The sequence below is a fragment of the Ictidomys tridecemlineatus genome, chromosome 1 (genome assembly GCF_052094955.1).
Source record: "Ictidomys tridecemlineatus isolate mIctTri1 chromosome 1, mIctTri1.hap1, whole genome shotgun sequence".
Lineage (NCBI taxonomy): Eukaryota > Metazoa > Chordata > Mammalia > Rodentia > Sciuridae > Ictidomys > Ictidomys tridecemlineatus.
Window position 1 is genome coordinate 106,803,859 of NC_135477.1, and position 72,089 is coordinate 106,875,947.

Sequence of the window (72,089 nt, forward strand, 5' to 3'; positions counted from 1 at the left end):
ATAGATCCTAAAAATTGAAGTCCTCAGAAAATTAGGGAAAAAGAACAGTCAGCAGGGTTCTGTCATATCTAGGCATCAATTAAAAGGATGATTCTTGGTAGCATATTGCTAACACTATTTTATCATGTATTTCTTTGTTAGTGTGATTTTTTTTTTATCTAAACACCATAGTATCTAGCTTCAGTTATGCCTTCTCTTTAATATTTTTTCTCAGTTCTTCTCTTTTTATAAGCATCCCAACAGTTGTCTTAGGCCCACACATTTGGATTTCTAAAGAAACTAGATAGAAATAAGTACAATTTCTAATTTAGGCAGGTTAATAAAAGCCATATACCTTATTTTTATGTGATAAAATGGACCTTAAATTATTAATCAGAACGTGTGGATTCTCAACAGGTATCTCACTATGTTAAGGGATATTTAAGACCTTGATTTCCTTCATTTTGTGTGAGAATTGAGTTAGATATTAATATCCTTTGAGCTGACAAGCCTATGCTTCCATATTCTTTAGATTGTATTTAATAGATGAAAATAATTGTCTGTACCAAAAGTAGAGATAGTTTGAGAAAGCCTGTTTGAATGCCATTAAATAACTTCATTATCTGGAGGCATGAGAAATTTTAGAAAAGTGTTCTTTAAAATGACATGAACCAGCCTTTTCCTCTCCTATGCTCCAGCTCTGCTATAGAGTTAACATCACAACATAAACTTAGGACTGTGAACTAGTGGAAAGGATGACTTTTCTTGACTCACACAGTTGGAGGCAGAATTTTTCAAATCAAACCTTAGATTAGCAGGATTTTGGGGATTTCTAGTAAGTGAAGATAATCATCACTATATTCTTATTATTTAAATATATAAATCTCAAGTTTCATGTCCAGATTTTCAGCAATGCTAAAGAAAGCTTAATTTTATTTGCTTAATCTTTCTTCAAGACATATATGATGCATGTTCAAGGTTGCATTGCATTGTGATTATTAAAAGTTAATTATACCTACCCTGCATGGGCCTAAAATATAAAGTACACTTGAGTCTTTTATATTAAAACATTGATTTTTTAAATTTTATGGAAACATAAAATGTAATTAGACTTCATAATATATATTATATATAAAAATATATCATATATAATATATATGTGTATTTTATACATATATATCTTCATAATATATATCATAGATTTGATGAAAATTATACAATACATATTATGAAGATATATATGTATAAATATACACACACATACACCTATTTCAACATGAAACACTCACATAGTGAAGAGGTAGACTGTCATGCCAACTTTTGTTATCACTGATGAAAATGGCAGTAGAATCCAAGGTTAAAAAGATAAAAGGAGCATTCACTTAAAAATTTCTCACCGCCTGTGAATTTAGTGCTCAAGGCTGAATCCTTTTCTAGAATGTATGTATACAGAGAATATGTAACACTTCAGTTTCCCAAAAGCTAGTTTCTAATGAAAGAACTAGTTTGCCTGGGGAAAAGATACATAGTTGGACTTTCCCCTCTGCAATGTTGGATACTCTTTAAAGAGCTGAGAGAGGAAAATTAGAATTAAGGGGAGGGAACTTTGTTTTCTTAGAATGTAGTGATATCATGATTTGCTAATAATGATGGTTTATTTAAGCTTATGTGTTATTTGATTACTTGTAGCCATTCTAAAATCTCACTATTATTTTACAATGCTAGAGTTAAAGAAAAATTTTGAAATGCTTACAAAATATTCATTAGATGAAGGATCAAGAAAATTTCTTGAGTTGCAGGAAAACAGATAGAACTAGGAAACATTATGTTAAGCAAATAAGGTCAAAGATTATATGTTTTCTCACATAAGTGGAAGCTAGAGAGGAAAAGGGAAAAGAAATGTAGGGGCTATAGATCTCCTGCATGGTAATCAGCAGGAGATCAGTAGAGGAAAGGAACCAAGAGGTGGGAGATAAGGAGGGAGGGGGAGAGGATTGAGGAGTGAAATCAACCTAATTATAATACTATATTGTGTGTATGTATGAATATTTAATAACAAGCACCATCATTCTGTACAACTACAATGCACCAATAAAAAAGGTGGAAAGTGGAAAAGTTCTTGGATCCATTTGAGTTGATCTTTGTATATGATGAGAAATTAAGGATCTAGTTTGATTATTCTACCTATGGATATCCAATTTCCCATTTGTTAAATGGAAAATTAACAAATGTTAATTGTTTTTTTTTCTCCAAAGTATTTTTTGGCATCTTTGTCAAAAAAAGATGACTGTAACTATACAGGATTGTTCCTATGTCTTTTATTCTATTTTATTGATCTATATGTTTTTTAGCCAATATTATGCCACTTTCGTTACTCTGGCTCTGTATGATAATTTGAAATCCCGTGTTGTAATACCTCTAACTTTTCTCCTTTGACTTATAATGGCTTTAGTTATTCTGAGCCTTTATTTTCATATGAATTTGAGGATTATTTTTTCTAGGTCTACGAAGAGTGTAATTGGCATTTTGATGAGTATAACCTGAATATGCAGATTTTTGGGTAGTATGACCATTTTATCAATGTTAATTCTGCCTATACATGAACATGGGAGGTCCTTTTAACTTCTGGTATGTTCTTTAATTTCACTAGTCAGCTTTGTGCAATTTTCCTTTCAGTGGTCTTTTACTTCCTTGGTTAGATTTATTCCTAAATATTTAATATTTTTTGAAGCTATTGTGGATGGAATTGTTTTCTTGACTTCTTTCTCAGAGGGTTACTTATTGGTGGTATAGAAAAGCTATTGATTTTTATATGTTGATTTTGCATCCTGCTAAATTGACTTATCAATTTGTTTAATCAGTTCTAGAAATTGTTTATCAGTTCTAGAAATCTGATGAAGTTTTTGTAAAGCATCATATCACCTGTAAATAGTGATTTTTTGACTTTTTTCCTTCCTACTTTTATACACTTTAGTTCCTTCTCTTGCCTGGTTGCTCTGCCTAAAAATATAAGTACTATGTTGAACAAGTGATGAGAATGGATATTCTTGTCTTTGTTCCTGATTTCAGAAGAATTGCTTTCAGTTTTTCCACATTCGTATGAGGCTGAATTTCAGTTTGATATACATGTTTTTTTTGTTATGTTAAGCTAAGTTCCTACTATTCCTCTTTTCTTCAGGGTTTTTATCATGAGGTTGAATTTTGTCAATGCTTTTTCTGCATCTGTTTAGATAATCATGTGTTTTTGTTTTGTTTTGTTTTGTTTTGTCCTGATACAACTTTGCATCTCTGGGATGAAATCAACTTGATCATGTTATATGATTGTTTTAATATGTTGTTGTTTTAAACAGTTATTTCACTGCTGTGACTAAAAGATCTGACCAGAACAATTGTAGAGGAGGAACAGTTTATTTAAGGGCTCATGGTTTCAAAGGTCTTTAAAAAAGCCAACCATAGAAGGCAGGCTCCATTCCTCAGGGCTCAAGGTGAGGCTGAACATCATGGTGGGAGATGGTGGCAGAGGGAAGCAGCTCACACTACAGTGATCAGGAGGCAAGAGAAAGAGTCCACTTGCCAGGTTCAAATACATACCCAAAGCCACGCCCCAATTCCCTCCTCCTCCAGCCACACCCAGCTACTTCAGTTACCAGTCAGTTAATCCCTATCAGGGTATTAAATCATTGTCTGGATTAAAAGTCTTATAATTCAATCATTTCTCTTCTGAATCTTCTTGCATTGTGTCATATGTGAACTTTTGAGGGACATCTCACATTCAATCGATAACAGTTTTTTAATTCAATTTGGTAATATTTTACTAAGGATTTTGTATCTTTGTTCATCAAAATATTGGTCTGAGGGCCTGGGGTTGTGGCTCAGCGGTAGAGTGCTCGCCTAGCATGGGTTGGACCTGGGCTCGATTTTCAGCACCACATTAAATAAATAAATAAATAAATAAAGGCTTGTGTCCATTTCTCTCTCTCTCTCAAAAAAAAAAAAAAAGAATATATTGGTCTGGAATTTTCTTTCCTTGTTATTATCTGATTCTGGCATCAGGGTGATATTGGCTTTGTAGGATGAGTTTGGAAGTATTTATTCCTTCTTTATTTTATAGAAAAATTCAAGAATCATTAGCATTAGTTCATCTTTAAGGATCTGGTAAAATTCAGCTATCAATCTATATAGTCCTGTTTTTTTCTTTGTTAGGAAGATTATTATTACTGCTTCAATCTCATTGCTTCTTACTGATCTGTTTAGATTTTCTATTTACTCTTGATTCAGTTTTGATCTAGAAATTCATCAATTTCTTCTGAATTTTCTAAGTTTTTGGAATGTAAGTGTTCAAAACATTCTTTTGAAAAAAGTTTGTTCAAAATGGTCCTTTGGGGGAAAATATTTTTTTGTTTTGAAAAAAATCAATAACTCTCACAGTGTCAGGTGACTTTTGGGTTCCATTTATACATTTTCAAATATTTTTTCACTAGATTTGTAGACCTAAATATATACATTCCTCTTAATGTTTTATTTTTCTAATGGTACAAGAAATACATAAATAATGTTTTCATGTGAAACTGAAGAGATATAGATATACATCTGACTTATAATTCTTTTTTGTAATGGACAAGTAACAATTATATATATTTATGGAATGCAATATATTTTTATGTTTGTATGCAATACTATAAAAATTCAATTAAGCAATAGACAAATCCATCACCTCATCAGTATAGTGGGGTGTGTGTGTGTTTGTGTGTGTGTAGTATGTTATAAATCTTTTTCAGCATTTTTGAAAGTTACAGAACATTATTAGTAACTCTGGTCAACAGGTAGTTCAATAAATAACTAAAACTCTTCTTCCAGTCCAAATGAAAGATCATATACTTTGATTGGCATATTACTTTCCTTCATCCCTCCTCCCTCTCTCCCATCATCTGGTAACCAGCTTTCTTTAATGTTTCTGTGAGACTAACATTTTTAGATTTTACATATGATTGAGGTAATAAAGTATTTATCTATCTTTTGGTGCTTGACTTACTTCATTTAGCATGATGTCCCTGGTTCTAACCATCTTATTGAAAATTACAGAATTTTGTTCTTTTAAGGCTCTGTAATATTCAATTGCGTTAATATACAATACATTTTCCTTGTCTATTCATCTGTTGCTGGACACTTTCTTTATTCTTGAATATCATGCTGAAGTGAACATCAACGTGCAAGCATCTGTGACATCCTAGCTTCACTTCCTGTGGATACTTATCCAGAAGGCAGAATCCTGCATTATATAGTAATTCTATTTTTAATTTGTTTGAAGGATCTATACTATTTTCCAATCTAGTTTTAGTTTGATGCAATCTTAATTTTCTCCTTTTGCTTTATTTGTATGTACTTTCGGAGTCCTAGCCAAGAAACCATTGCCAAAAACGATGTCATGGAGATTTTACCCCATGTTTTCCTCTAGTAGCTTCACATTTTCAGTTCTTATAATTAAGTCTTCTATCCATTATGAGTTGATTTTTTTAACATGGAATGAGATAAGTGTCCAACTTCATTCTTCTGCATGAGAATATTTACTTTATCTAACATTATTTATTGAAAAGCCTGTCCCTTTGATCAAGAAATGGGGTTACTTATTTATTTATTTTATGATCCAATTGGGAGCTACCATCTTTTCTTCCTTTCTCTCCCACCACCCACCATCTGACTCCCATTTTTTTTGCCCATTGCCAATTGCTTTTTTCTCCTTCCCTTATATTTACTAAAATATTCTGGAGTTATAGTTACACTTATACTTCCTCTAATTTCCTTGCAGATGTCATTTTTTAAAAAAAAGTAATAGTATTGAACTTACAGCTCTCAGCATTGCATGTTTATTAATTTTTTCTTTGGCTCTTTTTTTCTGGTTCACTAATTCATTTTTATTAGAGATCACTCTATGTAAATGAGATATTTAGTATTATTCACTTCAATATTTCCAAAGTCTTTATTTTTAATAGTATTTTTCATAGATCAATATCCCTTTGCTTAAAATTTGTAAAAAAAACTTGATACATTTAGGACTTCCTTTGTTAGTAATATATTTTGGATTATAATAAATTTTACTGTTAGACCTGGACCACTCAGGAGTCATCTCTATTTGATGTCTGTTTTCTTTTCACATTATATATTGGCAAGTTTAATAATCTGCTTTAGTTTTGGGAGAAATAGCCTCTGTAACCCTTGCAAAACAAACTTGGTCAAATCAGATATCTTCATTCAAAATTTATTCATTTAGCACTTATGTTTAGTCACCATGTTGGCCATGTGTTTATAATATAAAGTGTAACAAATGAATTCCCTCATCAATATATTAACTTTTTTAAACAAATATTTACTGTAAGTCACTATGTGCTTAATTATTCTATGTGCACATATAAGATCATGACTGAAATGAGATCAACAGTCATAATGAATAATTATTTCATTAATGATTTTGTAAAATATTAGGCATTGTGAATCAATATGAGTAATATATTAGCCATACTAAGTGGCTGAGTTACGGAAATATGATCCCTTTCTGGAGAGGTAACAAATTTGCAACTGAATGTCATAAAGGAAATAGACAAGCAAAGATCTGGGGAAGTAACATTTCAAGTAGAGGCATACTTATGAAAAGTCATGTGAGAAATCCATTTAGGTTACTTAGAGAACAGGGATAAAGAACATATAACTAAAATACAATGAGCAAGTTACAGATGTGTGAAATTACACTTGAGAGGTTTTCAAGGTCTAGTGAAGTTTTATAAAACAACACAATTTTTTAATTTCTTGTAATTATGTCAGTGTATAAAACACTAAGAAAGGATTGTCTATATGGAGTCGAGAGTTGTTAAAATTTTAGAAATCTAGTATGATGGAAAATACAAAATCTGACTTCTTCACCCCACAAGATCTACATGTGGTTGACCGCAGTTGGGAATTTGCTTTCTTTTTCTTTTGTGTAAGTTCAATAGAAATATATTATAGGTGACACTCACTCAGAAAATTGTATAAACTTACATATTATAAAGCATATTATAAAGATAAGGAGAAAATAGAGAACTGAAACATGTGGTTTCCATAGCAGAGATACCTAATGTATTTTAGGAATTCTCCTAGGAAGAGCTATTTAACTTAAATACTATGGGATAATTAAGAGTTATCCCAAGGGTGGTAAAGGAAAAAAGAATATAAAGAGCTACATAAAAAGTTATCTTTAATCTGAGTGTAATCTGGAATAATTGAAAAAAAATTCAACCTAAGAAGTAATATAATCATGTATCTGTCAAATCAGAAAGGTAAGTCTTCAGAATCATCTGATTCTCACACTAAATTCAGACTTTTTATGGGATAGATGCATCTAATGGCTATTTAGCCCATTCCAGAAGTTTTAGTGAAGCAACAACATTTTCTAATTTCTTGAAATTGTGTCAGTGTATAAGACACTAAGGAAGGATTGTCTATATGGAGTAGAGAGTTGCTAAAATCTTAGAAATCTGGATGATGGAAAATTGAAAATCTGTTTTCTTCATCCCAAACTACCATTAAGATCTTGCAAACTTATATATATCTTGTAGATAGTGTAAAAAAGGATTGGTACTTGTGAGAATGCAAAATGAGAGATGCACCTTCCAATTTGGACATAGATGACTTGAATACCCTGTGAATCACTGCAACTTATTGTATAAAACAAAATCCTCATCTCTATAAATGAATACCCAACATTTGAGGGGATTTGAAAGAATATTAAATATGCTACATTGCCACAGTCTGGCTGGGCACAAATAATGAGCCACCGAAGCAGGAACAAACTTTATTTCTGAACTCCACCAGCACACTCCACACACGCGCCCCGGGAACTCTTCAAAGGCCACACAGCTCCTCCAGGAATCACCAACTGGAAATCCCTCCTCCAGCACTTCCCCAACCAATAGGAACTCTTCAGGAATCCCCGCAAGAGCTCAACTAGAACTCAACAGGAACTCGTGAGAACTCAAAAGTCATCATCTTAATGGCTCGCTGGCGTCACCTCTCAACCACTACTTCTGGCAAATATGTCATGCGTCATCCCGACTCAGCTATGGCCCTCAACACTACATTGTTTTCATTCAAAAACATTATACTTTGCAAATCTTGCATTTCAAAATTTTTATGGTTAGACTTTGCAAGAATTTCCAAAGGTTGAAATGGAGATAAAGAACACTCATCAAGAACCCACTTTGACTGGAATGAGTCTTCCATGTGCATAGTGAACTGATCTACATTTTGTACTATTTGGCAGCTGAGATAGTTTAACAACTAGTACATGCTGAAGATCTTCTCAGCTTTTTCCTCTGAGTGTGTTATAATTGGTAGAATATAGCAGGTGCCTTGTAATTTAATTTCCATGATGAGAATATATTCATTGCTATCTGCAAAGTAGAATTCTATGAAGTTTAATATCAATTTGAAGGAATTGAATATTTTTCTTTTTAGATTTTGAAAGGCATTTCAAGTTTTTTTTTTGTTACATTTACTTTTCTGTCTCACATATCTAACCACCTTCCTATAAATGTAAGAAAAATAAAGATATTTGGCAAGGCATAAAATAAGATTAATTTTATAGGTAGTACTGTTACTCTGCTATTAGACATCATGTGAAAAAGTTGCTCAATTACTACAAAGAAAATAAAACAACAGTTTTTAAGGTAGGATCTGATTTTGAGGGTCAACACTCATATTTTTAATTTTTAGCAAAATATCTGTATTGTCAAACTTCAAAGCTACATGATGTAATCATGAAATTGAATCATGGAAGCCAAACAAACTATGTCATGTGGACTGAAAATTTAAAAGAGCTTGTGGTGAAATTGTTGGGTTGTTTTGTACTGTTTTATCTACTGCCTCTATTATATTTAATCTGATGCCTCTTAGTTTGTAATTTATTTTTTCATATAGATTAAGTGTGCTTATAAATTGAATCTTTAATAACAAATTTCTTCACAGTGGTGATATATTCCTAGTTTTACATTGTTCATATTTTTAGCATTCTTTGAACATTCTCTACTTGTTCAGATTCTCATTTATGATATTTCTTATTCTCTGTCACTATGTAAAGATAAAATTAGAGAAACAAGAAGAATGAAAAAAAAAAGACAACAAAAGCAAATTTGGAACTTACAAGGGATTGCTGTACTTGACTGCCCTTGGACCCAAAAGTTTACTTTTAAAAAAAAGTTTGTCCTCTTTAAACCTGAATCAAAGAAGTTAAGAGGGTGTGTCAAAATTTGATTTTGTGTAAGCAATTAGAATTCCTAAAATATCCCAAGGAATTTTTAATGTCAGTTATACTTCAGCAGAATATTACTTTAGAAACACTATGGTATCATAGGTTATGTTTAATTATGTTGGTGATATATTGATTTGGGTCCATCAAAGTCAGACTCTGATACAATGATTGGGTTCAAGTCACTTATTCTCAGGAAGCACCATGAAAGAGCGGTGCAAAACTAATAGAGAGTATTACTGAGTGAGTAGCTAGCGGTCAATCTTTTTTGAAGTCTCTGATAGAATTATAAAAAACAAAACTGCCACAGTGAGGAATGAAAATTTTATTCAGGGCTTGGACACTCATTGTGTGAAAGTTGTTTTGGAGGTGTAACTTTTTGGTAAGTCTGACTTTTTTATGGACTAGAATATTTCTAAATATCTCTGATTGACATTGAGGGCATGTGGGGAGATACTAGCAGGATATCAACAGAACCTGTTTCACATGTACAATGCATCTAAGTGCTTACTTCTTTCGCATAGAAAATAGAAACTTACAATTTTTTATATTGAGTAGACTAAGTAAAATTGATTTCCCCCCCTAGGGTTTAAAGAATTAGGTCACTTTTTTGGTGTGATGCACATTATACAAAGATCTTTGAGATATCCTAACAATATACAGGCAATGATAATCCTGACTACACATAAAAGGCTTTATTAAAATATTTTTTTTTTAAAAAACATGCAATATGTTGTTACTGTTTCTATTAGCGCCTTCATTTCCAGTGGTAAGGATCAACCTCAGGGCCTTGAACCTGTTAGGCAAGCATTCTGTGACTAAATTATACTTACAGCCCTGTAACTCTTTCCAACACTTGCAAATAAGTTGACTCTCTTTTGCCATTTTTTTTTTAATAATCGTATTGTTACAACAAAAAGATAAGAAGATTTGGATCAAGTTGGGAGAACAGAGTTTTGTAGATGCAGTACACCTGCTGAGTTGCTTGATTCTTCTTACATCAAAACATTTCTGAAATTTCCCTTACCTTTTCAACCTCTGTTGTTAGGCAGAGAAAGAAAACACAGCTTTTCCAACTATTTCCTCCGGTTTATGAACAGTGGCCAGGTTCAGTAAGATAAATCCCTCAGCAGGCATTTGTGAGTCTTTGGGAAAACTTTAAATAGCACAGGATTTTCTGAGTTGGCTCTCCACTACACTATTTGCAAAACTGAGACAGGGCCATACTTGATTAGAACACCACCACAGTTGCCTCTTCTGTCTTTGCTCTCAGAGTCATTTCTGGGAAAATATCCAAATTCTTTCCTTCTGTGGTTTCTTAGCAATATGTAAAAGAAAAGGGTCTGCTTGTTAATTGAGCTGGAGTGAGCTGTTTCAGAGATTTACACTCTGATAAGCCCCACCAGACTACTTGACCTGCATGTTTTATCTCAGATGAAGCATGAGTCCGAATTGTCCAACCAATTCAGAATGTCCAAATAATTCTACCCCAGGAATAGCAGTAGGTGTAGTCTGGGTGTAGTGTAGCATCTTACAACAATAGGATTACATGACAATTGTTTTCAGCTTACAGACAGTTGAGTTAGAATTGAGCATCTCAAGCAGGCAAAAAAAAAAAAAAGAAAAGAAAATATAGATTACACACAGCAGTATTAATAATAGTACATTAATTTATATTCCAAGCATAAAAAATATATAGGTGAGCATATATTCTCAGAAAATGCATCTGACTTAAACTGGCTGTTATTCCTATAGTTTTAGTGAACAAGTAGATGACTGATTAATTCTTAATTTATTAAAAAAATCAGGATCTCTTAAAAAAGTCTTTAATCTTTTTTTGTTTTTTTTTTTTTGAGAGAGAGAGAGAGAGAGAATTTTTTAATATTTATTTGTTTTAGTTTTTGGCGGACACAACATCTTTATTTGTATGTGGTTGGTGCTGAGGATTGAACCCAGCGCCTGCTGCACATGCCAGGCGAGTGCGCTACCACTTGAGCCACATCCCCAGCCCTTATTGTGATTTTTAATGTCATGAGTTTGTATTTTGTCTTTATTTTTCAAATTCTGTAAGACTTCTATGTAGGGCTAGGATTGTGGCTTATTGGTAGAGCGCTTGGCTACCATGCATGAGGTACTGAGTTCGATCCTCCGCACCACATAAAAAAAATAAAAATAAAGATATTATGTCCACCTATAACTAAAAAATAAATATTAAAAAAAGACTTCTACCTAATACATTTCTAAGAAGGTTGAAATAAGAGAAAGAAGACTCAGCATAAAAGATAGCTTAAAGATTGTGAAAATAGAAGATGTTATCAAAATTTTCTAAATATCTATGTATAGTATGCAATGTACATTATGCAATGTCTAATTTATTTATAATCCTAGCTTACGAATATGTGTTTATGCTTTCTCTGGTGATTTATTTTCATAAATGGATTGTAAGTTATTTTGTGAAGGGAATTTATTTATCTTTTATGTACTGGAAAGATACTCTCATCTCCTCAATCTTTCATTGTCTTCCATTTGCTTAAGGATGTTTATGAGCCAGGTGTGGTGGTACACACCTGTAATCCCAGTGGCTCCGGAGGCTGAGGTAGGAGGATCATGAGTTCAAAGTCAGCCTCAGGAAAAGTGAGGTGCTAACGAACTCAGTGAAACCCTGTCTGTAAATAAAATACAAAATAGGGCTGGAGATGTGGCTCAGTGGTTGAATGCCCCTGAGTTCAAACCCTGGTACCCCTCCCCCACAAAAAAAGATGTTCATGATCTTTTCTCTGCATCATCTCCAGATTCTCCTTTCCCTTTTCATTCTGCTATCAGGACTTGCAAAATTCTGAATATACCTCACTTTTTTTGTTTGTTTGTTTTTTTGCTACTGGGCTCCTCAGTCAGTCTGAAATACTCTTTTTCTCTCATGGTCGGGTTAAATACTTCTAATCCTGTTAGTCCAGCTTAAGCATGTTTTCTCTTAAACTCATCCTTGACTATCTAAAGTAAAGCAAATCTTCTATATATTCCCATAGTACACACCACTCTTCCTTGCTTCTTATTTTAATGCTCATCATAGTAGTAATACCTTGCTTGATTTTTGTCTTTCCCCATTAGACAATAGGTTTCAGAGGGCAGGGATCAGGTTGTTCTTCTTTATTTATGAACTGGTAGTGTCTGGCAAAAATCCACTAGCACATAGCTGATGCTGAATAAAATTATGTTGACTATCTACTGTATGACTGTTACTGAGAATAAAAAATATTTTATCCTGGGAGAAGATTGATGAGCTATCCAAATAATGAAAAAAAATATTTCTCCCACATTTGTAGTACCATGTAGTATAAATATGTGCACCAACACACACACACACACATACACACAAACACACACAATTTGTAGATACATACATGTAAACAAATTGATCAATCTACCCTCATATTTCAATGTCCAAATCTGAATTATATTTGATCACTGTTTAAGCAATTCGAATAAATGTGGAAGTAGACTGACTATTTGTTGCTAGAAAGGAAGCTAAAAACACACTATATTCATAAAATTATGAAGAAACCACATGCCAAATGTTTCAGTCAGCTTCTTTGCTCCTGCAGCCAAAAGAACCGATAAAAGCCCTCTCAGAGAGGGAAAAGTTTATTTGGGGGCTTATGGTTTCACAAGGTTCAGTCCATAGAGATCATTCCTTAGGGATCCATGTGAGGCAGAACATCATGGAGGAAGAGGGTAGGGAGGAAAGTCATTCAGGTCATGACCACCAGGAAGCAGAGAGAGAGTTCCACTCAACAAGGACAAAATAAATTCCCAAAGCCATGCCCCAGGGAAGGACCTTCTCCAGTCACAGCATACACAGCATACTAGTCTATAGTTTCCATCCAATTAATCCCCATCAGTGGATTAACACACTGATTAGATTAAGATTCTCCTAACCCAAACATTTCACCTCTAAACTTCCTTGTATTGTCTCACACGTGAGCTTTTGGGGATACTTCATAAACCATATTACCAATATATTTATATTCAAATAATTGTAAATAAAGTATAATTTGAAGATTTGTATAGATTTAGCTGTTTGGAATGTTTGGTTTTGCCCTTTAAAAAATGTTTCCTCTTTTTTTATTACTTCTGAAATTGGAAGAAACCATCTCTTATGAGACAGACATTTTATTCAGACATTAAATAATTAACTCTCTGAAATTTTTAAAAGCTCGTGAAGTAAATGGAATTTTCATATTTTTCCTCAATTTTTGGTGCTACTATCAATCATTATTCAATGCAATTATGTGTTGTTTAAAAATCTATCTCTGTTTTACTATTAAAGAGGAGCATGAGGGAGAAGTAAGTGTTGGTTACAAATTAAAGAAGATGAGAGACTTATGTAATTATAAAATTTGAAATGGCAAATACATTTACTCATTATGAAAAATATATCAATATGATTAATTTGATGAAACATTATAAAAATGTGTTGAAAGTTATTCTAGTTGCTCTAGTTTTTAAACTGCTCCCAGAGAGTAAATTAGATGCTTCTATAAGTATATTAACTCTTTTCAATTTTCGATTACATAGAATGTACTGGAGAATTCATCAATATTCTTCCAGTATTAAAAGGTTTCTTTAATAAAGGACAAAAAAAATTATTATTTCAATGGATGCATAAAACACATTTGATAAGATTCTAAATCCTTTTATGATAAAACTCTCAACAAATTACCTACAGAAAGAATATACCTCAAATTAATAAAGGTGATCTATGAAAAATCAGTGGCCTATAAATATCATACCAAATGGGAAAAGTTGAAAGCATTTTTCCCAAGATCGGGAACAAGAAAAGGGTGTTCACTTTAACTACTATTATTTAATACAGTACTGAAAATCTTAGCAAGAACATTCAGTCCAGAAAAAAAGAAATAAAGGGCATTTGACTTAGAAAGAGTAAAATAAAATTTATCAATGTTTGTAAATGACATTAATCTTTACATATAAAAACATATAGATTCTTTGCATTCCCATAAAAATTCCAATGATTTTTCTATACCAAAAGAGAAAAACATCATAAAATTCATATGTAACTATCAGTGACCCAGAACAGCTGAGCTGATCCTCGGTAAAAAACAAAACAACAGCAACAACGAGAAAACAAAAACAAAAACAAAAACAAAAACAAAACTGTGGTTATCACAACATCTCACTTCAAAATATACTACAAAGGTATACTTACTAAAATGAACTGATACTGGTATAAAAACAGACACACAGAATACTAGAACAGATCAAGAAGCTAGAAATTGTTCCACACTCACAGAATCAACTAATTTCTGATGTAGATGCCATGAACATACCATGGAGAGAAGACAATCTGTTCATAACTGGTGCTGACAGATTGGATAAGCATATGCAAAGAATGAAACTAGATCCCTTCCTATCATCATATAAAAACAGCAACTCAAACTGAATCAAAGACCTAAGTCTGAAATATAAAAAGATGAAATTACTAGGAAAAAACACAGCAGAAATTCTTTAAGAGATTGGTGTATGCACCAATATTTTTAGATAAAACCCCAAAGACATAGGCAACAACAGTAAAATTAGACAAATAAGATTATGTCAAATTAAGAAGCTTCTGCACAGCAAAGGAAAAAAATTACCAGGATTCAGAGAAAACTGAAAGAATGTAAGAAAATATTTGCAAATGGTGTATCCAACAATAGTTTGACAACCAGAATATATAAAGAACTCAGAATATATATATATATATATATATATATACATACACACACACACACACACATACACACAAACTCCAAACAAATTTAACAAACCAAAAATTTAATTTAAAATGAACTAAATTACTAAACAGCACCTTTCAAAAGAGGACATACAAATAGCAAGAAAACACTACATTAAAAAATGCTCAATTTCCTTAATCATTAAAGAAATGAAAATCAAAACAACAATGAGATATCATCTCACTCAGTTAAAATTTCCATTATCACATTATCAGACAGACAAAAAAATAACAAATGCTAGTGAAGATGAGGAGAGAAGAGAATTTTTAAATACTGTTTGTGGAAGTGTAAATTAGCATAGCCATTATGGAAAAATAGTACAGAGGTTTCTCAAAAAACTAAAACTCATGCTACCATATAACCTAGTAATTCCATTACTGGGTAAATAGCCAAAGCAACCAAAATCATTGGATCAAAAATATACTTATATCTCCATGTTTTTTTCATCTCTATTCACAATAGCCCAAATATAGATTCATTCCCAATGCCCTTCAGCAGTTGAATGGGCAAAAAGAAAAGAAAAAGCAAATGTAGTATATTTACATAATGGAAGTCTTCTTAGTCAGAAAGGAGTGAATTCTGTCATTTTCAGCAACATAGATACAATTGAATAACAGTGAGTGAAATAAGTCAGACACTGAAAGACAAATGCCATGTTATCACTCATTTAAGGAAACCAGTAACTCAACCTTGTTTTTTGTGCAATGGAATAGTGATCACTTAGAGATGGGGAAGGTTGAGGGGAAGGGGTTAAAAAACATGAAGGGAAACCTTTATGGACTGAGAAGGGTATTGCAAGGGTCAAGTGTAGAAGGGTGGATGGAAACAATTAATACATGATATATACATGTTTGGAAGTATCACAGTGAGTGCCATCAAATTTTTACAGTTAATGTGATTTAATAGTTAAAATATTAAAAATCCAAAGAAAAAAAGTATGTTTCAAAATCAGAGCCTAATAACAACATATTCATTTTCCATTTTAATTTTAGACATTCAATGAAACTTTTAAAAGATGTTTAAAATGATAACATACTAACAATGATTATCTGTTATGACTTATCTGGACAAATTGCTCATATATACAATGACAGGTCACATCAACTCTTTTTCATCCTTTTATTACTACAATATTTAAAAGACAGTGTTCATTTTTTGCACTATCTCAAAATTCTATATTCCACCAATTGGAGGCCTGCCGTTTATTGGAACAATTCTTTATGCAAGCTATTTTATTAATGATGCCTGTCCTAGAATTTTAAGAATGAAATTAATTCATTCATAATTGATCAATTAAAAATAAATCTCTAGGATAATATTGGGGAGTTATGTGACACGGCTCAATTAGTGAAGAAACCAAGAATGGAACTCAGTTCAGGCTTATTCCATTTTATTTTCTTTCACTATGCTAAGTCTGGACTATACATCCATTCCGTTAACAAATATTTATTGAGCATCTACAATGTGAAGGCCTTGGGAATGCAATGGTAGATAGGCCAGAAAATACAATGTAACTTCATGACTATTAGATTCTAGTTGGAAATGTTTTATTTGATCTATTTTCTCCACTCTCTCTATTACATATCTTTCATTTTTATAACATGCTATATAAAATGGTACATGATTTTTAAATTTTTATTTATTATTTTGGAACTGAGGACTTAACCCAGGAGCTCCTAACCATTGAGCTACATACCCAGCTTTTTTTTAATGTTTTATTTAGAGACAGGGTCTCCCTGAGTTGCTTAGGGTCTTGCTAAGTTGCTGAGGCTGGCTCTGAACTTGCAATCCTCCTGCTTCAGCCTCCCAAGCTGCTAGGAAAATAGACATGCATAGTGCCCTGCCATGATCTTTTTAAATAATTCAAACTTCACAGAAGCATTTAAGGCATTATCTTTTTGTTATTGTGATGAACATCCTTCTATATGTCTCCTGCATTTCCTATACCATCATTTCCTATATTTAAATATTGTAGTGATTATATACATATCTGGATCACCCCAAAATTTTATTACAGTTTGATACACATCAGAAAAAAATGTGTATATTTAAATTATTAAAATTCAAGGTACATTCTCTATGACAGTATGAAGAAATACCACATAATAATGAAAAGAACAGATGATAACAACAATGAGATGAATGAAGAGAGATGAATGTAAGTATATTAGTCTGCTTGGGCTACTAGAATAAGATACAATGGAATGACTTAAACAATATACATTTATTTTCCCACAGCTTTGGAGGTTAGGCATCAAAGAAAAAAATGCTAGCAAAGCTGGTTTCTGGCAAAATGTCTCTTCTTGGCTTTTTTACCATTTTCCCCATGTTCTCACATGGTCTTTCCTCTATGCAGTGTGGAGAGACAGAATTCTCTAGGGTCTTTACCTCTTCTTATGAGGATACTGGTCCTAGCAGATTAACAACCCACCCTTCTAGCCTTACTTAATTGCCTCCTTAAGGGCTCTATCTTCAAATATGGTCACTTTGGAAGGAATATTTCAATATGTAAATAATAGGGGGATAAAGTTGAGTTCAAAACAAAACTAAAACAGTCTTTTAAGCATATATCTCTCAACACCCGTAAGCAGGGTGCAAAAAGGATTGCGGAGACTGTTATAAAGCCACATGGAAACTAAGAAGCAGAGCCACTATGAAGCTCCAGCTGGTCGTTGACTGGGAGAAATGCCAGCTCTTTTGTTTTTAAAGTAAATTTTTTTTTCTTTTTTTGAATATTGGCAAATAATTCTAAATTGTTTAAAATCATTTGGAGGCCAAGCAAAACAGTCTGTGGGCCATATTTGTCTCTCAAGCCAAATTTTGATCTCTGGTAGCATCAAAAGAACACATGTTTAGCACCATGTGGAGCTGTGTTTAAATATTATTGCAGCTACTTATTTACCATATAATGTAGCACATACTTTCTCCTACCCCTAAGTCTTAGTTCCCCTGTTTACAAAATGAGTATAATAAAAATATGCATCTATGGCTGGGAGCATAAGTCAGTGGTGGAATGAATGCACAGTAAGTGTGTGGCCATGAGCTAAATTCTCAGCACCAAACAAACACAGATTTTAATGGATAATAGGATAGCTCAATTGTATGAATATGTAAAAAATACTTGGGACATTGAGTTGCTTTCCTCTCACCCCTAAAATGCTTTATATCTTCTGAAAGAATTTTTTTTCTATATGCCCATCCCATTATTATTATTATTAGCGGAGTACTGGGGATTGAACTCACAGGCATTCAACCACTGAGCCACATCCCTAGCATTTTTTTTGTATTTTATTAGAGACAGGGTCTCAATGAGTTGGTTAGCACCTTGCTTTTGCTGAGGCTGGCTTTGAATTCGCCATCCTCTTACCTCAGCCTCCTGAGCCACTGGGATTACAGGCGTGTGCCACCATGCCTGGCTGTAAGAATTTTTTAGTTGACTGACTGATCTAGTTTAGTTGACTGAGAAGTAAAAAGGAAAAAGTCCATGATTTCATCTTTATCTGAAACATTTTAAAGTATCTCTGTAAATACATGAAAATAAGTCTTTTTCTCTTATTAGTTTGGTCATTACCCTGTGTAGCTCAACACCTCTGCCCTTGGAAGCTAAGTAGCAAATAACACCTCTTCTCCCTAAGAGCTCACAAGTTTGCTTCCTTGCTAATCAAAGGTTATAAGCTAGTATTGGCAATTGCAAAGGCCTTGTCATCTATGCAAAGATTCCTTTTCTTAACCTAGTCCAAGTTGAAAAGGATAATCTTGTAAAAGACTACTTTCTCCTTAGATTTCAAGCTATTTCAAAATTTCCAAACGCAAGGAAGATAACCATGCTTAGCAGAAATCTGAGGACCCTTGACATTTACATTTCAATCTTCTTTTCCAGCCATTTTGTTTTTGGTGGAGCCTATGCATTGGTGCTATACATGAATAGCTAAAAATCTGCTCTTTGCAAAAATACTTTTATTTTGGTTAAAGCTCAAAAACATTTGGGTAAAAGCAAAATAATGATTTTAAATTTTTGGTGAAACCTGATGTACATATGTCTGTACTAACAGATGATCTGGGTTTAATTGCTAATCTTCACAGATTTTCTAAGATCAGTCTTTCCCCCCTCACAAATACAAGACAAATCTATCTTATAGTAGTGATAGTTTATTCTTACAAATAACTAATGCCAAAAAATGACTTATAATAGCCAGTATCTCTTATTCAGGAAATAAATCAGCAACATTTTACTATCCTTACTCTAAATCTGAGTTTCTGTGCCAAAGTTATTGGGCTAACATAGTTGCTGGGGTCATAGTTATGGTGATTTTTTGTTTGTGATAAAATTGAGTCAAATTAAGCCAATTTTCTATGAAGAAGTAGAGCAGAGACAATTTATTAATACAGCAAATATTCACATAGTTAATTTGGGAATAGGACTGAGTTTGAGGGAACCAATCCTGGCTTCCCTAAGGCAATCAATGTTTATATACCTGTCAATCTGGACACTGAGTAGCATTCTGGGAAGTGCCACTTCTGGAAAGTGCTCCCTTTCTGCTCTAACCAGTTTCCTTCCTTTCTGCCACCTAAATTGGATTTTTGCATACCTCCTCATTTCAAGATTGAGAAGCTGGTCATGAGCCTGGGAAAGATTTTAGGCTATCTGCAATAGTTAAGGGATAGGACAGCTCACTCTCATTGTGTCCTGAACAACAGGAGAGCAGGCATAGAGTCCTACATATGGTAGTCACGGATGTGTTCATACACGGAACTAGGAAAAATCATCCTGTACAACCAGACAAATGAAAAGTTGTGCTGCATTTGTAGACAATGAATCAAAATACATTCTGCTGTCATATATACCTAATTTGAATAAATAAATGAATTAATTAAAATAAAAACATTAAAAAAGTGTTTTAAGTAAAGAATGTTTCTTGCTCATATATATGTTTTCTTCACTAGTAATACATTTTACTGGTAGATATAGCCTGAGTCTAGTTTTTGCTTTATATTATTCAAAATCTAGTATATTTATATTATATAAGTGTATTATATAAATATTTATATAAAATAAATGTGTTGTAATTTTTAAGATACTGCTGAGAAAAATTCAGCAGTGTAATGAGGGACAGCGAACTCTTTTGAACTAGTAATGAATCATTTAAAATGTAGTTTTAAATGCACACTATAATATTGGAAAACAATTAATACAAATTCAAAATAAGCTTGAATACTTATAAAATAAAACATACTGGGTACTTATTTAAGAAATAAATATAAATATGATGTATGCAGTTGATAATGTATTAAAAGCTATTTTTGCATATGACTAAATGAAACTTTTATTTTTCTATTTTACAATTTAGTTTACAAAGTAGAAATATAAGTTTTAATTAATTATGGTATAAATTTATGAGGATTTGATGTTACTAATGATTCTTACAAATTGAACATTAGCTTTTAGTGAATTCTACGGTGTGCAATCTGCATTTTTTAATCTACACTTTCCCCTTCCTGAATTGAGTCATCCATCCTTCCATCTTTCAACAACATTAAAAGCTAAAATCTTACAGCTGAGTAACTCCCTAAAAACCCTCACCTAGGCAGGGCTGTCTTACCCAAAGTAATATATCTCCTTATAAGATCAGCCCACATTTTATGACTGATCAACTTTACATCAATCGGAGTTGTCTCTGAAGGTCCATCCCATTAACTTTCTTGTGATATTCATTTTATTGCACTGATTCAGAAGTAAACCCACTATACCTCTCAGTGTAAGCCTGTGCTTCATATTTCTTTTCCCAAATAAGGAGGTAGCATCAAAAAAAAGTATCTACAGTACTTCAAAGAAATATTTTAAAAACAAAGTATGAATTCTTTATGGACATAGTGGTACACACCTGTAATCCCAGAGACTTGGGAAGCTGATACAAGAGGATTTGAAGTTCAAAGCCAAGCTTAAGCAATTTTTTTTAAATATTTACTTATTAAGAAAGAGTGAGAGAGGAGAGAGAGAATTTTCAATATTTATTTTTTAGTTCTCGGCGGACACAACATCTTTGTTGGTATGTGGTGCTGAGGATCGAACCGGGGCCGCACGCATGCCAGGCGAGCGCTCTACCGCTTGAGCCACATCCCCAGCCCCAGCTTAATCAATTTAGACAAGGCCTAAACAACTTATCAACATCCTTTCTCAAAACAAAGAATGAAAATGCCTGGGGGTGTAGCTCAGTATCCCCCCGACTCCAAAAAGTCTTCTTTTCCTACTATGTAGGCCCTGAAAGAATTAAAATTTAGTACATTAGAGCAGTATCCAATCATTAGATGGTTTCGCCAATAAGTAGTCTTTGATTAATGATTGTGAAAAACTTGAATTATTTCTGGGAATTAAGAAATATACATATACTGGACTGGGGATGTGGCTCAAGCAGTAGCATGCTCGCCTGGCATGCATGCGGCCAGGGTTTGATCCTCAGCACCACATACAAACAAAGATGTTGTGTCCACTGAAAACTAAAAAATAAATATTAAAAAATTCTCTCTCTCTCTCTCTCTCTCTCTCTCTCTCTCTCTCTTTTTAAAAAAAGAAATATACATATGTAAAAAACATTTAGTTCATGAATGGATTCACAAAATTGTAGGATACAAAATCAACATTCAAAAATTAGTCACATTTTTATATGCTAATCATGAACCATCTAAAAATAAATTAATAAGTAAACCCATTTAACATGGCATCAAAATTAATAAAGCTCTGAGGAATAAATTTAACCAAGGAGATAAAAGAACACTGAAAACTACGAAGTTTACTGAATGACTTTAAGAAGACACCAATAAATGGAGACACTCCATGTTTTTGGATTGGAAGATTTAACATTGTTTAAATGTCTGTGTTATCTAAAGAATTCATACATTAAAAGCAATCCTATTGTAACAGGGGTTCACTTGATATTTTGACTATGTCCCTCATGGCTTTGAAATTTACATGTTTTTTTTTTCTATTTCCCAATCTTCTTCTCCTTGATCTTCTTTTCCTTCATCTTCTTCTTCCTGATCTCTCCTTCCCAATCTCATTTTCTCTGAGTCTCCTTTGTAAAAGCTCCCTGTTCCTGCTAATGGGCAGAATCACAGCCTTTGGGACAGAAGTCCCCTGTGTTTCTCCTTTACTAACAAAGCGATAAACTTTCTTTTTCCTTTTTCTGGAAACCCTGTCCTCATTATTGGATTGGCATTGGGGACAAGAACCAAGATTTCTGCATCATTATCAAAATCCTAGTGACATTTTTGTTTTTTCAAATAGCAAGCATATATCTGAAAACTCATGTGAAATTTCCAGGGATCCAGAAAAGCTAAAAAATCTGATAGAAAAAAAAAAAGAAAAAAGAAAAACCCACAACAATGAAGTTAAAGGGTATAACATCTTCCTGATTTCAAAAATACTAAAAAGCTGTCCTAAACAAACACAGTGTGGTTATGGCATACACAGATATATAGAAGACTGGAGTAGACTAAAGTCCAGAAATAAATTGATGTTCATGGTTAAATAACCTTTGGCAAGAATGTCAAAACAACATAATAGGGGAGGTATAGTCTCTTCAATAAATATTGTCAGGAAAATTGAATATCTACATGCAACGTAATGAAGTTGAATACTTAACTTTGTTAGCTTTCTGTTACTGTGGAAAATGCCCCAAATAATCAACTTATAAAGAGGAAGGATTTATTTTGTCTCATGGTTTGAGAAGTTTAGTCCATTGACATCTCCCTCCATTGCATTAGGCTTATGGTAAGGCAGAGAATCATAGTGGGTATCATGAAAATAGAAAATTAATACAATGAGGTACAAGTATCAAATTGGCAAATTCCCCAAACACTAACTTCAAATTCTGGTAAAGGTGTGGAGCAACAGGAAATCTCATTTATGCTGGTCAGAATACAAAACATTTCAGCCACTTTGAAGGACAGTTTGGTAGTCTCTTATAATAAATATATTCTTACAATACTATCTAGCAATTGTACTCCTTGACATTTATCCAAAGGAGTTGAAAAATAATATCCACACATAAGCAAATGTTTTTATGCACACAAACATAGATAGCAGATTTATTCATAATTGTCAAAACTTTTAGGGAGCCAAGATGTCCTTCAGAAAGTGTTTAAGTCAACTTTTGCATCATTGTGACCAAAGTATATAACAACAACTTAACAGAAGGAAAAGTTTATTTTATCTCATTGCTTCAGAAGCTTAGTACACAGTCAACCCCGTAGCTCTCAGCCTGAGGTGAGGCAGAACACCATGGCAGAGGGGCCTGGGGTAGGAAAGCAGTACAGGAAATGAAGCAGGGTGAGCTTGGCTCACCAGGGACTTAATGTAAACCTCAAAGTCTTGTCCCCAGTGACTTACTTTCTCCAGCCATACCCTACCTGCCTAAATTACACAACTTATAATCACCCATTAAGCTCCATTTACAATATTCTACGTTTTTCCAAACTTTTAGGTCTAAAACTTTTCAAAATTCCTTCCTCTGCAAACCAGTTCTAAAGGCTTCTGACCCACAAGGTCAGGTTAGTCACAGCTATAATCTTGCTACTCAGTACCAGTTTTTGTTTTAGTCAGCTTTTGCATCTCTATGACCAACAAAGCTGATAAGAAAAACTTAGAGGAGGACAGTTTCAGAGACAGCAAGAAAGAAGAGGTAGTGTTTCACTCACCAGAGACAAACATAAACCCAAAGTCATGCCAGTGACACATTTCCTCCAGCCACACCTACATGCCTATAGATACCACCCAGTTAATTCATACACTGCTTAGGTTATGACTTTCCTAATCTTATTATCTCACTTCTGAATATCCTTGCATGGTCTCACACATGAGCCTTTGAGGGATACCTCATGTCTAAACTATAATGGAAGGTAAATGGATGAGTAAACTTCATTGCATTAAGATAAATATTATTCAGCGCTAAAAGACATGAACTATTAAGTCATGAAAAGACATGGGGGAAACTTAAATACATATTAATGAGTAAAAAAAATTAATCTGAAAAAGCTCTGTAGTATATGAATCCAATGATATGACATTCTAAAGAAGCAGAATTATAGACAATAAAAAAGATCAGTGGTGTCCATAGTTTGAGAGGAATGAGGGATGAATAGGTGGATTAGAGGATTCCTAAAATAGTGTAAACACTCTCTATACTACTATAATGGTGGATTCATGCCATTACTCATTCGTCAAATTCATAGATTATACAACACCAAGAGTCTCTCTTAATGCAAACTGTGGACTCTAAATGACAATGATGTGTCAATATAGGTTAACTGATTGTAACAAACAAACCACTGTGTTGTGGGATGTTGGTAAGGAAGGAGGCTATATGTGTGGGAGCAGGACTTACATGGGAAACCTCTATACCAACTGTTTTTCTGTGAACCTAAAATTAGCCTAAAAAGTAAAGTTTAATTTTAAACATGGGTAAAGAACATAAATAGTCATTTCCCCAAGATATGTAAACAGCAAGAAGAATGAAAAAACTGCTTAAAATCAGTCATTATAGGAAATCAAAACCACAGTGAGATATCATCTCAAAAGTCACTAATAGCAGAAAATTATAAGCATTGATTAAAATGCAGAGAAAGTGGAAGCCTTGTGTACTGTTGAGAATGTAAAATGCTACAGAGTCTATGAAAAACAATATAGTGATTTTTCAAAAAATAATAAAAAAATTACCTTATCATCCCCAAATCTCGCTACTCAGTATATATTCAAAAGAATTCAAAGGAGACGCTTGAGATGCTTTCATTCCCATATTCACTGCAGCTTTATTTACAATGCCCAGGAGGTGAATGCAATATAAATGTCCATTTCTAGGTGAATAGATTAGGATTCTGCTGCTGCTGTTGTTTTTAACCACAATTTTTTTTTTAAGAAAGAAAAGTCCTGATTAGATACAAAACACAGGAGTAGAAAAAAACATTGTTTACTTATTAAGGGACATTCAGATGTGAAAGGTGAGAACCCATAGTTAAAAGAATAATTCTATAAAATTGATCCACTGTGCTGAACCCCCACAAAAAAGCAATTTACCTGCAGCTCTGCCTGAATATATTGGACAGGATATGTCACATTCCTCAGAAAACTGCCTGTTCCCTGAAGGAGAAATGCATCCCCAAAATAATGTTGTTAAGAGAAACTTAAGTTACCCTGAAGGAGAAGACTTTTGTGACCAGATCCTGAAATTCTTGGAGATAATAAGGATAATTCCTCCTAACCATAAAATATGTAAGAATGTATAGTTAAGACTTCAACTGGAACCAATCAGCACAGGCCAAGGGAACCTGCAGTTGCCATGAGAGTTGGGAGTCAAAAGTCTGATGTCACCCTGCTGTCAGTCAAAAGTCAAAAGATGGACCCTGGGCAGGACTCTCTGGAAACTTTTCTGAGATCCCCAGTAAATCTGGAGTGTGTGTAAAGATGGCCTGAGGCTTGAGCCTAAGCAACTTCGTTTTAAAACTCTAGTTTGAAACCTTCAGTCTCACAAGGCAGTCTAATGAAGTCCTCCAGTATGGCCCTCAGGCACAAACAAGTCACTTCTCCCCACCCTGATTAACTCAGAGTTAAGTCTCCAGAATGCTGCCCTTGTCTGATAAGAAGGAAAGGTGAGAAAATTAGGGTAGGGACCTCCAGACCAGATGTTTTCCCCAGGGTAAATGACTGGTAGGGACTGAAAAGGGGGGGGGGTGTCAAAAGTCTCAAAATTTGGTGTGAATAATGAAGCAAATGAGCAGACATTCAGCCAGCTGACACTGATGCCCACAAGCCTGAGAGTCTGATGAGGACCTGGACTGATTTCCCAACTCTTCTCATCTGTCTGATTCTCTGAGTTGTTCTCACTGCTCTCAAACTCTATAGCAAGCTCTTGACTCTGGTGAGAAAAGGACTTCTCCCTGTGACTACCTCCTCAGTCAGCCATCAACTCCACCCCAGGAGAAGCCTGCCTTGCTTCCTGACCTGATTAGTGGTCTGAATGAGTGTGCATCTGCTGGACTTAAAGCCTAAGGCTAGAGACTCTTTTTTTTTTTTTTTTTTTAACAAATTTATGAATAGTTTGTAGACTGGGGTAAACTAAACTTAATGAAGTAATTTACAATAACATCTTTTTTTAAAAAATATGCTCCTGTTTCTTTTTTCAGCCAACTTATCAGTTCCGTTTTTATTCCAATATTTCTAATCTTAATTTTGTTAATAATTTATAGATTCCTTTGCTTCTTTACATTGTTATCTACCTGCTTTTGGAACTTTGAAATAATTTAAAACAACAATCCATTACTTCTTTCCAATATTTCTAAGGCTTCTATCTTTTTCTTAACCAAGTCCATTCTGTCCTTTTAAGTATAAAGTTTATTCTTTCTATTGTAAGTACAGAAGCAAAGTAGAAGTTGATGAGTATTGCTTTCCCTGGGCAAAAATCTCACCGTACCAGCTCATCTAAAATTTTGATAAAACACAATCATTTGTTTAAAATATCCAGCTCTTATTCCTGAGCTTGTTACTTTTATTTAATTTTTTAATTTTTTAATTTTTTTTACTGGTTGTTCACAACATTACAAAGCTCTTGACATATCATATTTCATACATTAGATTGAAGTGGGTTATGAACTCCCAATTTTTACCCCAAATGCAGATTGCAGAATCACGTCAGTTACACATCCACAATTTTACATAATGCCCTTTAGTAACTGTTGTATTCTGCTACCTTTCTTATCCCCTACTATCCCCCTTCCCTTCCCTCACATCTTCTCTCTCTACCCCATCTACTGTAATTCATTTCTCTCCTTGTTTATTTTCCCATTCCCCTCACAACCTCTTATATGTAATTTTGTATAGCAATGAGGGTCTCCCTTCATTTCCATGCAATTTCCCTTTTCTCTCCCTTTCCCTCCCATCTCATGTCTCTGTTTAATGTTAATCTTTTCTTCCTACTCTTTCTCCCTGCTCTGTTCATAGTTGCTCTCATTATATCAAAGAAGACATTTGGTATTTGTTTTTTAGGGATTGGCTAGCATCTATACACAATGGAGTACTATGCAGCAATAAAAAATGACAAAATCATAGAATTTGCAGGGAAATGGATGGCACTAGAGGGCTAGAGACTTTTGATTTGACACTTAAACTTAGCATGCAGAGGGAATGTCTGTCTTGAGCCTGTCATGATTAAGTGTGTTTGCAGTGCTTAGAATTAATCTAGAATTTTTTGCTGTGAATTGATTATGTCCATTGCAGTGCCTAGCATTTAAGGATTGTCATTTCCTTGGTTAGGAACCTATAGAGTGAAATTATATTGAGTGATCTGAGTGCATAAAACATCAAAAAGGGCATAAGTGTGGACATTCTTTATCTCTCCCCTCGACTGCAGGCGTCGCATCTTTAGCCCTCAAAACAGTGTGGGAGAGGGACTTTGTCCTCATCCTCTCTGGGAGACCCACTCTTTCGCTTCAGAGTGTTCCCTTTTCCTTTTCCTATCCTTTCAATAAACTCTTTCCTGTTACTCTGAGCAACATTCTGAAATCTTTCTGAATTGATCACAAGAGTCAAGGTTTGAAGAGGGGTCTTCATGGTTCCTCAATTTCTCTGAGAGCCACCTTTCTGTAATAGGTTGATATTTCAAGTTTATAATTGTAATGTTATATTGGAATCTTATTTTTATTTTTGAGAATTTATCAAACTTGGTCTGCAATAAATGAAAAAAAGCAGAGAACAATGTGAAGGTATGTTAGTCAGCTTTTTGTTGCTGTGATCCAGTACCCCACTAGGACTACCTTGAAGAGGAAAAAATTATTTGGGGCTCACAGTTAGAGTGGTTTAGTTCATAGTCAGCTAACTTCATTGTTTGGCGCCTGAGGTAGAACATCATGGCAGAAAGATGTAGTGAAAAAAAGTCAGTCTGGTAGCTGAGAAACAGAGAGGGAGTGAAAAAAAAAGAGATATGAAGAAACCAGTGACCAGATAAAACCCCAAAACCACACCTCCAGAGACTTACTTGCTCCCACCATGCTTGATCCATCTGCCTACAGTTACCATCCTGTAGTCCATTCACATTACTAATCCCTCAAATGATTAATCTGCTGATGAAATTATAGCTTTTATAATCTAATCATTTTACCTATGAACATTCCTGCATTTTGAAACAATTTTTGTTGATATTAAATATCAAACCATAAAAGGAAGGGATAAGAGGAAAGAGAAGTTTAAGCTAAAATCTTCTTTAAAAACAAAACACTTTCTTATCTCAGTCATGAATCAAAAAAATTAAAAATTTGAAATTACTCATTTTAATAAATAGATTCTAATATTAGATTTAGTCAAATTACTATACAGAATCCAAGAAGATTCAACTAAAGTGATCATCTTTGAATGGGAAAAAAATGGTAAAATAATTAATGCCAAATGTGCACATACTGCCCTTGGAGAATAAGTAATTTAGGGTTTTTTAATCAAATATTTTTTCTTATTTTTGAGTCTAGAAAAAGGATCTTCATGGATAGTTCAAAGCCATTTCAAGCAGAAAGCTTTAATTAACAAATATGAAAAGAAATAGCCAGTGTGAAGTAGTTACAATCGCTTTGAGCTATGCTATTTGCAGTACAAATCTTAAACTCTTCTTTTAACTACAGTGATTGCACACCAATTTACATAAAGTACTTTGTAAACAGTTCATGAGTTAGAAGTTTTCTTGCCATGAACTAGAAACTGAGTCAGCATAGGCCAGAAAGGGAGAATTGCAGTGTAAAGGTCAACTCATTGGCAGCATCCTGAACTTGGAGAAATGTGACTACTTTCCTGCTCCGGGTCAGAAACCAGAATGCTGATCTAGTAATAGAGTAAATATATATTTATATCTCATTTTGCTATTTTAAATATTATTGTATATTTTCTGTGAGAACATCAAAGTTTTTCTTGCTACAATTAATTTAGAGTGCTACACTAACTTCTACCTGGCTGTGAGAGTCTATGAGCATCATATTTTTGTTATTTTTAAAAACTTTTTGCCCCTTTTTTTGTGGTTCTGAATGTAAAACTTAGGAACTTGCACATGATAGGCAAGTGTTCTACCTCTGAGATACATTCCCAGTCATGAACTGTATTTTTTTAAATAAAATTTTACTTGACAAAGATTTTGTATATTTATCATGTATATGTTTTGAAATATGTATATATTACGGAATAACTACATCAAGCTATTAAATATATATATATATATAATCTTGCATACTTTTTTTGCAAGAAGACTAATATTCTATTATCTTAGTGATCTTCAAAAATGCAATAATTGTAATTAACTGTAGTTGCTCTTATGGTTTTTATCTGGAATGTTTCCCAAAAATCCTATGTACACAGAGGTGGGGCTTTTAGGCAATGATTGGATCATGAGGACTCTGACCTTATCAAAATTGAGAGCTGAATGGACTACTGGGAAGCAGATCCTAGTTGGAGCAAGTAGATGACTGGGGATATGCTCTAGAAGGGCTCATCTTTTTCTCAAACTTTTTCATACTTTCTTCTTTCCAGCTTCCATGAGCTGAGCATACCTTTCTGCAATGATGTTTCTGCCTTGGAACCTGCTGACCATGAACTGAACCCTCTGAAACTGTGAGCTGAAGTCAATCTTTTCCTCTGAACTGTTCCTGTCAGGTGTCTTGGTCACAGTGATGAAGAACTAATAGTCACCATCTAGCACAATAGATCCTTTGTATTTATCTCTTCTAAACAACTGAAATGTTACCCATTGATCAACATCTCTACAATATCCTGAGGATCTACAAAGAACTATTGATTCAAAGAATCATTCACCTCATTTCAGTGTCATGAATCTCAGTATTCGGTGACACAATGAACTTACCTGACCCAAATTGCTTTATATTTCATGTGGAAGCCATTACAGGAAGCCAAAGGCACATAAAAGGATTATGGTGGGGAGGGTAACAAATTATGAGAATTTTCCCATATTCCCCTCTTTAGTGTTCATGTCAACTTCTTTACCTGGCCTCCTTTACACTTGCATTATTTTTTTGTAATAAAAATTAGTAACAAAAACTATATGGGAAGAACAGGTGTGAGATAACTGGCAAGTTTGTAAGAAAGAAAAAAAAATATTGAGGTAACTGTTACCAAGCCCAGTTTCATCTCATGAAAAAGTCAATGCCCAAGATAGGAGTTTTGGGGAGAAAGAAATGCTGTACTTGGTGACCAAAGAATGGCTAAGAGGAAACTTTGCTCACAAATCTGCTTATTCAATTTCATGAGGTTGAAGGGTTACAGATAGGGGAATAATTACAGAGATAAATAGGTTAACAGGATAGGAATATTCATGTCTCTTTTGGGAATAGGCTGGGAAATTGGGTGCCACCTTTTCCCCCTCATTTCATAGTTTGGTGTATCAGTATGGTCCCTGATAGGTATCTTTAGCTTTAAAGAAAGATAGAGATTAGGCAAAATGAGGGGAAGTCAACTTATATTATAACTTTTGGACAAAGCATTTCTCAAATGATCAACATTTCTTCGTGCAGAATTAAAACAGATTCTGACCGAAAGTTTAAGGTAGCAAAGGAGACCATATAATCTTAGATGTGCCAAGCATTTTTATCCCATTACAGTCACCCATCAATATCTGCAGGTATTGGAGAGTCATTGTTTTCAGCAAAAGAGGCTTTTAGGTCCCAGAAAAGTAACCAAGGCAACAATAATCATGATAACCCACATATAAGAGGTGTTATTTATAGTGAAATTAGTGGGATACTAATATGGCATTTCCCAGATTTCTGACTTCCATCAGTGCTTTTTAAGTCGACTAAGAGCAAGTGAAAATAGGTTTGTGAAGTTTTTTTTTTTCTCACTAATGACTACAAGAAATCAAGTAAATAAAATCATTATGTTTTAGAATGAACAAAAGAACTTGAAAGAATTTTAAAAGAATGTATAATAAAATATGATTTTAAAAGAACATTGAAAAATATTATTTAAAATATGAAAGAAAATAAAGAAAAAACAGAGGAAAGATGTATTAAAATTAGTATCTGTGAGATGATATTTAAATTTAAAAATAACTTACAATTAGGGGTCACAAAAAAGGTAAAGGGTCACAAAAAAGTATGGAGATGAATAAATTTAAATCAGGATAACAGAGAATACATGCTTAAATAAATAAAATACCTCCCAAAATCTATTAGTGTTTAAAAATTAAAGGACCCTAGGGAAATGCTTAAGGCAAGTCATAAATAAAGTATCCTACTGCTGAGGGAGTCGAATTTCTTTGGAACTGGAAGAAAGCTAAGTTACAAACAGACATGAAGTGTCTTTCTTTTCCATGCTCACATGAGACCTGATCCTTACCTAATTTTGTAGGATTATGGAACTGGAAGAAAGCTAAGATACAAACAGATATGAACTTCTTTTTGTTAGGTTGGTTTGGGATGATTAAAGAACAAAACACTAAGCAACCCCCATGTGCAAAAGAACCACAAATCAGGTGCCGACAGAACCACTTGTCAATCCATGGGGTCTTCTGACCAATTCTGGATCTCAGCAAGCTCCCCCAACCAACCACAGTAGGAAAAGGGACTCTAAAAACCTCCCTTTTCTGTCCCAAGCCCTTCCTTCCTTCCCTAAGCCCAATAAAAATTCCAGTCTAAATATTATCAAAATGATTATATTTCCAAAAGCACTACACAGATTTAATGCAATTTCGATCAAAATCCCAATGACATTCCTCATAGAAATAGAAAAAGCAGTCATGAAATTCATCGGGAAAAATAAGAGACCCAGAATCGCTAAAGCAATCCTTAGCAGGAAGAGTGAAGCAAGTGGCATCACTATACTAGACTTTAAACTATACCACTCTGCAATAGTAACAAAAACAGCAGGGTATTGACACCAAAACAGACTGGCAGACCAATGGTACAGAATAGAGGACACAGAGATTAACACACAGAACTATAATTATCTTATATTAGACAAAGTTGCCAAAAACACGCATTGGAGAAAAGATAGCCTCTTCAACAAATGGTGCTGGAAAAATGGAAATTCATATGAAACAACATGAAATTAAACCCCTCTCTCTCACCATGCACAAAACACAATTCAAAATGAATCAAGAACTTAGGAATAAAACCAGACACACTGCTTCTAATAGAAGAAAAAGTAGGCCCTAATCTCCATCATGTGGGATTAGGCCCCAACTTCCTTAATAAGACACCTGTACCACAAGAATTAAAACCAAGAATCAATAAATGGGATGGACTCAAACAAAAAAGTTTCTTCTCAGCAAAAGAAACAATCTGTGAGGTCAATAGAGAGCCTATATCTTCGAAGCAAATCTTTAACCCTCACACATCAGATAGAGCACTAATCTTTAGGGCATATAAAGAACTCAAAAAGCTAAACACCAAATAATAATAATAATAATAATAATAATAATAATAATAATAATAACAACCCAATCAATAAAGGGGCCAAGGACCTGAACAGACACTTCTCAGAAGATGATGTACAATCAATCAACAATTACATGAAAAAATGTTCAACATCACTAGCAATTAGAGAAATGCAAATCAAAACTACTCTAACATTTCATCTCACTCCAGGCAGAATGGCAGCTATTATGAATACAAACAACAATAAGTGTTGGTGAGGATGTGGGGGAAAGGTATACTCATATACTGCTGGTGGGACTGCAAATTGGTGCAGCCAATATGGTAAGCAGTATGGAGATTTCTTGGAAAATTGGGAATGAAACCACCATTTGACCCAGATATCCCTCTCCTTGGTTGATACCCAAAGGACTTAAAAACAGCATACTACAGGGACACAGCCACATCAATGTTTGTATCAGCACAATTCACAATAGCTAAACTGTGGAACCATCTTAGTTGAACTCCAGTAGTTGAATGAATAAGAAAATGTGGCATATATACACAATGGAATATTACTCAGCAATAAATGAGAATAAAATAATGACATTTGCAGGTAAATGGATGGAGTTAGAGAAGACAATGCTAAGTGAAGTTAGCCAATCCTCCCCCCCCCAAAAAAAAAAAAACAAATGCCAAATGTTTTCTTTGATATAAGGAGGCTAATTCATAGTGGATAGGGAAAGGAAACATGGGAGAAATAGAGGAACTCTAGGTAGAGCAGAGGGGTTGGAGGGAAAGAAAGGGGGCATGAGGTTATTAATGATGGTGAAATGTGATGGTCATTATTACCCAAAGTACAGGTATGAAGACACAAATTGGTGTGAATACACCGTGTATTTCATATCAACCAGAGATATGAAAAATTGTGCTTTATATGTTTAATAAGAATTGTAATGCATTCAGCTGTCATATATAAATAAAAAATAAAGTTAAAAAATTTCATTCTGGCTGATCCCGGAGTGATTCCCCGGACCTGCTCTGTTAGACTAGAGGATCTCCCTCAGGAGCAAATCTCGAAAAAGCCTTGTTTAGCAGCCTTTTAATCTGCCTCCTTTTGGTTACAGGTACCTGACCTTATACCTTTCTTTTCCATGCTTACTTGAAACCTGATCCTCACATAATTTTGTAGGATTATTTTTGCTTTACCATAGTTAAGAACAAAAAGCATAGCATTCTTACTATTCCATCACTGCTCTCTATGTAGGAATATCAATCAATGATACAAACCTCATCTCCAAGAACATTTCAAGACAGATATTGTTTCATTTTGAAATATCAATTTTCATAAATATTATAAGTTGTTAACATAAGGAAAATGTGAAAAACAATGTAATAAATACCACATAACACTAACCAACTTTATTTTATCTTAATGTTTTACAATATTTACTAGTTGAAATATTTATTCCTTTTTCTCCCTCCATAAAAAGAAATTTTTCTACTCATCGAAATTAACATTGAAAAATTCTTTCTAAATAGTATTTTCATCTCCAAGCCAAGAAAATCATTTGAAATCTTCCATATTAACAATTTGCTACTACTTCTGTCTACCAGAATTTATAAAAATAAATTTCTGTTTTTTTAGCCTTTCATTTTGTGATCTCTAAGGAAATCCCTAGAAAATGAATACCTACATACTCAAATGATAATTAATTCTTATTATGAAAAGTCACTGAATTTGAGTTATTGAATACTCAATGAATTTTCATAAACTGAACACAATCATAGCCAAGAATGCTGACCAAGTATTCAATGAGGACTGACATTCCAGAGGTCTGTCTTGTGTCCTTTTCTAGGACTACTATGCTGTTTTCACTTATTCAGGAAAGGATAAATCTCTACATGACATAGTACAACAAAACTTAGTTTGACCTGTTTTTATATTATTATAAAATAATGAAATAACAATATAGCTTACCATATTTTGTGTGTTTCCATGCAAAATTATGTTTGTTGAGTTTTATCTTTGTTGTTCTGTATACCTACAGATTGTTCATTCAGATAATTTTATATCTAGCAAAACTAAGCTTAAGAATTGAAGGGGAAATAAAAACCTTCCACGATAAACAAAAGTTAAAAGAATTCACAACTAGGAAGCCTGCACTACAGAACATTCTCAGCAAAATATTTCATGAGGAGGAAATGAAAAATAACAATGAAAACCAGCAAAGGGAGGAACTACACTAAAGAAAAATTCAATCAAAGAGAAACTAAGTCAAGCTAAAACCCAAAAAATAAACCAAAATGATCAGGAATACAAATCATATCTCAGTAATAACCCTGAAAGTTAATGGTCTAAACTCATCAATCAAATGACACAAACTGGCATATTGGATTAAAAAACACTCAACCATATGCTGTCTTCACCTCTTAAGAAAAGACATTCACAGACTGAAGGTGAAAGGTTGGGAAAAAACAAACCACTCACATGGATCGAATAAACAAGCAGGGGTTTTTATCCTCATATCAGATAAAGTGGACTTCAAGCCAAAGTTAGCCAGAGGGATAAAGAAGGACATTTCATACTGCTTAAGGGAATCATACATCAACAAGACATAACAATTGTATATATTTATGCCCCATTTTCTGCATAGTGGTGTATCATTGGGTAACATGCAACCTCAATCACATTGCTATATTCAATAGTAATATGTATTCTAGTAGTTGTTTTTTGGTGACTATGCCCACCTTTTACTTTAAGTATAACTTTGAGTGAAATATTTGAGAAACAATGTGTACATATATCCCGCTTTCTCTAAATCGTTTTTTTCTATATGCATTTATAAGTTTACAGTCTACAATAGAGCGTGAGTTCATACCTATCCTAGCAAATTCTTGGTATTGTTATACATGTCCCCACCAGTTCTTGGTATGTGTTAGATTGACTTTTATCCTTTACTTGACCCATTCAGGTGGATATGTAGTAGCCTTGGATTCATTTGCATTTCCCTGATACCTAATGAGTTGAGTAGAGTTTTCATTGCTTATTGGCCATGTGATTATTTTCGTTTTTGAATCATCTACTCTTTTTTTGTTTTTGTTTTTGCCTACCTTTCATTTATTTGGGCATTCTGCCTTCTTTTTCTTTCTTTCCTTTTTTGGTTCCCATTTCTGTTTTGTTTCTGGTCCTTAGTATTGTTTGTTTATATTAGTCTGTCTTTATATTTTTATTTCTCTTTGAAAGTGTTACTTCATGCATAATTTTTGGTAGTTTTGTTATGAAATGTTCTAACAGTACTTGTTTTGGGAGTATTTTTTCTCATTTCTTTTTGCCTCAAAGGTAAATGATCATATCTTTGTACTTAGTTGTACTTAGAAAATATAGTATCCACATGCATAAGAATGGGAGAAATATTTCCCAAAATTTCATAAAATGTTCTTATTTATTTTAAGCCAATTTCTTTTTATTATGAATTCAAATAAGAGAATGGTGGTAATTATTTTCGTAACTAACACTGAAAAGTTTAAATTACCAATCCATGTGTACTAAAAATGCTTATTATTGTATTATAGATATACATGTATCTTGTGTATTGTGTATGTGAAAAACAAACTACAGTACAAATAACTCACTTTAAATAATTATCACTATATATTGAGTATTAATCACTTACAACTGATAAGTAGGAAAATAGCAACCATAAAACAAGTATAACAATTTAATTTTATTGTTTTAATTAAATAGTGTTAGTCTGTACTGTTAACCCACTCATTAAATGCCATGAAAGCCACTAAAAAAAGTGAATAAGTAAATTAATTCAGTTATCTAGAAAATTTAGGAGATAAGAAATGTAGAGTAGATTGAGCACACTTATACAAGAAAATGTGTACATTTACTAAACTGAGTAAGTAGGTAAACCAAAACATGGTATTAGATTGACTTCAGAGTAATTTGTGAAGAGACACTGGCTATGATTTGTAAATTATCGACTCAATTAATCCCTAACACTGTACACTTTTTAAAAAACTGATAATTATTTAAAAATATAATTTTAACACAAAAGTAGTCTTTATTATTTAATAACAACATTAAAGAATAGAAATAATATAAAGCATCACCCAGCTTTTAAAACAAAGCTGTGGGAAATGTTCTACAATTTTTTTTAAAGGAAACAATACTGATTGTATCACCACCCTTCCACTTCCTTAATAGTTCTCCACTCTGGATCATTATGATTCAAAACATTCTTCATAAGAAAAGTGGATTCAGTCTCTGTGGTTTTGTTGTATGAATCACCAACTACCTTTCCCATTATAGACTCAAAGTTTCACATTATTAAATAAAAAAGTAGTTATCTCCTAGTAAGTTATGTTTCAGGAGACTATCAGTTCTTTTATGGAAAAAGAATTTAATATTTCAAAACTTTTTTCTGACTAGGTGATGTTAAAAGCCAGATAATGAACACTGTTATCATTCAAGCCAAAATAAACTCGCTATCTGAACTATGAATATTAATTTTTTTTTTCAAAGGAAGTAAAACATAGTATTTATGTAGCTTTTCAAGAGCCACAAACTTACTCAAGGTTACCTCTTGCACTTTCACATACTCTGTTAAATCCTGCTTGTAAGATATGGAGCATTTTGCTAAAATTTCCATAGCACATCCAAGCCTGAGCATGGCAGTTTTACATTTTCCTATATGGAGGGAGATATTTATTAGGAAATTAGAAGAACACAGCATGGGTGAAATTTGACCTTGTGTTGGGAAGAGATAAGTATAAATATGAGGTTGCAAAAAGTAGAAGATTCTCTATGTAATGATAGATATTAGAAAGTAAAGCTTAGAAAACCAGAACTTAGAAGTACTTATTTTTGATCAATGAATGAAAAGTCCTAAATAATTGTCACCTAATAGAGTGAATTCATTAAGAGAAGAGAGATAATAGTGGAAATATTATTTTAAAAAGTAGATGAGGAGTATTTAAGTTTGACAATCTTTGAGGGATCAGACCTTGTTTTTCAGGGGCATATTTATGTTAATAATTAGAGATTTTTATAATATTCATTTTTTGGTTCCAAATTGTCTTACATGACAGTAGAATACATTTTGATACATCATACACAGAGCAGGTAGAACTTCTCATTCTTCTGGTTGTACATGATGATTTAGAGTTAACACCAGTCATGTAATCATATATGCACACAAGGTAATAAGGTCCAATTCATTCTATTATCATTCCTACCTTTATTCCACTTCCCCACCCTTCACTCCATTCTGTCAAATCCAAAATACCTCTATTGTTCCCTAACCTCCCCGCCCCCCAGCATATCAGCTCATATCAGAGAAAACCTTAGACCTCTGGATCTTGGTTTAGTAGGCTTAGCAGTTAACAGAAAAGGTCATAAAACTTCTACAAAGGCTGAACAATTTTAGCCACTAATTTAGATTCTATCTCATTTTAGGAACTCCTGACAAGGCAGGCAGACAACAGTTGTTGGCTGGTGAAGGGGACCTCAAGGGTCAGGGGTTGGTTCAGTGGCATGGAACTTGCCTGGCATGCATGAGGCTCTGTTTATCACCAGCACCACAGATTAAATAGTGTTGGTAGAAGACAAAGACAATGTCAGTGTCAGGTCTGTGGAGGATGATGGCAAGGGTTAAGTTGAGGCAACTGCTGTGTGTGGAACTATGGGGTCTTCTGAGGGAAATAGATGACCACCTTGGGAGAACATCCAGGATGATAGAGTCAGGCCAAGGAGGAATTCAAACTGGATAAAGACAAAAGAGGGTGTTTGAAGCAGGGAATGGGAGATAGAATGCAAGCTTAATTTTTACAATGAGGAGGATCTTATTTCAGAGCTGTATGTTTATTTTTTGTTTGGTATTTTTCATCATATAAGCTATGGGAAGGAGTTTACTTAAGACTTTTAGCTAAACATTATAGGTATCTGGCTCAGAAGGGTCATGTCCTGAGAAGAGGAAATGGGAACGTGAAGTTACTAGAAAGATGTAGTCAGCAGTAAATTTACATTTTGTTATATACTGTTCTTCAGTAATTTTGATTACACTGATTCAACAGTTGAGAGCTTAGAAATGGATATAGTTATAAAATTGAAATACTGGACCATAAAAACTGAGGGTCACGCTATGGAACGAGGCAATCACTCCGAACCTAGACCATCTCGAAAGTCTCCATCTTGGTGAGTGTAAGGGTGGGAGTGAGATTCCCTTATTCTTTTACAATATGTGCAGGGCAATTGCTTTAACTATGTGAGCATATGGGTTGAGAAAATGTAACATCCAGCAATTATTTAAAGCAAGACTACTTTAACCACATTCTGTATCAGATGAGCAAAAATTATTGTAGGTAGAGATATTCAAACTGCGTGTGGAGGTATTTATTATGTATATGCATGTGTTTAATTTAATGCTATGTTGTAAGTTAATAATAGCTGATTGTCTCAGTAGAAATGTTTTGAACATTTTCCCAATATGAACTAATATAAACATGTTGTAACTATTTATGAACAGCTGCCTCATTACAAAAGTGCTGACTTACTCTTTACTGTATTGATGCTGATTAGTGGGTAGAAACCAGCTCACAATATTCCAGAGTGTAGGAGGTTTGTCCTTAGGAGTATTTTTACACCCCATGGAAACTTAATGAGGGATTCAGCTTCTAATGCATCCTTTGCCTCAGACATTTACATTTTTTTCCCTCAAGGCTTCAAATTTTAAAGAAAAAGCTTTTGAGCCTGTTTTCAATAATAGATCCCACAATAGAAAATTGCTGTTAATTTTTGTGTTAGCTTTAAGTGGCTGTGAACAAAATACCTGAGAAGAACAATTTAGAGGATGAAAAGTTTATTTTGGTCTCAGAATTTCTTAAGTTTCATCTTATGGTCAGCTGGCTGAATTGCTCTGGGTTCAGGTGAGGCAGACAGAAGAGAGAGGGTGGGGTGGGAAGGGCAGAGATAGAGGGAGGGGGAGGGAGAGAGCATATGAAGAGGCAGAGAGGTGGGGGGAGAGCACAGGAGGAGCCAGGGGTCAACATATAAACTCCGAAGGTACACCCCAGTAGCCTTTTCCCCCCAGCCTTTCCCCACGTGCCTACAGTTACCATCCAGTAATCCATTCAAATTATTAATCCTTCAAATATATCAACCCACTGATAAGGTTACAACTTTTATAATCTAATCATTTTATCTCTGAAAGTTCCTACATTAACAGATGAGCTTTATTTGGAAATAGCTCATATACACATAATAACAATTTCAAACCTATTTTTTGGAAATGTATATATGAATTCATCTATTCCTTTTATAAATTAATTGTTATAATTTCTTCCTCTTTAGGATATCTGCCTAAAGAAAGACACAATGATACAATATTCAGTATTTTTTTCTTGATAGGCCAAAACAGAAAAAAATATTAAAATTAGTTATAAATAATAGATTAGAAATCTAGAGGAAAAGATAGGTGAGAGCTGAGCTTGAGCATGTAGGAATTACCAATTTATAAAGGTGCTTCATACTCTGCTAAGGAAGGTGGACTTCATCCTATTAGCGGGAAACCACTAATTGGTTTGAAGTGCAGTGATGATGTCTTATATTTATGTTGTGGCAAAATCACTTTAAGGGCAAATCTGGGAGTGGAAAAGGAAGAGAAACCTTGAATCAGGAAGCAGCAGTCCATGCATGGGATGATGAGGGAATATCTTTAGATATAAGCAATATGAACAAAGTTAATCTAAAATTAACAGTTATTTCAGAGGCAACAATACAGGAAACTGTTAGCATGGATAACATTGTCAAGGTCAAATGTACAGTGCACTGTGGAAGAAAAAATGCTGCAAGCAGAGTTGCTGAGAATATTCACATATTGGTTGTAGACATAGTGGGAAGAAAATCCCTAGAATAATAGATTGAGAGGATATTGAAGTAGGAAAAGAGCCTGGAGATTATGAGGTGATGGATCCATCTTCCTTTCTGCATTTTTTGTCCTGTTTTCCTTTTGAACGGAGTTAACTGATTTGACTTGAAGTCATTTTGGATTAATTTTGCTTTCACACAGAGCTATCGAATACATGTTTGAGCAATTTGTTAATCATCAATTGTCCATTGTTCTTATTTCTACTGAGATTTTTTTACTTATTCCTTTTTGAACATTTTTGGCACACAAAGACATAACATTAAGTGAAGGATATGGGATTTATATTCGACAAAGCATAGAGCTTTTGAATAAAATTTTCTATCTTTGAATCATTATGGAATATGAACTACACATTGTTTTATCTGCTAAAGTTTTTTATTTGGAACAATTTTCTGTTAAAATATTAATTATTGATTTTTCATAATTTTAAAAAAATTAGGACATCTGACAAAACAAAGAACTGACTCCACCCAGCTACGTCTTGAGAATGTGAGTTAAGAGAAATTCTTGAACAATGTTGGTAAGAGTGTAGAGTCCCAGCAAATTTTCATTTCTTTAATAATAAGATATGCAGAGGGAAACTTTAGTAAAATTGAAGAAAATTTTAAAGAAAATCTGTACAAAATCAAGGAATATACTGTATGCTTTGTATTATTCCAAATGTATTTCATTAGAAAAAAAAGAATGTTTTATGAGAGTCTATTTACTTAGGTCAAAAAATAACTAGTTAAATATTCAAATATACATTTCTTGAGTCTTAGGTTTGTTGTCTTTCATCCTGTAACTCACAGGGCAAAATAATTTTCAAACATCCAGGTTGTAAAAGTGCAGAAAAACTTCAGTTCATTCAGCTGAGACGATTTTTAAAAAGAGGGTTAATTGTCCTCACTATACTGGAAATTTTCTCACTATAGGGTGCCTTCACACTACTTACTGCTTCTTTGTCAATGGGCTTTATAGCAAGAGAGCCCTAATGAGTTTAATACCTTTGATGCATGGAAGGAATGCAACCTATAGGGCACTGAGGCATTAACCACTTACCAGGAAGTATTCATCTTTGAAATTTACAAGGAGCCTTTGAACTGGTGATCACAGAACTAGTTTCCTTGAGTGGCCTATCCCTTGTCACTGCATTGTAGCAGAAGAGGAGATTACAAATTAATTTCTTTTTTCCTTCCTCCCTCCCTTCCTCCCTCTCTCTCTCTCTTTTCCTTCCTTCCTTCCTTCCTTCCTTCCTTCCTTCCTTCCTTCCTTCCTTCCTTCCTTTCTTCCTTCTTTCCTTCCCTCCCTCCCTCCCTCCCTCCCTCCCACCCTCCCTCCTTCCCTCCCTCCTTTCTTTCTCTTTCCTTCCTTCCTTCCTTCCTTCCTTCCTTTCTTTCTTTCTTTCTTTCTTTCTTTCTTTCTTTCTTTCTTTCTTTCTTTCTTTCTTTCTTTCTTTCTTTCTTTCTTTCTTTCTTTCTTCCTTCCTTCCTTCCTTCCTTCCTTCCTTCCTTCCTTCCTTCCTTCCTTTCGTACCAAGGATGGAACCTAGAGGCACGCAACCACTGAGCTACATCCCCAACCTTTTTATATTTTATTTTGAGACAGACCTTCACTAAATTGCTGAGATTGGCTTTGAACTTGTGATCCACCTGCCTCAACCTCTCAGGTCACTGAAATTACAAGCATGCGCCAACATGCAGGGCTACAACGTCCTTCCTAGCAGGATATGTTTGATTCACAGATTATTTTATAGAAAATATAAACATTGGAGATTGTGGCTCTCATTTGATGTACAATGTATTTCTGTTATTATTTGTTACTCTTTATGTTGGTTTATGAACTAATTTTATTGCTTCATCACTTTAATCACTGTTTTGGAATGCAATCTCTGTGTCTTTTCATGATGAATCAACACTTAGTATTATAGAATCACTTCACATATTAACTACTCTTTCAGATATTTCCTCTTCTTTTTCCTTTTTCTCACTTAGTTTTTCTTTTTTTAAAAAAATTGTTCTTAATTAGTTACACATGGCAGTAGAATGCATTTTGACACATCATACATAAATGAAGTATAGTTTCTCATTCTTCTGGTTGTACATGATGTAAAATCATACCAGTCATGTAGTCATATATATACATAAGATAATTATGTCAGATTCATTCTACTATCTCTTCCCTCCCTTCATTCCCTCTAACTAATCCAAAGTCACTCTATTCTTCTCTAGGCACTTCCTCTATTGTGAATTACCATCCATGTATCAGAGAAAACATTTGACCTTTGTTTTTTAGGGATTGACTTATTTCCCTTAGCATGATATTTCTCAGTTCCGTCCATTTACTAGCAAATGCCATAATTTCATCCTTTTTTATGGCTTAGCAGTATTCCATTGTGTATATATACACCATATTTATTTTATCCACTTATCTGTTGGTTCCATAGTTTAGCTATTGTGAGTTGAGTTGCTATAAATATTGATGTACCTGCATCAATATTGTATGCTGATTTTAAGTCCTTTGTGTATAAACTGAAGAGTGGAATATCTGGGAAAAACGGTGGTTCCATTCCAAATTTTCAGAGGAATATCCATATTGCTTTCTACAATGGCTGCACCAATTTGCAGTCCCACCAGCAATGTATAAATGTGCCTTTCCTCTGACATTCTCAGTAACACTTATTGTTGCTTGTATTCTTGATTATTGCCATTCTGACTGGAGTGAGATGAAATCTTAGAGTAGTTTTGATTTGCATTTCTCTAATTGCTAGAGATGTTGAACATTTTTTCATATACTTGTTGATCAATTGTATTTCTTCTTCTGTGGAGTGTCTGTTCAGTTTCTTTGCCCGTTTGTTCATTGGGTTATTTGGGTTTTTGGTGTTAACTTTTTTGAGTTCCTTATGTATCCTGGAGATTAGTGCTCTCTCTGAGGTGCATGTGGTAAATATTTCTCCCATTCTCTAGGCTCTCTCTTCATGTTATTGATTGTTTCTTTGATGAGAAGAAGCCTTTTAGTTTGAATCCATCCTATTTATTGATTTTACTTCTTGTGTGCTTTAGGAGTTTTGTTAAAGAAGTCAGATCCTAGGCCAACAAGGTGAAGATTTGTTCCTAACTTTTTCTTCTCTTAGGCATGGGGGTCCCTGTTCTAGTGCCTAAGTCTTTGATCCTTTTTAAGTTGAGTCTCATGCAGGGTGAGGGATAGGGGTCTAACTTCATTTTGTTACATGTAGATTTCCAATTTTCCCAGCACCATTTAATGAAAAGGCTCTCTTTTCTTCAGTGAATGTTTTTGGTACCTTTGTCTAGTATGAGATAACTGTATTTATGTGTCTTTGTTTCTATGTCTTCTATTCTGTACCATTGACCTACCTATTTTGGTGCCAGTTCCATGCCATTTTTGTTAGTATGGTCCTGTAGTATAGTTTAAGTTCTGCATTGTGATGCCACCTGCTTCACTCTTCTTGCTAAGGATTAATTTGGCTATTCTGGATCTCTTATTTTTCCAAGTGAATTTCATGATTGATTTTTCTAGTTCTATGAAGGATGTCATTGGGATTTTAATAGGAATTGCATTAAATCTATATGGCACTTTGGGTAGTATGGCCATTTTGAAAATATTAATTCTGCCTGTCTAAGAGCCTTGTATACTTTCTCTTCTCAAGGAGGATTCTGCAGTCTAGGGGTGAAATCATATTTTAAATATAGATGTGCACAGTTTGCATAAATATATTGATAAGTATCTGTGAAATTCTTATAGAAGTGATCATTTTCCGTAAATTAAATTTTATTCATACTTAACTAAAGAAAACAATTATAGCAGAACTAGCAGATGCTCTTCAACTTACAGTGTATAACATGTTGATAAATGCATTTGACACACCTAAACTAACAAACATTACAGCTTAGCATATCCTACCTTAAGCATGCTGAGAACACTTACATTAGCCTACAGTAGGAAAAAAATCATGTAACATAAGCCTATTTTATTGTAAAGTGTTAAATTTCTGATATAATATTTTCAATATCTATATTCAAAAATTGCTGGCAATGGACAGTACACTATACATCATTGGTTGTTTAGCCTAATTATTGAATGGCTAATTGGAAGCTTCAGATCACATTTTTTTTTTTTGCCCAGCATCTTGAGATAGTATCCTATGATATCACTGGCTCTGAAAAAGATAAAAATTCAAAGTACCATTTCAACTAAATACATATTGCTTTTCAACATTACAAAGCCTAAAAAATCATATTGTAAAATCATCATAAGATGGATTCTATTTGTATATTCTTTTTAAAAATGATTATTGAAATTATTTTTAGTAGGAAGAGTTTTACTATTGATTCCAAGATACTTTTTTGTGTTCACATTTCTGTTACATCAGAATGTGTCATGTAATGAATGACATCTTACAATGGGAGTAAGCCATGTATCAGTCATGATTTGGTTCTCTGAAACCTTTGCTTAACATGTCTTTGTGAATATCTAAATTGCTTTGATTTGAATAAACACAGTTTTAGGCAGAAATATTTAGTATCAGATGTTTAATAGCACCAAAAGCTTATTTGCTAATGAATTTTAGCTTTAAAAATCAATTAATTTAATTTTGAATTTATTATTTTAACTGATATATAAAAACAAAAATTTGTACATAGTAATGGGATACCTTGTAATGTTTCCATTTAAACATCATTCAATGTTTAAATCAGTTTAAATGTCTATCTCCTCAAACATAATTTATTTATGGTAGGACCTTTCATTTTTATATTAAAAATAAATACTTGTGTGAATCACACTCTAGTGTGATTCTTCTCACAACTAATTTTCAGTGAAACCATATAGTTTTGTCTTGATCCATCTGTGGATTTATTTACAATGGATGTTTTAAACATAGTGGGAAGTCTTTTCATTACATAATGGGCTCTTCCCATTTTTATTTTCTCAAGACTGTAAGCTGAACATACACCCCTTTGGCAGACAGACTTCAAGGTGCACTTCATGGTCCCTGCTTACTGGGGCCCACTTCAGGTGTTTGTGTAATTCCACTCCCTTGAGTGTGGGTGGAACCTGTCACTTGCTTCCAACAAATGAAAGGACAAACAAAAGGCAATGTTTATGGTGAACGTAAAGATGGTATCAAATAAGAGTACAGAGCTGGTCTTGGTAGAGTTTTGTTACAGGCATTAAAGAAGGTAGCATGCATACATCTTGTAAATTTAAGGACATAAATTCTGCCAACAATGAATGGGAGATAAAAGCAGATCCTTCCTTAGTCCAGTCTCCGTGAGAACCCAGCTCTGGGTTCTGACACCTCGACTGAAACTTTGTTAGACTCTAAAAGAATCCAGGTAAGTGGGCCCCAAACTGACACAAACTGGGGTAGAATGAATACGGTTGCTTTAAGTCAGGAAATTTGGGGTATATTGTTACATAGCAAAAGAAAATGGATACAGTACACCTCACTTTATGGAAAGTTTAGTCATTTTACTTTTTTTGGAATTAAAAATAAGATTTATAAGGAAAAATATATAACTTAGATATTGGTCTCAGTGGATTGTTTACATATACACACTATTTAGTGAAAATAAATTATTTTGTAGAATTTTTTTATATTACTTTTTTAAAAAATATACTTAGAATAATTTACCCTTAAACTCTTCTAGAATTAGAGTTTTCTTTGTGAGAAAGTTTTAAACTATGTATTCATTTTAATAAACAATACTATTTAGACTTTTTTTGTTTTGATCAGTTACATCATAGTGCAACAGTCAACCATTTTTAAAAATATGAATTTAAAAAATTATTGCTATAAAATAGTTCATAATGTTCCTTAATTGACATACTATTTTACAATCAATGTTTACTTTTTAGTTGTTTATAATATGTGTTTAGTACTGATTCTGGGTTATCTTGCTAAATATTTATTATTTGTAATAATCTTTCCAAAGAACATTCCTTGGCTTCTTTTCTTATAGATAATGAGCAGGGTTTTATGCTACACTTAGCAGGGGAACACAGAAAATAAGTCTACTTCATCTTCTTAGAATTGGAAGCCCTGGAAGCTTTAAAATATTAAAACAAGCAAATAAATTCAGTAACACACTGTTTATAAGCTTGTCAAAAACTTTATGGTATAGAAATACAGAATATAAAATGTTGGAAAAAACCACCAGTTGAATCATAACCAAAAAAAAGAATAGTTGCAATAAACTTTTATCAGACTGATAGATTTTAAAGCAATAGTTTGCTGATGATAAAGATTTCCCATGGCATTTCATTTAATCAGGAAGGTATAATGACTCTAAATAGCTTCTAATATTTTCTAAAATGGACAAAATAAACAATGGTAAAATTAAAAATAGAAGCAGATAAATCAATCATATCTGTGTGATTTTATGTAGTTGTAACATTAATTAGTAAAAGATCAACCTAACAATAATAATTAAGAATAAAGAAAATTCAAATAAATATTAATAACTAATTTAAAAGATCTGTAGTACACTATTTTGGAAAACATTAGTTTCAAACATACTTGGCACATTAATAAAAATTGACAATTTTAGAAACTAACCCAGCCGCAACAAATTTCACATAGTTAAGATTCTTTGATCAAAGTATAATAACATTAGAAATTATGAATAAACAATAAAATTAAATGATTTTATGTTGAAACTATTCACCAAGAAATCTTTATCAAGTAAAATATAATAATGTAACAAAAAGATAGGAAAATTCAATTATAAAATACTAAATATTGAACTATGGGGAATTCTATAAAGTGATAGAATTTCATATCTGGGCTGAGGCTGTGGCTCAGGGGTAGAGCATTGCTAGCATATTCGAGGCCCTGGGTTCAATTCTCAGCATTGCATAAAAATAGAAAAATAGAATAAAAGTATTGTGAAAAATTCTTAAAAAAAGAATTTTATATTCTTAAATGTTTGTGATAGAGACAATTAATAAAGAAAACAGGATAATAATAAATTAGAAAACAATGAAGTCAAAGAAAAGAGAAAAAGTACATAACATGAAGTAAAATTAAATAACAACTGGTGCTAGAATAATACAGATCAGTAGAGTGTAAAATTTAAGAGAATATAGGACAGAAGGTACACATTGACAAGAGTAGGAATGAAAATAGAATAAATTGAAATGATATAAAAGGTAAACATATAATTAAAGGATGTTATTTTAAAATTGTATATATTTTAGCATTACAATTTTTGAAGATAATTATAAAACATTTTCCTCATAAAGAAAAATAATTATTGAAAATTTCAATTATTTACTATTTTATTTATTCTGGGGAAAAATAATTTCAATCTTCCATATTTCTTTCTGATAAATATTTATTTATTTTGGATTGAGAGGTTGAACCTATGGCCCTTGCATGTACTAAGCACCCACTCTACCACTGAGCTATAACCCTAGGTCCCAGATAAATTTTTGAAAGGAGGAACAACTTCCTACTCACCATTTAAGATTAAAGACTTATACAAAGTAGAGTGTAAAGAGTTGAAAATTACAAAAAACTTTTTTTCTTAAACCTAAGGATAAAATACTCCCCCCCAAAAACTATTTATCTAAACGGGGCTTGGTGGCACTCGCCCGTAATCCCAGTGGCTCAGGTTGTGAGGCAAGAGGACCATGAGTTCAAAGCCAGTCTCAGCAAAAGCAAGGTGCTAAGCAACTCAGTGAAGCCTGTCTTTAAATAAGATACATGATAGGGTTGGAGATGTAGTTCAGTGGTCAACTGTAATTCCTGGGGGGGGGGACTATCTCTCTCTTATATTTCTTTGATACCAGGAATTGAACCTAGAGGCGCTAAACAGTAAACTATGTATCCAGCCCTTTTAAAAATGTTATTTTGAGATGGGGTATCATTGAGTTGCTTAGGACCTAATTTTCTGAGACTGGTTTTGAATTCGGAATCGTCCTGCCTCAGCCTCCTGAGCCACTGGGATTACTGCATGTGCTACTGTGCCTGGCACAAAATATTTGAATTATCTCCCAAGCTCATGTTTGTTATAATACTAGGGAAATAGGCAGTAAACTTTTTATATAGGACTATTTAAGAGTAAAAAAAATGATGAATATCATATTAGATGCTGAAAAAACAATTTTGTTATATTTGCCACCCATTCATGATTCAAGGTAAAAATTTAGCAAACAATAAATAATTAAAAAAAAACATACAAGGCACAAAAATCTACAGTCAACATCTAATGGTCAAACAATTGAAAGCGTTGTATTTAAGCTCAGTATATAAATCAGCCTTTCCTCCCTTCCTATATAAAAATAATATTAAAATATTGAATGGAGATCCAAGAGAATGTGGTTAAGATGAGAAAACAAAGGCTGGGGTTGTAGCTCAATGGTAGAGCACTCACCTAGCACGTGTGAAGCCCTGGGTTTAATTCTCAACACCACATATAAATACAATAAAGGTATAGTGTCCAACTACAACTCAAAAATAAATATTAAAAAAATAAGAAAAAATAGAATGATTACAAAGAGAGAAGTAAAATTGTTATAGACTGCTACAAATTTACTTAATTATGTTTAAGCAAAAGCAATAGTTGTTTTAGTTTTTATGATTTAACATAACTTCAAGAATGCTCTTTTCACAGGTTTAATATATTTGTTGTTCTATAGGAGGAAAACCATGTCATCTTGTTAGTATTCTATAAGCGAGCTCTTTATTCCTGTTCCTATAAACCTACCACGTGTAATCAGGACATGAGAATTCTTTTTCCTATTATTAAATTTGTTCACATAATCAAACAGGTTTGCTAAGGCATAGTTCTTAAATGAGCATCAGATGGCAACATATCTCAAAACTAATGCAATTCCAGCAGTAATATCTGAAATAGGATCCCTTTTCTCATTACCAAGTCAAATTCTTGATCACACTTAAAAATTTAGAATTCCTGTCTTCTTTCATCTTTTTTTTTCACATTTTATAGCTTTACTGAATGCAAAATGATATCTCAATGCCAATTTTTAGAAGGTATTTTCTTACCCATATATAGTTATAATGATGCCTTGCCTACTCTGTAAGGTCATTCAATAATTCAAATAAGATGATAGATATAAAAGTTCACACAAATTTTGACATGTCCTGACATTTCAAATCAAAATTTATAATCTGGTCTCAGATAAATAAGGGAAAATACAAACAAAAACACCTCAAAAATCAAATTCACCAAAATAAACCTAAAGTGGAGAACTCAGTGCTTGCAGAGTCTCTGAGCTAGAACTGTTAATATCCCTAGATCCTGGTTGGAAGTTTTCAACATAAAGCAGTTATAGTAAAACAAACCAAATAAATAAATACATACATACATTAATGAAACCTCAACACTCATAGAATCAGTGTATCCTTGTCACATGTAAGGTGCTATATGAAGCTTTGCTCTGAGGAAACTGTAAGCCTGACACCTCTGATGATTCTGGTTTGGGCTGAGCCTTTCTGTGTCCTTTTGTTTATTGGCTATTAATGAAGAAAGCAGGTACATAGATTCTCCAGCGTACCATGGAAGACTGGCTCAGCATAAGAGTAATCGCTCATTTGATGCTGTAACCATCTCTTAGATTGCTGTTTCTATAAGATTAACAAAACTAGCATCACCTAAAATGAACCAGTGAGAGTGAAGAATTTAACAAAATACTGAAGTTATCTTGTTTTGGTTGCTAAATGGTCCTTAAGTATGACTCCTGCTTTCACTCTGCACCTGCAAGACCAAATCTGCTACACTGGTCTCTCTTAAAAACCCTTCCAGAACTCTTGCAATTTATTGTCTTAAGTTTATTTTCTTGGACAGCAAGGAGACTTTGAGATCCTGCTCTAGTGCCAAGGTCAGTATGTATTCTGAGTGTGTGTGTGTGTGTATGTGTGTGTGTGTGTGTGTGTGTGTGTGTGTACTTCAAGTTTGTCTCTGAGTTTTAAGATCCATTTTCCAATTTTCTGTTGGACATAAATATGTTTGATTGTCCAGTACACTACATGCATGCGCTTTCTCTCTCTCTCTCTCTCTCTCTCTCTCTCTCTCTCTCTCTCTCTCTCTCACACACACACACACACACACACACACACATTAGTTTTTCAGCAAACCTGAGTGTCATTTTGTATAGATAGTACCCAATATTAATAAGTGGTCTTGACATTTACTTGGTTGTCTAAACTACAACTTGCAGGTAATTCTTGATCTTTTTTTCTGTCTTTGTCTCCAATCTAATCAATGATAATTTCTCCCTGGTCCTCTACTTTAGTAAGCCCTAAATGTACTCATTTCTCTCTATCTCTATATTCTGTGTTTAAACACTATTAGTATGACTTCTTACCAAGATTAATGGAATACTCTTGAGAGGTATTCTGACCCATTACATTCTTCCTAACGCTTGGCCATTTCATACTTGAACAAATAACTTTTAAATTTTTATTTTTTTTTCTTTTTGGCACTGGGGATTGAACTAAGAGGCACATAATCACTGAGCCACATCCCCAGCCCTTTTTTGTATTTTATTTAGAGATAAGGTCTCACTGAGTTTCTTATGAGCTTGCAACATTGCTGAGGCTGGCTTTGAACTCATGATCCTCCTGCCTCAGCCTCCAGAGCTGCTAGGATGTGAATGGTCTTAAAAGCTTTCTTTTCAGTGCTTTCCAAGTCTTCACATTTAACCTTTCACTACTCCACAAGCAAGCATAAACCAGGTGTTTAGTGGCTTTGCATTTTTATTAGGATGACATAATTTTTTGTTTACTGGTATTTTTTTCTTTACTGATATTTGATGCTATCTTGGCTTTGCCTCCTTCTGTAATCTTTTCCTGCTTTATCTCTTTTGCTATGCTTTATATATTCTGGCATCATTTCTCCTTTGTATAAGCCACACTCTTTCCTTAGTTGTTCTTAGTTCTTTCTTCTTTACTCATTGCTGTTTTTATTTTGCTAGGGGCTCTACTTCTATTTCTTCAAATGTCTACTTGCCCTTTAACAAGGATTCTGCAAGTTTTAGCTCAGAAGAATTGCCTTATAGAGACCTTTCCTAACTGTGCTTTATACCTTTGTCAAGCCCACTGTCATGTTCATTTACTCCTAGAATTCATCACACTCTGAGATTTTTGGTGAATTTATTTTTAACCTTTGTGTGTGTATGTGTGTGCATATGTGTGTGCATGTGTGTGCATGTGTGTGTATGTGTGTGCATGTGTGTGTGTGTGTGTGTGTGTGTGTGTGTGTGTGTGTGTGAACAAAATGTAAACTCCTTGAGAGCAATTCCTATATCCATCTTGTTCATTCTCTATGCCTTGGAATTAGAAACATGCCCTGCACATAGGATGATGATAATGATGGCAATAATAATAATAATAATAATAATAATAATAATAATAATAATAAACAACTAAATTGGGCTTATTACTCATAAAAACAGATACCATGCTAAACATGTTACACATATAATCGCATTTAGCTCACACAATAACTCTTCAAGTGAAGTACAGTTACTACTCTCATGATGCTGAGAAGACAATCTATTATACAAGCTGTATCTGCTTCAGCTGTAATTGTGTTACTTCTGGATTACTGGAAGAAAAATTACTACTGAAACTAGGAGGTATATATTTTAGCAACAGGGCAGCTTGATTGCTATATTCACCACATTAACTCTATGTCAGATTATCAGAAAGTGAAAGAAAAGAATTATGACCTGAATTCTGGGAATCCATATTTTCGGTCCAGGACTGTCTGCATGGTCTCCTGGGGTCTCCGCTGAGGCTACCTTTTAGTTAACTGTATGGTAATCGACATCCATGATGTATTTGGCTTTTTAAGAATGAGACTTATAACCATTTTTAAAAAGCCCTTTCCATCAACCTTTTCCTTTCAGTTAGTTACAGGAAGGCAACTTAGTAAATTGGGCTATAGGCTTCACAGAGTGAATACACACACATACACACACACATGTGTATTTAATTCAAGAAAAAAAACCTGCCCCATTTTTTTTTTTTTTAGTTGTAGATGGGCACAATACCTTTATTTATTTATTTTTTATGTGGTGCTGAGGATCAAACTTGGTGCAAGGGAAGCACTCTACCACTGAGCCACAACCCCAGCACCTTGCCAAATAATTTTATCCCATTTTGTATTCAAACAGTTGGCGGTTTCAGATGCCCTGATTCTACAGTGAGGCTTAAACTCAAAGCCTGTCATTAACATCTCAGTCTTATCCACTGTCACAGAGTACCCTGTATGCATTAAGCATTCCTTATGCGCTTCAGCATATGGCTCACATAAGCACTGGAGGTTACTGCTGTAGCTCAGTGTAAACAATCATGTGCTTTCAAAGGGAGCTGTTTGCCTCTGGAACTTGGAGCATTTCTAGATGTTGTACTACATTCATCTAAAATATGAGTTATTCATTAACTTATTTGTGGCTACACAACTAGTCAATCAAAAAGCCAAAATTTTCCTCCAAACACTCTATAAAGAGCTCCTAAGCATGAATCTCTATTGAAATTTTATGATATTTAACTGATATAACATAGCTTACGTGTGATAAGCAATATATTATTAACTAGATAATTTAAAAATCAGTAACAGAACACAATTTAACAATGAAGGAAAAGAACTGAATGGTGTCTGATTACTTTTCCGACATTCCAAATTTATCATTTGATATATTTAATGCTAGAAATTTCTCAAGTGATAGCTGGCATAATAATCAATGAACATATAAATAAATGTGTGAACACTTAGATTCATTATGTTTCCTAATATAGATTGTATTTCAAACAAGCATTTATTATTATTGTTTGTTCCTAATTTTCACTGATCTAGCTTTCTTTTTTATACCTAATAATAGAATATTCCAATCAAAGACTAAATATAGAAAGTGTGATGTTTGCTTATACAGTGTTATGGAAATATTGTCACAGCTCAAACATGGCATTTAGTAATACTTTTAATAGGTGTCACATCTTGTGGCTTTCCAGGAAATACAATAAACGGTATTAATAATTTAATAGACATCTTAATCTATTTTATGTTCTGTTTCATTGTGTCTGCACACATCAAAGAGAACTTTTTGTTCTATTTTAAATATTGATCCTTAAATTCTATCATTCTTCCCATTTGCCTTTTAAGGTCCTATGGTCATTATAATCTCCACACTTGAACCTCACTTATATTACTGTGTGCACATGTTCAAGTTAAGCAAAAGCACAGTCCAGAGAATGACTTGTACACATCACTAATCCCTCCTGCCCCTAGACTTTGGTCTCTGCCTTCCCTACTCCTAGGAATAACACTTACCAGTGGCTTTATCTAGATGGACTTAATGATCTTCAAGCTCTCTTGTCTAAAGCAAGGTTGAGGGCCCTTGTTTGTGCCCCATTTTATTCTTTGCCCTGCTTATATATCTTTTAAGCAATTACCATAGTGTATTTTACCATTCAGAAAAAGAAATGTGTCTATTGTATTGGTGTAGTTCAGTACATAAAATAGTAATTGACATTTTATTTGAAAGCTTTACTGAATAAAGGGCACCAGAATAGTTAGAGAGGACAGCACCGCCACTAAACTCAGAGTTTTATTGATTGAAAAAACAGAGGCTAAAGTGCACTTAAGTTAAAAAAAAACCTGTAACAAGTGGCTATGAATTATTACTCAAAAGGTTAATTTAAAGAACAAATTTAAGATATAAATAATACAATAGTCAATTACTAAATGACTGCATTATCAACATTAACCTTTAAAATAGTAGTGACTTCCCTTCATTAAATACTTATTTGATATCGTGGCAAATATTGTTCTGAATCTTCTGTACAAGTGAGAGTGCCAGTTCAGAACTAACTTTTTAAAAGATATTTCCAAATTTCCAGAAAAAAACTTTTTGTTGGTTGAAGGACCAATGAAGTTGGGGAGAAGGACAAGGGCTACTAGGATTATAAAAGGAGTTAAGTTTGACATATTTCTGAGCACATATAATGATTTTTCTTGATTTGTTTCTTATAAATGAAAAAATGATGAATGTATAATTTTGTAGCTCTTGGTAAAGAGTGGAGGTAGTTCATTGTAAAATATAGTTAAGACACACGATTTCTTATAATAAAATTTCAGTTTCTAGCTTAGTATTAGAGCTTGATGTTTTCTTAAGAACAGTTTTATTTCATTTATTTTTAGCATTCTCTAAAATGTAAAGAACATTTAGGTCTGATAATGAAATGCCAAACCTCACATTTTATATGTAAATATTATGTGAGGCAATTTGTGCTCGTTGCACTCATGGAGCACATATATTCAGTGTACGCCGATACATTTTATTTATCTTCCAAAACACAGCTGACTTTATTTAGCCCCATATCCCTTACTGAGTGTTGCTTTCAGTCAGCTAATAGCTTGGACATAGTGAGCTGATAAATCAGTATTGCAATTACCAGAGACAGATAAAACCATGCAGAGAAAAGTATGTATAAAGTTGCCATCTCTTGAGAAATCAGCAGCAGTTTTCCTTGGAAAAGTCAAGCACCATCAGTTTGAGGAGAAGGATTAGAGAAGTTTCTTTAATTAGAAAGTTCACAGGCACAAAGCAAGGAAAATCATTTTCCTTCAGCCTGGTGATGTTCAGAAGGGTGAAGAATCAGGTTGTTAATTCAGCTCCTCTGAAATGTTGATCTTGAGTCAAGGCTGTCACCCATTTGATGGGTAGCATCCACAGCTCTGAAGTTGGTGTGTCAGTCCTCTGTGTAGCAAGGAGACTTATGCATAAATCCTAATAGAGAGGGTGGATGGTAGATTGGTTCTTAAAGCAGTCAGTAGCTAACAAATTACCATCCCTGGATGAAAAATGAGGTCATGAAGATTTAAATGTGGCCAGAAAGAAGAAGGTGCTGTCTGTGCAGGAAAGATACTTAGTGTGAATCCGTCTGCAGTAATAGATTAATTGCCTTCATTAGTAAAGATGTCTATCTCACACCAACTATCAATAAATGTTTCAAAGCCACTCAGGAGTGATTGCTGTGTTAAACCAAAGATAAAACTTATTTCCAAACAAAAATAAAAGTAAATATATTTCTAAAATTTTCCTCTAATCAGAAGCAGAGTTTCATAATAAAGAATAATTATATATCAAGTAAAGAAATGGGGATGAGAAAAGAATTGCTTTCATGAACTTTATTACCTATAATAAGTACTTTTTAATAAAACTCTAAATACCCTGAGAGAGAGTTCTGGCAGAAGGAAACTCTCTTTACTTGGCTTTCTTCTGATTCTGGCTTTAAGAGAATTAGAATTTTAAAATTTTAATTCAGTTTTGCCTTGTCTTACCTCATAGTTTTCCCATCCTTATTTTAAAGACATGACCCCTGAACTTCATGATTGCATTGCTGTATCTTTACTATGTATGGCACACAGTAGAGAAAAACATTGTTGCTATAGAGGTCCTTGAACAAACTTTCATTTTTCCCTTAAGATGTCAGAATAAGTAGTATTGAATTAAGAAATGAAATAGAGTGGTGGAATGAATTAGACATCATTACCCTAAGTACATGTATGAAGACACAAATGGTGTGAAAATACTTTGTGTACAATCAGTGACTTAAGAAATTGTGCTCTAAATGTAATATGAAATGAATTGCATTCTACCATCATGTATAACAAATTAGAATAAATAAATAATTTAATAAACAAAGAAATCAAGTAGAGAACAATAAACATAGATCAGAAAATATCTTAGATACATTATAATTTTAAACACAGTGGAGAATGAGACAGTTCTCTATTACATTTAAACCTATAATGTACCTGTAGACTGTAGACAGATTCTACAGCCAAGGAAAAGAAGTTGTCTCTTCAGAAACTTGAGTTTTACTGAAAGAGCGTAGGAAAGAGAGGAGTGCAATACACTCTTAAATAATGGCACACAGAAAACTCTGTGATTCATTAATTTATTCATTCATTCAAAAATATTTATTGAGAATTTATTACATCCCAGACAATATACAGGTTCTGGAAGCAAATCAGTGAACAAAGGATGCACATGTATATACTACACACCTTGTTGCTTTTTAATAGAATTTACATTTTAGTTGCAGAAAAAAGCCAAAGTAAAAAATGTAAGCCAAATAAAATGTGAAAAAATGATATAACTGAAGGAAAAGAATTGGAACAGTGTTAAGGAGACTTAGAATTCCCATAGTTAAGAGAACAATTAAATAGGCTAGACTACTGTAAGTGCTTAAAAGGGAAATTTTTGAATGAAGACTTGTTGGAGGGTAGAAAGTGTGCCTATTTGGTTATGTGAGGGAAAATATTATAGCCAGAGGTGCAGTCAATGCCAAGACTGTGAGGTGGAAGTACACTACTCATGTTCAATAGATGGGAAGGAGGTCAGTCTGGATAGATCAGAGTTCAATATGCAGGGTGAGCAACAGAAATGTGCTGTTATTCTATTCTACCTATATTGGTGCTGCCTCACTCAGCACTTATTTACTTACTCATAAATACAAACACATACACACAATGGATGTATTGTTGGCTTTAATTAACTTACAGTGAAGTAAATATCCTGTTTTAAAACATCAGTAGAAAGAAATGAGGATAATTTTGAATGAATATCTCTTAGTAAATTTATGAGACCTATTTTTATAATACTGGTATGCCTTTAAGCTATTATTTTCATGTTTTTCAGAAATCATTGTTTTAACAATTTGATTTTTAAGTTTTATAAAATTTCATATCACCATTTATTCTCTTTTCTTTGAAAATTGAAAATCATTTTCTCTTCCAGAAATGCCAAAAAGATCCCCCTGAAGCACTACATGTCATGGCCCATTCTATGAGAGCCCAAAGTTATCAATATCTGTCTGTCTTTTTTGTTGTCATTGAAATCCCCTTTAGGTGTGCATTTTTCTGGAAATAAGATATTGAGTAAGATAAAGCTTAAATTTGTCGGGTAATAACACTTTACATTTTAAAGCATTTTATAGCACTTAAAGGCATTTTCACATAATTAAAATATTTGGGGAATATTAGTAATAATATTTGAGGTATTATTATTTCTTTTCTCAATTTTACTGTGCTGGGGTCAAACCTAGGGCCTTGTGCATGCTGGTGAGTGCTCTGACAATGAGCTACATCTCCATCCTGGTGTTATTATTTTTATTTTGCATATTTGTAGGAATTAGTGAAATCATATATTTGGTTAGGTATTAAAGGGTGGAAGTTTTCTTGCTAAACTGGTGTGGCAGTATTCTTTAAGAACTAGGTTCAGCAGTCCGAGAATTGCATACTATAGAAAAGGCTTAGTCAGAAGAGAATTCTTAATAGCATGACTAAACTTTGGTCAAGGTGTGAATCATATGTTATTAAATAGAAAATCCCAACTGATGATGTAGATATTCTAATCTCAAGTGCACTTATTTTTGTTTCAAAGGGTATAATGGGGAAAACAGTAACTGACAAGGATTCACACCTTGACCAAAGTTTAGTCATGCTGTTAAGAATTCTCTTCTGACAAAGCCTTTTCTTTCTTTTTTTTTTTTTTATTGGTTGTCCACAACATTACAAAGCTCTTGACATATCATATTTCATACATTAGATTGAAGTGGGTTATGAACTCCCAATTTTACCCCAAATGCAGATTGCAGAATCACGTCGGTTACACATCCACAATTTTACATAATGCCCTATTAGTAATTGTTGTATTCTGCTACCTTTCTGACAAAGCCTTTTCTATAGTCTGCAATTCTCGACTGCCGAACCCAGTTCTTAAAGAATACTGCCACACCAGTTTAGCAAGAAAACTTCCACCCTTTAATACCTAACCAAATTTGTCTTAGTAACTTTCCATCCTCTCATTGCTTTATCTTGCCTTTTGGCTATAAATCATGTAGTTGCCTCTACTGTATTTGGAGCTGATTTCAATCTCTCCTGTCTATTGCAATAGTTTTGTGGAAAATTCCTTTTCTGTTTAATTTCATTTGCTGAAATTTTTCTTTGACACAACCCAGGAAAATAGGTTATTACACAGAGAACATAGGCCAGAGTGAACTGTTCTAGGCATTTATTGAAAAGCACTGAGACATAGGATTCATAGGATTGCTGTTGAGGAATATGGTAAGAAACAGAAAGGAGATGTTCTATATAAGTCCCAGGAACAAAATTTATGGATATTATAATTTTCTGAGGAGCCTGTGTTGTTATTTTATAAAATAAAATGTTAACCTTAAGAAAGACAGTTTTTTTTCTCATTAGATACTTATAATGATTTTAATTTTACCCAATATTGCTTTTAATTGGAAGTAATTTTTAACTAGGCCTGGTAGTACATGCCTGAATCCCAATGTATCAGGAGACTGATGAAGGAGGATTGGAGGTTCAAAGCCAGCCTCAGAAACTTATCAAGACCATAAAATAGCTTAGGAAGACCCTGTATCAAAATAGAAAAAAAGGCTGGGGATGTGACTCAGTGGTTAAGAGCCCCTGGTATTAAAAAAATAGTTTTAGAAATTATACCATATAAAGATATAAAGTTGATTACAGTGATTTGTCCTATTTTAAGATAAAAATATTAACTCAGTTTTCTAATTCTGAGAAACATTGATTCCCTCCTCAAATTTACTCAACAAATAGTGGGAAATTAAGCAAATAAAAATTCTTTTACATTAAATTAGTGGTTACACATCCTTGTATCCTAGTAGAAATTGTTTAAAAGTAACAGAGTTTTTTGAATTGTCTTTTTATGTAATCCTAGCATGTTACTCATGTTACTTCACCTTAACCTTGCCAGTGTTCTTGCCTGAAAAATTGAGATAATAGTGTATTCCTCACATTTGTACGATTAAAATGAAATGAAATAGCATATTTATACTTCCTAGTATGGGCTGTGGCTCGGGTAAGTATTATATAAAAGATTGAAATGATACCTCTTTATTTCTTTTCCTTATTAATAGCTAATTCCAGTCATCTTTTCTTCAAGCAGAAAGCGTGACTGATTATATTGGCTAGAATCAAGTCTACAATAATAATATTATTATGAAGGTCAATATTTTATAATTGAGTGTCATAATTCAATATACAACCATAACTCACTAAAATGAACATAATGTCAATTAGTAGTGATTTTTATTGTACTTCTCCCTATTTTATTTTTCACTTTAGTTATAAATATGAAATTTTATATATTATTAGAGAATACATTTGGAACTTTTCTTTAAGAGAGTTAGATTTTTTCAATTATCTAAACTTGAAATATGATGAAAATATTTTGCAGTTGAATAATTAGCTCAAATTTTAAAAATTAAACAGAATCATATTTTTATAAGTTTAAGCACTATATTTTTGTCAATAGAAAAACAACATTTTATACTTTATGTTTTTGCAGAGTCAAAGGACTTCTAAAAAATATCTTTGAATAAAAAATGGTTTGGAAACAAAATTTACCCTTTCAGTCGATTACAGTGATTTGTTCTATTTGTCACATTTCACTCTTGTCATGTACGGAAGCACATGAACTTTTCAAACTGTTTCATAAACTTCTGGGGAATAAAAACAACTCTGAATCAATAAGTTTAATTTATTCTTACATGGTAAAAATGAAATCCTATAGATGGTGTTGTTAATGAACATTTAATAAGCCACAAATTATGATTCAGGAGTAGGTGAATTAGTGTTTTACCCTTGGAATCATGGAACTTAGTGAGGTGTGATTATGATTGTGTTTTGAAATAATGAAGTATCTTCTTAAAGGATTTTATAAAATGAAAAAGACAAAAATCTTAGAATTCATCAATAGGAATTTTAGAAAAAAATCAAGGCATAATGTTCCAGTATAATGTAAGTAATAATGATTAAAAAAACAAATTAAACCTGTTTGGGTCAGAGTTCTAGATAAGATAGCATGTCCATGATATCTTATTGCAATCAGGGAAAAACTCGGACAAGGATTTTATTATAAATTTAGAGAATTACAGATAAGTTAGTACAATCCAAGATTTAGTTGGTCTCTATTAGATAAAAACCAATTCAGTTATATTAAGTGAAAGAAATATGAATATAATGCCAATAATAGACTGTACTAACTTTTCCATTGTCGCCTATTTAAAAAGGATGCTTTATGAAAGGAATCTGTCTTTCAATAAGAACACTTAGTTACTTGGAGTTTTTATTATAACATTTTTTGAAGATTGTATGGTTTGGATTTGAGGTGTTTCCCCAAAGCTTCTGTGTTAATGTAGGAGGTGAAACAATAAGATTATAAGAGCCATAACTTAGTCAGCGCTTTAATTCATTTGGTGAATTGATAATTTAGATAGATTACTGGGCGATAACTACAGCCAGGTAAAATGTGATCCGGAGGTGGGTCGCTGGGAACATGCCTTTAGGATTATATGTTTTGTCCCTGGCTCCTCATGTGCACATTCTCTCTCTGCTTTCTGGTTACCATGAGTTGAGAATCTTTCCTTTGCCATGTCCCTCTGCTATGATGTGCCACCTATCTCAAGCCCAGAGAGATGGAGTTAAATAACCATGGACTGGAAACTCTAAAATTGTGTACTCAAAATAAACTTTTATTCCTAAAAGTAGTTATTGTTAGGTATTTTGGTCCCAATGATGAAATATGACTTCACAGAAATTGGTACCACTGCAATCAGTGACCTGACTGTATGGTTCAGAAACCTTTGGAATTTGTTTGTGGGAGAAGTTTGGAAATGTTTGGATATGCAGGATGGAAAAGGTTTTAGAATGTGGTAAGCAGGGCTTAATTCTGATGGGAACTCAAAATACCAGAATGCTGATAGGAATACACACAATAAATACTGTATAACAGTCTGTATTAATAAAGACTGTATGCCATTCAAGTTATGGCATGGATGTTGTTGGTGGCTTTTAACCAGGTTTACTGTGAAAATTAGGAACAGAAAGCATAGAAGAGTAGAAAAACTGAGTTTGGCCAGAGAAGAAACACATGTGATATTAGGATATGGTTGCAAAAGAGTTTACAGCCACTATAAAGAAGCTAAGGACTTTGCACAAAGATGATGGGAAAGATCTTGAGGCATATCAAAGAATCAGTATGATCACATCTATTGCAGACTCAAGGATATAAAATAAGGAACCCTTTCAGAGAACTTGGAGCACCCTTCTTGTACAGCGATGCCTAGAAAACTGTCCCCAGGATTTGTTTTACCATGCTCAGCTACCCAAGCACATTCAGGCCACTTCAGGCATGGTCCAAGGGGACTCAACTACTTCAAAAGCTGTAATAAGTACCATGATACACATGGTACTGGTTCTTCAGAAATGCAGAATGCTGGAGTTAAGCCATCATGGAGGTTTCCACTGAGATTTCAAAGGAAGCCCTGGGAAGCCAAATAAAGTGCAGCAGCACTGGAATCCCTATGGACAGCTCCTAAGAGGGCAATGGGTGAGCTCAAAATAAACATTTCCTCTACTAAATTTTTCTTGTCAGGTATTTTGTTCACCGTGACGAAAAGCTGAGTATCAGAGATATCTAAAATAATCAATATCCTATTTTAAATATTTAAGCTTTGGAAATGCATTTCATATCAAAAAAGTTTAAGAACTTAGCAATACAGGGGGAAAAAAGGGCAATTAAAAATATTATCAATTGTTTTCTCTTTCACAAACTAAGACATGTCAGGTATGGTGGTAGAATAATGTTTGTGAATTTGGAAAGTATTTATCAAACTAAGCACTATCACTGAGGTTTATAAGTGAACAAAACAAACATAAAATCCTGCTTTCATGAAGATTTCATTCTAATAGTGGAGACCAACAATGAATAAGATAAAATTTGTATTATATAAAAATATGGTAATTACCAGGAAGGAAAAACAAAGGAGGAAAAGGAAAGTGGCAGTGGTTTTTCAAATGTATGAATTAGTGATGTTATTTTAGGTGGGGTGGCTCAGGAAGATGTTTCAGGTATGGTGGCTTTTGGATTAGACCACACAGAGGTAAATGCAGTAAAACATGCAGTTCTCTGGAAATGGAGGACTTTGTAAAGAAGAAAGCAAATGTGAATTCCTTGAAGTAAGGACTTGGTCGAATTGTGATTAAGAAGTACCAAAGACAGTGTAACTGGCACAAAAATGATTAAGAAACAATTAGGGAGTGAGATCAGGACACTCATTTCTTGCTTTCTCTTCCTTCCTTTCTTTTTTTTTTTTTTTTGGTGATTTTTCTGCATTTATTTATTTTTATTTATTTTTTATTGGTTGTTCAAAACATTACAAAGCTCATGACATATCTCTTTCATACATTTGATTCAAGTGGGTTATGAACTCCCATTTTTACCCCAAATACAAATTGCAGAATCACATAAAAGGTAGCAGAATACAACAGTCACTAATATGGCATTATGTAAAAACATGGATGTGTAACCGATGTGATTTCTCTTCCTTTCCCTCCCCTCTTCTCCATTCCCCTCCCCTTCCTTTCCCTTCCCTTCCCTTACTCTTTTCTCTGAGCACAGTTCTTAAAGTAAGTCTTCCTTGTCAATTTTTATCATAGTGAATTTATTATTATCAGTAGGTATTTGTTCACTGGTTTTTGTCTGTTTCCCTAATTAGAATACAAAAATCATGAATGCAATGGACTGGGATGCCTTACTTACCATGTTAGTATTATTTTTAATATTAGCAGTGTCTGGCACCCAGTAGGCTTTTGATTATAGGATTTTTTTTATTATAGGATTTTGATTATAGGATTTTCTATACTTCCAACAGAGAGGCCCAAAACTCTCAGCAATGGTTTTCATACCAACCAACCTCTGTTAAAATGTTTTAATGTTACATTAAGTCAACTTGGAGAGAAGTTAATTTTAAATAAATTTTCTAATTATTATTATTTTCTCAAAACAAGTTCCTATTCTGAGTTACTAATTTGATCATGCTCCTTGCTAAAAATGTATCAGTCTGTGACTTAGAATTCATGAAATTTTCTATGTATTAATGCAACAAAAATTAATTCTCCAAAACCTGACATAAGGAAAATTACACCTAAATTTTAATATAGTTTCAAGGAACTGTGAGAGATAATGACAAAAAGAAAAGGCGCTCTTCCTGTAACTCCTAGTTATCTCTGAATAGTGGAAGTCCTGTGCCTGTTGCTCTATTCCAGTGAAGAATTAGAAGAGTTCTCCTTCCCACCAACTTGGCTAAAAACTATCCCTTGAAAAGCTGTTTCCTAGAAAAGCAGATAAAATTTTTATTGGGCTCTTCAGCATTACTATTGTTTAGTTATGTTTTCCCTTAAATAAACATCTTTTGTTAGCTATTTGATGAACCAATATCATTTAGTTCACTAGAAACAGATGGTAAAATCAGCTAGTATAATTTCACTTCACTGAGTCTACGTACAACTATTGTATGTAATAAATATGTAAAATAACTTACTTTGCAATAAGGTATCTTAACTATTTTATCTATTGAATATTAAGAATTAATTAGAACTGAAATGAATTGTAACATCTAATACCAACTGGAATTGTATGTATTTTCCATATGTTAGCATATTGTATCTAGCTTGTGTTCAACCCATGCACAGCAAGATTTTTAAAAAAAAAAAAAGCGTTTAGTTGTAGATGGACACAACACCTTTATTTTATTCATTTGTTTTTATGTGGTGTTGAGGATCAAACCCATTGCCTCACATGTGCTAGGCAAGCACTCTACCACTGAGCATAACTCCAGTCTGCACAGCAAGATTTGATAAAAGTATAAAATGTAAGGAAGGAAGGACTCAGTTTCTTAATAATAAATACAACAAAAATTAGGTTGTCTTGTCAATGAATTCCAATATATGGACTAAAATTTTATTTAACATACATAAGTTATGTAAAATTTCATAATTATATGCAGTGACTATTATTTGATATATGTACTTCTTATGCCAGAAAATAATAATAATTAGAAAAGTTATTTAAAATTAAATCCTTCCAGGTTGGCTTACTGTAACATTAAAACATTTTGGCAGAGGTTGGTTGGTATAAAAATCATTGCTGAAAGTTTTGGGACTCTCTGTTAGAAGTCTAGAAAATCCTAGGGCTTGTGACTCCTGGGAAATGTGTAAAACATTTGTCTCTCCTTCAATCCATTCTCCAAAACCCTGTTACTGAGCATTTTAGAATTAGATAACCTTCATGTGTTAGCCAATGGTAGATAAATGCACCATTATCTTTCTTTTTACATTATTCTATCAACTTTTAAAAAGAAAAGCTGATAATATGGGAGAGAATGTATACATTTTTCAACATTTCCTCTCAACCTATTACATGAACCCAGTTACTGGTAAGCATACTTCACAGAGTAAATGAGAAAATACAAGATTGGTATTAACATATGTCTACTGCCTTGTTTACTGAGAGAATAGCTTTTGTTCCTAAGACTGACCTTTTATCTAGAAGAGCTAAAGTAGCTATTACCATTTGTTGATTAATTTGTAAGATTGACTTATCTCTTATACAGATCTTCTCAATCATTAAAGGCTTAATTGACTTGTTGCTTGGTAAATGGACCAGGCTTCTCTGTCACAACATGAACCTGGAATGATGGAGTGTTTGTCTCACAAAATTGCAACACTACTACACAAATATACAGCAGAGTTAGAAAGTTGAATATATTGGTATGTAACTTTGAGGTTTCACAAGCGTGTCTTCCTAGCAAAATCACATTTTGTGTATTTATATTTACTAGTGAGAATGTGTCTATTCAACATCATGCTTGCCTTTGGTCCTGTGTTTTGGCTGTCATTCATTTTAGCTTCTCTAAAATATGTTAAGATTCTGAAATGGCAATTAGGGTTGATAGTAAAAATCAGGGTGGCCACTAACTATATATGCTCATTAACTAATTTATGTATATATTCCATTTATTCATGTATTATTATTATTATTTATGCAGCTAAATGAAAGCATATGTCTTTGGACAACTAATAACTTGATTTAGCTGAAAAAGAAATATCTTTATACAAAGATTATGAGGCCATAAGAAGAACAGTCCATAAAAGATCAGGTTTTATGTAATTCATAGAAAAACATTAATGTTGGAGATTTATAGCTTTATTAAAACTTCAACCTACTATACTATGGTTCATGTTATTTTGTGTTTTATTCTTACAATAAGACATCCACAAAATGAAAACACGTTCAATTAGTGACATTTGAAACATTTTAAGGAGCACAAATATTTGAACAACCTAACAAGAACTAAAGCCACTTCTTAAATCTTTTTTTTTCTTTTTTTTTATTGGTTGCTCAAAACATTACATAGTTCTTGATATATCATATTTCACACTTTGATTCAAGTGGGTTATGAACTCCCATTTTTACCCCATATACAGATTGCAGAATCACATCAGTTACACTTCCATTGATTTACATATTGACATACTCGTGTCTGTTGTATTTACGATTACATTCCTAAAAACTTTAACAGCAAAAATTTGCACTTGAAGAACAAAATTCATGGGAAATATAAATTGAAATTATTAAGATCAAACCTGTATACATTCTCATTTTTATTAAATAAACCAGAAAAAATATAATTAATTTTGACTTATCATCTCACAAGCTATTTGGTATTCACAATATTTGTTAACTTCTTGAGAAATTTGTTGCCTTATTATAGCAAATATATATAGAACAAGGATTTTGTACCCCATGTCTCACTCTCGTGAACTCAGTTCTGATTTTTGGTTTGGAACTTTTTCTTTGTTTTTATTACTTCATGTTACCTATACATAACATTAGAATTCGTTTTGACATAATTATAAATACATGGAATATAATTTGTTCCAATTCATTCCCTAGTACTTGCCTTTACCCTGCATTTCCCCAACACCCTGTAGCCTTTCCACTTCTCTACTGATTTTTATGATATTTACTTACATTTTTTTTTTAAAAATTAGTATCTTATGGATATACATAGTGGTGAGATTCACTATTGTATATTCATATATGTACGCAGGAAAATTAGGTAGGGTTCATTCTACTGTTTCCCCTTTATCCTGTCCCTCCTTCCTTTGCCCTCAATCCTCTTATTTTATACTAGCATCCATGAATCAGTGAAGACATTTGACCTTTGACTTTCTGAATCTGGCTTATTTCACTAATCTTGGAATTCATATATCTTTAAAGACAAACAAAAAACTTTCAGAAAGCTCATTTATTGTATCAAATCATCAAAACAAACAAACAAAAAATGTTGAAAATGTTGAAACTCCCTAAAGCATGGGTTCAGACCTTAGTTCCAGACCTAATAACTTAATTCCAGCCCTGGTGAGGATGTATTAAAATTCTCTAACATGACTTTTGAAATAGCTCTTTACTGAATATAACACAGAGGAGAAAGCGAGGGAGACATGTTAGTGAACACATCATAATTGTACAGGTATGGAAGTTTTGCAAACTGAGTACCCTAACTTAAACTACTCAGATCAGAAAGCAAAATAAACTAGCACTCTGGAACTTTGCCCCTATCTTCCTATTTGTTACCAACTTCACTTATCACAAAAAGAGGAATCAGTATTCTGTCTTCTTACACTATGAATTTTACTTTATGTAAAAAGTATCAACGTAAATAATACTAATCATTTTATGTAAAAAAGTACCAATTTTTTCTTGACTTCTTTCTGCCAAAATTATGCTTGTGAAATCCATGCATAATGTAGAGAATAGACATAGAATGTTCATTTTCATTTATGTGCACATGAATGAGAAATATATATGATGTTGTTGTTAGGAATATGAGTAGCAGTGTTGGGTCACAAACATGTATATGTTCAGTTTCAATCAATATTATAACATAGCTTTTTTTTTTTTCATTGCTAGGTATCAAACCCTGGACCTCAGTCACAGGCACAGTTTATACATCTTTACTAATGCTTCGTTTTATTTTTAAATTTTCATCAATTGTGATTACTGGGTGATTTCAAATTGTGGTTTAATATAAATTTCTATGATGAATAATTTCTCACTTTTACACATGTTTATTGCACATTTGTGTATTTTCTTTTGTTGGGTGTTTTCTCCAGACTTTCATCAATTTGTTTATTTTTAAAAAAATGTATTCTGGACATGAGTTATTTATTAGATACATGCATTAATAATATTTTTCTCACTCTCTTAGCTGCCTATTCACTCTTTTAATGTTATCTTTTGAGGAGCAAAAGTCTATACATTTAATATATTTTATTTTTTTAAGTTTTACTTTACAATTAGCATTTCATTTGTGTTTTAAGAAAACTTTGTTTAGCACAGGCCACATATTCTTATTCATGTTCTCCTATATTTACTTCCAAATGTTTCACTGTTTTGCCTGTCATACATTTTGACCTTCAATCTGTGTTTGATTTTTATACCTGGTGTTTGCAGGAGTCAAATACAGCAGATAAGAAGAGAATAAAACAATAAACATTACTTGTGGCTTCCTTACAGTTTATTAATTAGCTGTGTTCAGATCAGAAAGAGTAAAAACAACAGGGAACATCTTTCAGTATCCTTATCTGTGTGTATTCTCAAGTTTCAATGTGAAGTGGCTCACTCTTTCTGCAGCAGTACTCAGCATCCCATCTTAATTTGGGGATATTAAGGTGTAATTAAAGCTAATGCCTGGTTCCTAGACTACAGATCGACCAGCTCTCCTTATAAGTCTTATTTTCCATTTTATATTTGTAATAACAGTAACAGTTTCTTCAAATGACCTTTTTTTTTTTTTGCAGTTCATTCTGTGTGCTTTGCCTGTAGATTTCATTTTGAACATTCTCTCAAATAATTGTAAAAATCTGCATAATAGATTTTTTGTTTCCCCCACAGTTGAAAAGGCATATTTCTGGCAACTAAGCCCAATTAAATAAAGAAGGGACTTCAAAATTTTATAGAAGAGTAGACATGCTTAATGGAAGGACAGTGTCTACCAAATTATCATAGATTGAATGATTTATAAATAACAGAAATATATTTCTCAGAGACCTAGAGGCTAGGGAATCCTAGATCACAATTCGTATAGATTTGGTATCTGGTGGAGGTCTACTTAAGGTTCATCGACTGTCAACTTGTGACTGTGTCCTCATATGGCAGAAGGAGTGAGGGAGCTTCCTGGGGTCTCTCTTATAAGATGACTAGTCTTATGTATAAGGACCCCATTCTCATGATTTCCCAAAGGTCTCACAACCAAATACTGTCACAGTCTGTCAACATACAAACTTTAGGAGAGGAAATAAATATTTAGTGTATAGGTTTCTTCCCCTCCTGTTTCAAACTTAGGTCCTTTTCCCATCCCAAATACATTCATTCAATCCTAGCAGCCCCCAAATCTTAATTTATTCCAATATCAATCAAAAGTCTAAGTTCATTCTCTCAATAAATATCCTCTAAATCCAACCCCAGAGTGAATGAAGAATAGGAGAGCCATTCCATTTCAAAAGGGAGATATAAAAGAGAAGACAGGATAAGAAGTAAAATGAGTCCAAATTACAGTGAAAACTCCCTGAAATCTTAACACTCAAGAGTAATTCTCTTTGCCTTGATCCACTGCCATCCAGGTCTATTGTGGTTATATTGTCATCACCCACTATGGCTTTCTTGGGTGACAACTTGATCCTGAAGGTTCTGGGTGGTCCTCCCCCATTGCTTCTCTAAGAGATCATCTGACCTGTTGAAAAAGAGGCAATTCTCCTCCCTTCTGAAGATAAAGAGGCAGCCTTGATAGTTGCTGAATCATGTTTGGAGTCATTCTATGCTTCTCTTTGAAGAATAATAGTGCTTTAATTCTGTTGAAATGGCTGATGAGGCCTAAATGCATCCTAAATCTTTTGCTAAAGAACTTTTACTACACTCTTAATATTCTCTTCTGAAATCAGTTTCTTGTTTTTCAAATATGGATAAGCTGAGAATTTTTCAGATCTTTAAGTTCCAGTTAATTTGCCTAAATATCCCATCTTCAAGCAATCTCTCCCTTCTTGTACTTGTGCAAACATCAAGAGGAACCAACACTTTTCTTAGAAATGGCTTTTTATGGCTTGGACATGAAGTTCTCCCAAAGAATCATGTGTTTCCAGTATGGCAATGTTCAGAGGTAGATATTTTAAGAATTGATGGTCTCTGGTCTTAACACTAGATTAATCTGCTGAGGAATTAAAATCTGAATGGACTATTGGGAGACCTTGGAAACTGTAGGAGATAGAACTAATAGAGAGGGAGTGAGTCTGTGGGACTGTGCCCTTGGGGACTATATTTTATTTCCCAACTCTTCCTTTCTCTCTTGCTTACTGACTTCCATGAGGTGAGCAGCTTTCCTCCACCATGATTTTTTATTCTTTCAGTTATTTTTCTCAGGTGCTTTGTCATAGTGATGAAAAGCCGATTAACACTTAGGTCCCACTAAATATCCAATTTTACCACTCACAAGTTTTACCTTCTACAAAACACTAGAACACAAGCACAATTCAGTAAATTTCTTTGACAATTTAATATAATGATGGCTTTTTCCTCCAATAATATGTTCCTCATTTCTGCCTGAGACCTCATCAGAATGTTCTTTTATCATCTGAGTTTCTATCAGTAGCCTTTTTTTTTATTACTTAAGCATTCTGTTGCTGAAGTTTTCTCTAAAATTTCCTTCTTTTTGAGTCCTCATCAAAGTCATCCTATTGCCCTATTTAAAGAATAATAGGCTATTTGTGGCATGTACCTAAAAACTCCTCTAGCCTGTGCCCATTAACTTGGTTCCCTAGTGACTTCTACATTTTTAGGCATTTATTATAGCAACACCCTCACTTCTTGGTATTGATTTTTAACCTCTGTCTATTTAGATTACTATAACAAATTTCTGTGCACTGGGTGGCTCATAAGTAACAGAAATTTATTTCTCATGATTTTGGAGACCTGGAAAAGCTCTAGATTAAAGCATAGACAGTGTCTGATAAGGACTTTCTTTCTGGCTGGTAGACTGCCATCTTCTCTGCTGTAACCTCACATGGCAGAAGGTCGGAGGGAACTCACTAGGGTCTATTTCCTTCAGGAACTAATCTTATTTATAAGACTTTTGCCTTCATGATTTAATCTACTCTCTAAGGCCCCACTTTCAAGTACCATAACACTGAGGATTTGGTTTCACCACATGAGTGGGTGGGTCATGAGCATGCTGTCTACAGTAGATGGAAAATTTTAAGCTGTAATAGTGATTTGAGGACATAATCCTTATCCTCAGAAGCAAGGTACAGCTGAAGATGTGGCTCAGTGGTAGAGAACTTGCCTAGCATATGTAAACCCCCGGATTTGATCCTCAGCCCTACAATAAATAAAGTCAATACATAAAATTAAAAATAAAAGCAGGGTGAAATAACAGTAACATGCATTAAGGTATATCAGGGCCATTTCATAGTAGTATTGATAGTAAATAAGTGGTATCATTGAAGCAAAATATGGTATTAAAAATCACATAATCTGCCAGGCACAGTGGGGCATACCTATAATTCCAGTGACTCCAGGAAGGAAGGCAGGAAGATCTCAAGTTCAAAACCTGCCCCAGCAACTAGCAAGGCCCCTAGAAACTTAGCAAGACCTTGTCTCTAAATAAAATATAAAAAGGGATAGGGATTTGACTCAGTGGTTAAGTGCCCCTGGGTTCAATCCTGGTGCTAAATAAATAAATAAATAAAAACCACATATTCTAATTTGTCAAAGAACTTCAGTGAATATAAAACATACTGCAGTTTATTAATTGTCAGTTTCATTCATGCATTTTCTAATTGTTCTGCCCTATTTGTAATTAACCAACTCCAGGGTTAGTGCATAGTGAACAAAATTGAACTCGAAGCTTCCTCCTTCCTCCCTGATGCAGTTTTACCAATTCAAATTTATTATTATATTATTTACAAACTAGATAACTGCTTAGAGAAAAAAGAGAAAAGAAATTGATTCTTTTCCTTTGTTATTTTTCCTAACCCATTTAGATCTATTAAAGGTCTGGGGTGCATTATATAATAAATCATTAATATAAAGCTAAGAGAGATGATTTATTTTAAGTCTAAGATAATACTTATGCCAGAAAATATATAGTCAGAGGCTAAAAGCAGCAATTAAGTACAAAGATGGACTTGAAATTTCCTAGAAGCCAAGATGAAAAAGAAAGCATTTTTTTATGCCTAGATTTTAATATTCAAGAAAAGACAAAATTCCATGCTAATAAAAAAAGATTTTATAAATTTAACTATAATAATTTAGATGTGGAGTTGCTACACTCTGTTAAAATGTAATAAAATATAAAACTATAATAAAATTTAAACTTTAATAACATAAAATTTAATAAAACACATTTATGTGTGATAGAAATCTTCCTATTTGAGGAAGATTAATAGTAGACACATAGAAAGATTAAAATATATTACATGCTAGCCTGGATTTATAATAACATCTGATACTAAACATTTTAAACAATAAACTAGGGTCCAAAGACTGAACTCAATAAGCATGGTTTTTTAAATTTATTGAATTACTTAATCAAATAACTTAATGAAAGATGAGTTATCACATTTTCATAAGACATCATTTTGCTGAGAAAATTATTTATGTGGAAACAAATACATATTTTGAAAATATAAAAACAGAAAAAGTTGAAAACAAGCATAAAATAATACTTATTAGCTTTACATTTGGTTTCCTTAGCTACTGTTTCAAGAAATTTTTAGTGAGAACCTACCTTGT